The sequence below is a fragment of the Narcine bancroftii genome, chromosome 3, assembly GCF_036971445.1.
Source record: "Narcine bancroftii isolate sNarBan1 chromosome 3, sNarBan1.hap1, whole genome shotgun sequence".
Classification (NCBI taxonomy): Eukaryota; Metazoa; Chordata; class Chondrichthyes; order Torpediniformes; family Narcinidae; genus Narcine; species Narcine bancroftii.
Genome location: NC_091471.1, coordinates 332,761,490 through 332,827,976, shown reverse-complemented (window position 1 = coordinate 332,827,976; position 66,487 = coordinate 332,761,490). Strand labels below are relative to the sequence as shown.

Here is a 66,487-nt window from a genome sequence, read left to right as displayed (position 1 = left end):
GCTGTGGAGAGAGGAGCCCACTACCTCAGGTCGGTAGAAATAGGCCTACAAAAATGGCTCGCAGAGCCGAGTAAAAGTGCGCAACCGCACATGCGCGAGGAGTCGCGCGTGCGCGATGCGCATGAAAAAAAACACACCGACGGGAGGGGGGACCAGCTGGGGAGTCTATCTCCACAGCCGGCAACGACAGCTGGAGAACACCTGCAGCAAGAAGAGACCACAGAAGGCAATGGAAACAAGAAAGAAGAGGAGGAAAGGGCATCAAAGAAACAACAGATGGCCAACCCAGAGAAAGAAGAAGAGGAAGAATACAGTGAAATAGATAAAGGGAAAGGCAAGGTAAAGGATATACTTGCTCTTGTTAGAGGATACATGGAGTCATTTAAAGAATGGCAAACACAGGAATTCAATGATTTAAGAAGAAGAATAAACAACACAGAAAAGAAAATAAATAAAATGGATATGACCTTAACAGAAATGGGGAAAAAAATGGACAAGATGGAAGAACGGGCAATAGCAGCAGAAATGGAGGTAGAAGACTTAAAAAAGAAATTGGAGGAATCTAATAAAAAAACTAAAGAGACACAAGAATTACTAGCCCAAAAAATAGATATAACGGAAAGTTATAACAGAAGAAATAACAAAGATAGTGGGCCTTAAGGAAGATGAAGAAGGCAAGAATATGAGGGAGTTTATAAAAGAATGGATCCCTAAGGCCCTAGGATGTCCAGAACTACAGCAAGAAATGGAAATAGAAAGGGCACATAGAGCATTGGCCCCTAAACCACAACCACAACAAAAACCAAGATCTATTGTAGTAAAATTCCTAAGATATACTACAAGAGAAAAGGTACTGGAGAAGACAATGGAAAAAGTAAGAGAGGGCAACAAACCACTGGAGTATAAAGGGCAAAAAATCTTCATTTATCCAGATATAAGCTTTGAACTCCTAAAGAAGAGAAAAGAGTTCAATACAGCAAAAGCGATTTTATGGAAGAAAGGATATAAATTTACACTGAAGCATCCTGCGGTATTGAAAATATTTATTCCACGACAACAAAACAGACTGTTCTCGGATCCAGAAGAAGCACGAAAATTTGCAGAACAATTACAAAAATAGACTGAGGGATGAAGACGGGTAATGAGAGTAAAAATGATCACGATTGATATGTATGTGGGTAAAGACAAAAATAGACTGAGGGATGAAGACGGGTAATGAGGGTAAAAATGACCACGATTGATATGTATGCGGGTAAAGAGGTATAAGAGTGAATAGAGACAATGGGCATACGTGAAAGTATCTGTAATTAGAGGAAAACATAGATAGTATAGACAAGAATTAATAAGGGAAGGTAATGGAATAGTGAGAATAAGGAGGGAATTAAAAGAGTGACCTTTGTGACATATGAAAAGTGAAATATTTTCTGGGGGGGGCTGGGTGGGGGAAAAGAGCGGTCACTGCAAAATCAGTTGACGCTTGCGAGTGGATTCGCAAATCCAAATGGAGAGGGGAGATGTGGTTGTCCGACAAGGGATAAAGGACAACTCAGGAGGGGAAGGGGAGATTGGGGATAAAGAAGATAGAAATAGAAGATAGAAATAGAATAAGGAAAATGTTGGATGTTGTAGGAATGTTGTCTGGTAAAGAGTTGAAAATAAGAAAATAGAAATGGAAAAGGAGGAAAGGTAATGATGGAAAAACGGAAAGAGAAGATAAACAAAATATAAAATGGCTACGCTGAACTATATGACTTTAAATATTAATGGAATACATAACCAAATTAAAAGGAAGAAACTACTAAATTTACTGAAAAAGGAAAAAATAGATATAGCATTTGTCCAAGAAACACACTTAACTGAATTGGAGCACAAGAAATTAAAGAGAGATTGGGTAGGACATGTAACAGCAGCATCGTATAATTCAAAAGCAGGAGGAGAGCCAGCTCTTCAGCGCTTGACGTCCTGCTTTGCGGAAACTGCCAAAATGTTTGGCCTGGAAGTCAGCCTGAAGAAAACTGAGGTCCTCCATCAGCCAGCTCCCCACCATGACTACCAGCCCCCCCACATCTCCATCGGGCACACAAAACTCAAAACGGTCAACCAGTTTACCTATCTCGGCTGCACCATTTCATCAGATGCAAGGATCGACAATGAGATAGACAACAGACTCACCAAGGCAAATAGCGCCTTTGGAAGACTACACAAAAGAGTCTGGAAAAACAACCAACTGAAAAACCTCACAAAGATAAGCGTATACAGAGCCGTTGTCATACCCACACTCCTGTTCGGCTCCGAATCATGGGTCCTCTACCGGCACCACCTACGGCTCCTAGAACGCTTCCACCAGCGTTGTCTCCGCTCCATCCTCAACATCCATTGGAGCGCTTACACCCCTAACGTCGAAGTACTCGAGATGGCAGAGGTCGACAGCATCGAGTCCACGCTGCTGAAGATCCAGCTGCGCTGGATGGGTCACGTCTCCAGAATGGAGGACCATCGCCTTCCCAAGATCGTGTTATATGGCGAGCTCTCCACTGGCCACCGTGACAGAGGTGCACCAAAGAAAAGGTACAAGGACTGCCTAAAGAAATCTCTTGGTGCCTGCCACATTGACCACCGCCAGTGGGCTGATAACGCCTCAAACTGTGCATCTTGGCGCCTCACAGTTTGGCGGGCAGCAACCTCCTTTGAAGAAGACCGCAGAGCCCACCTCACTGACAAAAGGCAAAGGAGGAAAAACCCAACACCCAACCCCAACCAACCAATTTTCCCTTGCAACCGCTGCAATCGTGTCTGCCTGTCCCGCATCGGACTTGTCAGCCACAAACGAGCCTGCAGCTGACGTGGACTTTTTACCCCCTCCATAAATCTTCGTCCGCGAAGCCAAGCCAAAGAAAAAAAAAAAGGAGTGGCTATATTAATTAGCAAAAATGTGCCATTTAAAATAGAAAAGGAAATAATAGATCCAGCAGGGAGATATGTTATGATAAAATGTCAGATATATTCGGAGTTTTGGAATCTACTTAATGTATATTCACCTAACGAAGAAGATCAAAAGTTTATGCAAGATATCTTTTTGAAGGTAGCTAATATGCAAGGGAACATACTAATAGGAGGGGATTTCAATCTGAATTTGGATCCAAATATGGATAAAACGGGGAAAAAAATTAACAGGAAGAACAAAGTAACCAAATTTATAATTAAATCAATGCAAGAAATGAAACTTGTGGACATATGGAGGAAACAAAACCCAAAAGAAAAGGAATACTCATACTACTCGACTAGACATAAAACATACTCAAGAATAGACCTTTTTTTGTTATCAGCTAGTATGCAGGATAGAGTAAGAAAAACAGAATATCAAGCGAGAATGCTATCGGACCATTCACCCTTAATACTGACAGTAAAGCTAGAGGACATCCCTCCAAGAATGTATAGATGGAGATTAAACCCCATGCTACTTAAAAGACAGGATTTTAGAGAATTTATTGAAAAACAATTAAAAATGTACTTTGAAGTAAATACGGAATCAGTGGAAGATAAGTTTATACTATGGGACGCAATGAAAGCATTCATTAGAGGACAAATAATAAGTTATGCAACCAAGATGAAGAAGGACTATAATCAGGAAACAGAGCAGTTGGAAAGGGAAATAATAAACATAGAAAAAAAATTAGCAATAAAGGAAGATACAACCAAAAGAAGAGAATTGGCGGATAAAAAAATAAAATATGAAACATTACAAACATATAAGGTGGAGAAGAATATAATGAAGACAAAACAGAAATATTATGAACTAGGTGAAAAAACACACAAAATCTTAGCATGGCAGCTTAAGACAGAGCAAACTAAGAAAATGGTATTGGCAACAAGGAAAAAAGACAAACAAATTACATATAATCCAAAAGAAATTAAGGAAAACTTCAGAGAATTCTATGAACAATTATACCGAACTGAAAACGAAGGGAAAGAAGGGAAAATAGATGAATTTTTGACTAAAATTGAACTACCAAAACTACAAATAGAGGAACAAAATAAATTAACAGAACCATTTGGAACAGTAGAAATACAAGAGATAATAAAAAAATTACCAAATAATAAGACACCAGGAGAGGATGGACTCCCAATAGAATTCTACAAAACATTTAAAGATCTAATAATACCGCCCCTCCTGGATGTAATCAACCAGATTGATGAGACACAAAACTTACCAGATTCATGTAAAACAGCAATAATTACAGTGATATTAAAACAAGGGAAAGATCCACTCTCACCAGCGTCATATAGACCAATATCTCTGCTAAACACAGATTATAAGATAATAGCTAAACTATTAGCAAACAGATTAGCAGAACAGGTACCGAAAATGGTAAATTTAGACCAAACTGGATTTATCAAAAAAAGACGCACAACAGACAATATTTGTAAATTTATTAACTTAATTCATGCAGTAGAAGGAAATAAAGCACCGGCAGTAGCAGTTGCTTTAGACGCAGAGAAGGCCTTCGACAGAGTAGAATGGAATTACTTGTTCAAAGTATTGCAAAAATTCAGTTTACCGGAGAAGTATATTAATTGGATTAAAGCATTATATAAGGGACCGTTAGCGAAAGTGACAGTAAATGGACATGTATCAAAGCAATTTAACTTAAGCAGGTCAACGCGGCAGGGATGCCCACTATCACCATTATTGTTTGCGCTAGCTATAGAACCACTAGCAGAATTGATAAGAATAGATAATAATATAAAAGGAATAAAAATAAAAGACAGGGAATATAAAATCAGTCTATTTGCAGATGTGATAGTGTACTTAACAGAACCAGAACTATCAATAAAAGAACTATATAAGAAATTGAAGGAATATGGAGAAGTGTCGGGATACAAGATAAACGTAAATAAAAGTGAAGCAATGCGGATTTCTCAAAATTTAAGGAGGAATCCCCATTCAGATGGCAAATGCAGGCAATAAGATACCTAGGTGTGCAAATAAACAAAAATCTAGGCCAATTATATAAACTCAATTACAATCCACTAATGAAAAAATTACAGGACGATTTAGAGCATTGGAAAGAGCTACCACTAACACTGATAGGAAGGATAAACTGTATTAAAATGAACATTTTTCCAAGGATACTATACTTATTTCAGGCATTGCCAATACAACTGACAGAAAAATTCTTCAAAGAGTTAAAGAAAATAATAAGGAAATTTTTATGGAGAGGGGGGAAACCAAGGATAGCACTAGATAAATTAACAGAATGGTATAAACAAGGAGGCTTACAATTGCCAAACTTCAAAAATTATTATAGAGCCGCACAATTAAGGTACCTATCAGATTTTTATCAAACAAGGGAAAAACCAGACTGGACGAGACTAGAATTAGATAAAATAGGGGAAAAGATACCTGAACACATATTATATAAATGGGATGAAAAATTGGTACAACATAGAACTTCTCCAGTATTACACCATCTCCTCAATATATGGAAGAAGATTCATGTAGAAAGAAATAAAACAAATTATCAAATACCAAAACTAATATTGACGCAAAATAAGCTACTCCCTTTTACAATAGACAACCTTTCCTTTAGAAAATGGGAAAAAAAAGGGATTAAAAGAATAGAAAATTGTTTTTCAGGAAGTAGATTCTTATCCTTTGAACAAATGAGAGGTAAGTACAATATAACTGGAGATACAGCGCTGGCATATTACCAACTGAGATCCTACTTGAAAGATAAATTAGGAAGCAATTTGAGTTTACCAGAGGGAAGTAACCTTGAATATGTGATTACAGATACAATGTTAATCAAAAGATTTATAACAAATATGTATATTAAACTGCAAGAAAAGGAGAATGAGGAAACAAATGGTAAAACTAAACAAAAATGGGAACAAGATTTAAATATAAAGATAAAAAAGGAAACATGGGAGAAATTATGTTCTGGAACGATGAGAAATACAATAAATACAAGGCTGCGTATGATACAATATAATTGGTTACACAGACTATACATTACACCGCAAAAGTTAAATAAATGGGACCCAACAGTATCTGATAGATGTTTTCGATGTAAAAAAGAAAGGGGAACAACAATTCATGCAATCTGGACATGTGAGAGAGTAGAAAAATTTTGGGATGATCTCAATCAGATATTAAATAAAATAAGAGAAAACAATATACCAAAGAATCCAGAGATCTTTCTCCTAAGTAACATAAAAAATAAAGAATTTGGAATTGACTTGGAAGATGCACAAAAAAGATTTGTTAAGATAGCCCTAGCCGTATTATGTCAACCTGGAAATTGGAAGATAATTTGAAAATACAACAATGGTATATAGAAATGAATAAATGTATTCCATTAGAAAAAATAACATATAGTTTAAGAAATAATATTGAAATATTCGAACAAGTATGGGAGCCTTACATTAAATACAATAGCGAAAACCTACCGGGGACAAACATTACCTAAGTTGATGGAAGGAGAAGGAAAGAAAAGAATGGACTCTGTAGAATTTCTGGTGTATTTTTGTTGAATGACAACATTGACTGAATTAATGCAACCTAGATTGTATACCTAAAATGGATGAGAGGGGGGGGTGGGGGGGTGGCTTGGGAGGAGGGGGGGGGGGGGGGAGAAAAAGTCACTGTAAATGTGTGAAAAAGAAAAAGTGTATATCATAGCTATTGTGATTTATGGTGTGAAAAATAAAAAATTTTTAAAAAAAGAGTTCGGTTGGCACACGCGTAACAGTTAAGGGCGTAAATTCAATATCGTTAGGGTGCTTAACTCTCACGCATGCGTTGAACGAACTCCAATACACAAACTCACTGGTAAGTACGCAAGTCCATCATACGTCCATTCCGAGACACGGCCAATCCTTCAATCCGAATTACAGTTGTATCGGGGAGTACCTGTACTGGCATCCATTACATAAACAAGACAAGGGAGGGACCAATGGATGTGGTGCATTTAGATTTTCAGGTAAGCTTTTGATAAGGCTCCACATGTTAGCGAGAAAAATATTTGAGAACTCTATAAATTAGGGGTAGTGTTCTAATATGGATTGAGTTGCACGTCTTTGTTCTGCTCCACTCCAAAAAACAGGTTCGTGATCCCAACTGTATTTCCTCACCTTTTAATTCAGCCATTGTAACATCTCGCAGGCTATCTTTCCCAAGTGCCTTGGCCGCTTCCAAACATTGCGTGCGTCTTGTTGGGTACTCACTGCTTCCCAGGCTGTGACGTACATTGGAGTTACTGATGAGGATCACCAGACTAGGATCACTGATAGGCACGGGGATCACTTCCAAGGACCTTGAGTTAGAGAACCATTTGATCAAACATAAAGCTCCAAATCTCTGCCCGAAGGGAACAGCAAACAAATATCCAAATCAGTCACAGACCATCAACTTTAAACCAATTTGGACACTTCTCAAAGTTCAACTTTATTGTCAGGGTACATACAAAGTCTTTAAACAAATCTCTGAATGAATCTGTTGGTTAGGAATCTGAGGGTTGAGGAGTAGCAGCAGTTCCTGAACCTGGTGGTACAGGTCTTATGGCACCTATACGTCTTTCCTGATGGCAATAGCAAGAACAAAGTGTGTCCCGGGTGATGTGGATCCTTGATGAGTGGTGTTATCTGATTGCAGCATTCCCTGTAGATGTTCTCGATGCCTTTTATGTACTTGGCTGTGTCCATTACCTTTTGCAGGGCTTTCAGCTCAGAGATATACTGTACCAGTCTGTGATGTAACCACTTTTCACCACAAGTCTGTAGAAATTTGCTAAGGTTTCCAACATCACACCCAACTTCCACAAACTCCTGAGGAAGCAGAGGCGCTGATGTGCTTTCTTCATAACATTAGCATGTTGGATCCAGAAAATGTCATCCTAGACGGTGACTTCCAGGAATTTAAATTTGCTCACCCTCTCCACCTGATTTCCCCCAATGACTACTGAATCTTACATCTGTTTTTCCTTTCATGAAGTCTACAATCAGGTCCTTGTTCTCAGTGACATTGAATGATAAGTTGTTGATAGTACACCCATCTTCCTCCTGTGTGCTGACTCACTGCCCCCTTTTATCCAGCCCCACTACAGTGGTATCATCAGTGAATTTGTACATTATGTTGTCACACCAAGCTAGAGTCATAGGCGTAAAGCAAGTAGAGCATGGGGCTAACTACGCAACCCTGTGATGCTCCGGTGCTGATGGAGACTATGGAGGAGATGCTCTTGTCAATCCATACTGATTGTGATCTGGAGGTGAGGAAATCCAGGATCCAATTGCACAGTGGAGTATTGACCCCCAGGTCTTGGAGTTTGCTGATTAGTTTTGAGGGGATGATGGTGTTGAATGTGGAACTTTAGTCAACAAAGGTATTCCAGAATTTTGTGTGCAGCTAGTGAAATGACATCTGCCTTAAACCTGTTGCTGCGGTAGGCAAATTGCAATGGATCCATGTCACCATTCAGACAGGAGTTAATATGCTTCAACACCAGCAGCTCAAAACACTGCTTCAATGTGAATGAGAGTACCACTGGTCAGTAGTCACTTAGGCAGGTTACCACATTCATCTTGGGCCCCAGTACAATTGAGGCCTGTTTGAAATAGGTGGGTGCCATGCTCTTTCAGAGATGTTGAAGATATCAGTGAATACATTGGCCAGTTGGTCAGCACAGATTTTCTGTGCTCAGCCACGTACATTGAATGCTTTCCTTGGATTCACCCTCCTTACGGCAGCCCACACAGTATCTTTGGTTGCTGACAATGGAGGATCATCAGGGGGTGTGGAGGATACGCAGTGTCTCCTCCTTGCTCTAGTGTCAAATCAAGCGTTGAGCTCACCTGGGAGTGAAGCTTTGTTGTCTCCTATTGCACCAATTTGGCTTTGTCGCAGGTTACATCATTTAGGCCCTACCATAGCTGTCAAGTATCCTTTGTTGTTTCCATTCTCTTCCTGAATCCCCACATTGCCTGGGAGATGGCTTTCCATAGGTCATACCAGTGTCTTTTGTAGTGTTCTGAATCTCCGGATTTAAATGCCTGTGAGTGGATCTCAGAAGATTCCAGATTTTATTAATAATCCAGGATGATTTGGTGGGAAAACCCTGAATGATTTGGTGGGGACACACTGTGTTAATGGCATGGGGAGTCTCACTGGCTCTCACTTTTAACTGAGAATAATATTGAAATGTTTATCAAAGTTATGTGATGCTACTGGAAAGACAAACAATGGCCTGACCTCATGACTTTTTCCCAACATTTTGTATTTAGTTTTCAGCATCTGCAGTACTTTATTGTCATTGAGTAATGCCAAGTTTTGTGTACCATTTCCAAAAAGGATGAAAAGTTCCCTCTAAACATCCATAAAACAAGGTATCTGCAGAATCAATAAGAGTGGCATAAAAGTTTGGGATTAAGTTTAAACGATTTGTTAATGGTTATCCATTTGTTAATGGATCCTGCTTTAGAAGAGACTTGTTAAAAAGGGTGCTTGCTTTGGCCATGAAGAGTTAAATCCAAGGCTGGCAGTAGAGGAAAATGACATTGTAGTGGTAATAGATGTTCCACAGTGAGAGATCTAAAATTCCTTTACTCATCTTGTTCCTGAAATCTGACCGCTGAATATTAAATGTATCACTCCAGTAGTTTTAGAAATATAACAAGCTAAGTTTTATCCCAATCTGTTCAATCTGAAGGCAAACATTTCCTTATTGTTGACCCTCAGAGCCCTGTCCCTACATTTCGATATTATCCTGCGTGGCTCCAACAAGAAATTCTGGAGGAAGATTATTAGCTTATCACTGCTTCTTCAGTCAGATCTTCTGGGGCTCTGGATAATATAATGTTGAGTATATTGGAGACAAGAGAATGAAGGTGCTGGAATCTGAAGCACGGGGACACCCCGAGCGTAAAGCCCAGCAAAAGTTAGTGGACACCGCCCAGGGCATCACAGGCAAAAACCTCCCCACTATCGAGAACATCTATAAGGATCGCTGCTGCTGGAGAGCAGCAATAGTCATCAAGGATCCACACACGTTCTGTTCTCGCTGCTATCATCAGAAAAGAAGTACAGGCGCCACAAGACTTGTAGCACCAGGTTCAGGAACAGCTACTACCCCTCCATCATCAGACTCCTCAAGAGATAAATTTAAGGACACATGTTTGCACTTGATTGATTTTTTTTCTCCTTGTATTGCACAGTTAGTTTACATTTCTTGATTTGTTTGTATGTCTACGCTGAGTACAGTCTTTTTGCACTATCATTAAATGGTAATACTGGCTCACCTGCAGGAAAAAGAATCTAGGTTTCATTTGATGTAATGTTATGTAGTCTGTTTTTACACCTTTTGTTTCAGATTTATTGTCAATCTGCTGGAAGAATTCAGGCGAGTCCAGCACCATTAGTGGAATGGAAAAATTGATGATGTCTTTGGGTCAATCTGACCCAATATGACAGCAATTCTTTATCTCCCAGCATGAAAAGTACAATGCAGAGTGTGATGTCGAAAACATGGCAACTAACTCACAAGCAGCAAATGCAAAATCTGTTTGTAATAGTGTTATTGGATCTTTTCTATCACCCCAGGGTCAACACAACTTCATTCTTTCAGCAAATGTCAAAGACAATTCCTTTGACAGTGTAGCACTCACTCCTGATGCAATGGAATAGCAGGTTATTCTGCTCATTCCCTAGAAAGTAACTTGAACTCACGTTTGCACCAGCAATAAACCAGGGTTGAAGGGCTACAGTCAAGAGACCACAGATGGCCAGGGTTCCATTGCTTTCTTTCTCCGCTCACCTGCAGTCAATGAGCAAGGCATGACCATCCTGCCCCATCACCGAGATAAACTGGTCCATGATTCCACAGGGGACAGAGGCAAAGGTGTGCTCTGCTTTCTGGCAGGTCAGAGCCTTCTCCACCAAATTCCCGTCATCTGATAGTCAGAAATGTAAAATTCAGTTAGAGTTCATAGCTACCCTCTTCTCCCAAGATGCATGCTCCTTCTAGCATGCAGACCTGTCCAATCCTATAGAGTACAGTACTGTACCATTAGCACCACGCTATCTCACAGGAGCAAGGGGGAGGCGGCGGCGGCCCGGGTCCGGGCGAAGGGGAGGCGGCGGCGGCCCGGGTCCGGGCGAAGGGGAGGCGGCGCGGCCCGGGTCCGGGCGAAGGGGAGGCGCGGCGGCCCGGGTCCGGGCGAAGGGGAGGCGGCGGCGGCCCGGGTCCGGGCGAAGGGGAGGCGGCGGCGGCCCGGGTCCGGGCGAAGGGGAGGCGGCGGCGGACCGGGTCCGGGCGAAGGGGAGGCGGCGGCGGCCCGGGTCCGGGCGAAGGGGAGGGCGGCGGCGGCCCGGGTTCCGGGCGAAGGGGAGGCGGCGGCGGCCCCGGTCCGGGCGAAGGGTAGGCGGCGGCGGCCCCGGTCCGGGCGAAGGGTAGGCGGCGGCGGCCCCGGTCCGGGCGAAGGGTAGGGCGGCGGCGGCCCCGGTCCGGGCGAAGGGTAGGCGGCGGCGGCCCCGGGTCCGGGCGAAGGGTAGGCGGCGGCGGCCCGGGTCCGGGCGAAGGGTAGGCGGCGGCGGCCCGGGTCCGGGCGAAGGGTAGGCGGCGGCGGCGGCCGGGTCCGGGCGAAGGGTAGGCGGCGGCGGCCCGGGTCCGGGCGAAGGGTAGGCGGCGGCGGGCCCGGGTCCGGGCGAAGGGTAGGCGGCGGCGGCCCGGGTCCGGGCGAAGGGTAGGCGGGCGGCGGCCCGGGTCCGGGCGAAGGGTAGGCGGCGGCGGCCCGGGTCCGGGCGAAGGGTAGGCGGCGGCGGCCCGGGCCGGGCGAAGGGTAGGCGGCGGCGGCCCGGGTCCGGGCGAAGGGTAGGCGGCGGCGGCCCGGGTCCGGGCGAAGGGTAGGCGGCGGCGGCCCGGGTCCGGGCGAAGGGTAGGCGGCGGCGGCCCCGGTCCGGGCGAAGGGTAGGCGGGCGGCGGCCCGGTCCGGGCGAAGGGTAGGCGGCGGCGGCCCCGTCCGGGCGAAGGGTAGGCGGCGGCGGCCCCGGTCCGGGCGAAGGGTAGCGGCGGCGGCCCCGGTCCGGGCGAAGGGTAGGCGGCGGCGGCCCCGGTCCGGGCGAAGGGTAGGCGGCGGCGGCCCCGGTCCGGGCGAAGGGTAGGCGGCGGCGGCCCCGGTCCGGGCGAAGGGTAGGCGGCGGCGGCCCCGGTCCGGGCGAAGGGTAGGCGGCGGCGGCCCCGGTCCGGGCGAAGGGTAGGCGGCGGCGGCCCCGGTCCGGGCGAAGGGTAGGCGGCGGCGGCCCCGGTCCGGGCGAAGGGTAGGCGGCGGCGGCCCCGGTCCGGGCGAAGGGTAGGCGGCGGCGGCCCCGGTCCGGGCGAAGGGTAGGCGGCGGCGGCCCCGGGTCCGGGCGAAGGGTAGGCGGCGGCGGCCCCGGTCCGGGCGAAGGGTAGGCGGCGGCGGCCCCGGTCCGGGCGAAGGGTAGGCGGCGGCGGCCCCGGTCCGGGCGAAGGGTAGGCGGCGGCGGCCCCGGTCCGGGCGAAGGGTAGGCGGCGGCGGCCCCGGTCCGGGCGAAGGGTAGGCGGCGGCGGCCCCGGTCCGGGCGAAGGGTAGGCGGCGGCGGCCCCGGTCCGGGCGAAGGGTAGGCGGCGGCGGCCCCGGTCCGGGCGAAGGGTAGGCGGCGGCGGCCCCGGTCCGGGCGAAGGGTAGGCGGCGGCGGCCCCGGTCCGGGCGAAGGGTAGGCGGCGGCGGCCCCGGTCCGGGCGAAGGGTAGGCGGCGGCGGCCCCGGTCCGGGCGAAGGGTAGGCGGCGGCGGCCCCGGTCCGGGCGAAGGGTAGGCGGCGGCGGCCCCGGTCCGGGGCGAAGGGTAGGCGGCGGCGGCCCCGGTCCGGGCGAAGGGTAGGCGGCGGCGGCCCCGGTCCGGGCGAAGGGTAGGCGGCGGCGGCCCCGGTCCGGGCGAAGGGTAGGCGGCGGCGGCCCCGGTCCGGGCAGTATGGACCGACCTAGGAGGGGAGGCAGGTCCCTCCAGCCCGGGTAAGAAACCTGCATAAGAGAAGGCCACTCCGATATAAAACCTACGAACCAAGGACCTCACTGCCACGTCCCAGCTTGCTTGGCCACGGCACACACGGAACCATGGGGGTCAAGGGTGGGGCCCGTGCGGCGCACACGAACCATGGGGGTCAAGGGTGGGGCCCGTGCGGCGCACACGAACCATGGGGGTCAAGGGTGGGGCCCGTGCGGCGCACACGAACCATGGGGGTCAAGGGTGGGCCCGTGCGGCGCACACGAACCATGGGGGTCAAGGGTGGGGCCCGTGCGGCGCACACGAACCATGGGGGTCAAGGGTGGGGCCCGTGCGGCGCACACGAACCATGGGGTCAAGGGTGGGGCCCGTGCGGCGCACACGAACCATGGGGGTCAAGGGTGGGGCCCGTGCGGCGCACACGAACCATGGGGGTCAAGGGTGGGGCCCGTGCGGCGCACACGAACCATGGGGGTCAAGGGTGGGGCCCGTGCGGCGCACACGAACCATGGGGGTCAAGGGTGGGGCCCGTGCGGCGCACACGAACCATGGGGGTCAAGGGTGGGGCCCGTGCGGCGCACACGAACCATGGGGTCAAGGGTGGGGCCCGTGCGGCGCACACGAACCATGGGGGTCAAGGGTGGGGCCCGTGCGGCGCACACGAACCATGGGGGTCAAGGGTGGGCCCGTGCGGCGCACACGAACCATGGGGGTCAAGGGTGGGGCCCGTGCGGCGCACACGAACCATGGGGGTCAAGGGTGGGGCCCGTGCGGCGCACACGAACCATGGGGGTCAAGGGTGGGGCCCGTGCGGCGCACACGAACCATGGGGGTCAAGGGTGGGGCCCGTGCGGCGCACACGAACCATGGGGGTCAAGGGTGGGGCCCGTGCGGCGCACACGAACCATGGGGGTCAAGGGTGGGGCCCGTGCGGCGCACACGAACCATGGGGGGTCAAGGGTGGGGCCCGTGCGGCGCACACGAACCATGGGGGTCAAGGGTGGGGCCCGTGCGGCGCACACGAACCATGGGGGTCAAGGGTGGGGCCCGTGCGGCGCACACGAACCATGGGGGTCAAGGGTGGGGCCCGTGCGGCGCACACGAACCATGGGGGTCAAGGGTGGGGGCCCGTGCGGCGCACACGAACCATGGGGGTCAAGGGTGGGGCCCGTGCGGCGCACACGAACCATGGGGGTCAAGGGTGGGGCCCGTGCGGCGCACAACGAACCATGGGGGTCAAGGGTGGGGCCCGTGCGGCGCACACGAACCATGGGGGTCAAGGGTGGGGCCCGTGCGGCGCACACGAACCATGGGGGTCAAGGGTGGGGCCCGTGCGGCGCACACGAACCATGGGGGTCAAGGGTGGGGCCCGTGCGGCGCACACGAACCATGGGGGTCAAGGGTGGGGCCCGTGCGGCGCACACGAACCATGGGGGTCAAGGGTGGGGCCCGTGCGGCGCACACGAACCATGGGGGTCAAGGGTGGGGCCCGTGCGGCGCACACGAACCATGGGGGTCAAGGGGTGGGGCCCGTGCGGCGCACACTACGAACCATGGGGGTCAAGGGTGGGGCCCGTGCGGCGCACACGAACCATGGGGGTCAAGGGTGGGGCCCGTGCGGCGCACACGAACCATGGGGGTCAAGGGTGGGGCCCGTGCGGCGCACACGAACCATGGGGGTCAAGGGTGGGGGCCCGTGCGGCGCACACGAACCATGGGGGTCAAGGGTGGGGCCCGTGCGGCGCACACGAACCATGGGGGTCAAGGGTGGGGCCCGTGCGGCGCACACGAACCATGGGGGTCAAGGGTGGGGCCCGTGCGGCGCACACGAACCATGGGGGTCAAGGGTGGGGCCCGTGCGGCGCACACGAACCATGGGGGTCAAGGGTGGGGCCCGTGCGGGCGCACACGAACCATGGGGGTCAAGGGTGGGGCCCGTGCGGCGCACAACGAACCATGGGGGTCAAGGGTGGGGCCCGTGCGGCGCACACGAACCATGGGGGTCAAGGGTGGGGCCCGTGCGGCGCACACGAACCATGGGGGTCAAGGGTGGGGCCCGTGCGGCGCACACGAACCATGGGGGTCAAGGGTGGGGCCCGTGCGGCGCACACGAACCATGGGGGTCAAGGGTGGGGCCCGTGCGGCGCACACGAACCATGGGGGTCAAGGGTGGGGCCCGTGCGGCGCACACGAACCATGGGGGTCAAGGGTGGGGCCCGTGCGGCGCACACGAACCATGGGGGTCAAGGGTGGGGCCCGTGCGGCGCACACGAACCATGGGGGTCAAGGGTGGGGCCCGTGCGGCGCACACGAACCATGGGGGTCAAGGGTGGGGCCCGTGCGGCGCACACGAACCATGGGGGTCAAGGGTGGGGCCCGTGCGGCGCACACGAACCATGGGGGTCAAGGGTGGGGCCCGTGCGGCGCACAACGAACCATGGGGGTCAAGGGTGGGGCCCGTGCGGCGCACACGAACCATGGGGGTCAAGGGTGGGGCCCGTGCGGCGCACACGAACCATGTGGGGTCAAGGGTGGGGCCCGTGCGGCGCACACGAACCCATGGGGGTCAAGGGTGGGGCCCGTGCGGCGCACACGAACCATGGGGGTCAAGGGTGGGGCCCGTGCGGCGCACACGAACCATGGGGGGTCAAGGGTGGGGCCCGTGCGGCGCACACGAACCATGGGGGTCAAGGGTGGGGCCCGTGCGGCGCACCACGAACCATGGGGGTCAAGGGTGGGGCCCGTGCGGCGCACACGAACCATGGGGGTCAAGGGTGGGGCCCGTGCGGCGCACACGAACCATGGGGGTCAAGGGTGGGGCCCGTGCGGCGCACACGAACCATGGGGGTCAAGGGTGGGGCCCGTGCGGCGCACACGAACCATGGGGGTCAAGGGTGGGGCCCGTGCGGCGCACGACGAACCATGGGGGTCAAGGGTGGGGCCCGTGCGGCGCACACGAACCATGGGGGTCAAGGGTGGGGCCCGTGCGGCGCACACGAACCATGGGGGGTCAAGGGTGGGGCCCGTGCGGCGCACACGAACCATGGGGGTCAAGGGTGGGGGCCCGTGCGGCGCACACGAACCATGGGGGTCAAGGGTGGGGCCCGTGCGGCGCACACGAACCATGGGGGTCAAGGGTGGGGCCCGTGCGGCGCACACGAACCATGGGGGTCAAGGGTGGGGCCCGTGCGGCGCACACGAACCATGGGGGTCAAGGGTGGGGCCCGTGCGGCGCACACGAACCATGGGGGTCAAGGGTGGGGCCCGTGCGGCGCACACGAACCATGGGGGTCAAGGGTGGGGCCCGTGCGGCGCACACGAACCATGGGGGTCAAGGGTGGGGCCCGTGCGGCGCACACGAACCATGGGGGTCAAGGGTGGGGCCCGTGCGGCGCACACGAACCATGGGGGTCAAGGGTGGGGCCCGTGCGGCGCACACGAACCATGGGGGTCAAGGGTGGGGCCCGTGCGGCGCACACGAACCATGGGGGGTCAAGGGGTGGGGCCCGTGCGGCGCACACGAACCATGGGGGTCAAGGGTGGGGCCCGTGCGGCGCACACGAACCATGGGGTCAAGGGTGGGGCCCGTGCGGCGCACACGAACCATGGGGGTCAAGGGTGGGGCCCGTGCGGCGCACCACGAACCATGGGGTCAAGGGTGGGGCCCGTGCGGGCGCACACGAACCATGGGGGTCAAGGTGGGGCCCGTGCGGCGCACACGAACCATGGGGGTCAAGGGTGGGGCCCCGTGCGGCGCACCACGAACCATGGGGGTCAAGGGTGGGGCCCGTGCGGCGCACACGAACCATGGGGGTCAAGGGTGGGGCCCGTGCGGCGCACACGAACCATGGGGGTCAAGGGTGGGGCCCGTGCGGCGCACACGAACCATGGGGGTCAAGGGTGGGGCCCGTGCGGCGCCCACCACGTCCTCCCCGCCACGTCCTCCCCCTCCACGTCCTCCCCCTCCACGTCCTCCCCCTCCACGTCCTCCCCCTCCACGTCCTCCCCCTCCACGTCCTCCCCCTCCACGTCCTCCCCCTCCACGTCCTCCCCCTCCACGTCCTCCCCCTCCACGTCCTCCCCCTCCACGTCCTCCCCCTCCACGTCCTCCCCCTCCACGTCCCTCCCCTCCACGTCCTCCCCCTCCACGTCCTCCCCCTCCACGTCCTCCCCCTCCACGTCCTCCCCCTCCACGTCCTCCCCCTCCACGTCTCCTCCCCCTCCACGTCCTCCCCCTCCACGTCCTCCCCCTCCACGTCCTCCCCTCCACGTCCTCCCCCTCCACGTCCTCCCCCTCCACGTCCTCCCCCTCCACGTCCTCCCCTCCACGTCCTCCCCCTCCACGTCCTCCCCCTCCACGTCCTCCCCCTCCACGTCCTCCCCCTCCACGTCCTCCCCCTCCACGTCCTCCCCCTCCACGTCCTCCCCCTCCACGTCCTCCCCCTCCACGTCCTCCCCCTCCACGTCCTCCCCCTCCACGTCCTCCCCTCACGTCCTCCCCTCCACGTCCTCCCCCTCCACGTCCTCCCCCTCCACGTCCTCCCCCTCCACGTCCTCCCCCTCCACGTCCTCCCCCTCCACGTCCTCCCCCTCCACGTCCTCCCCCTCCACGTCCTCCCCCTCCACGTCCTCCCCCTCCACGTCCTCCCCTCCACGTCTCCCCCTCCACGTCCTCCCCCTCCACGTCCTCCCCCTCCACGTCCTCCCCCTCCACGTCCTCCCCCTCCACGTCCTCCCCCTCCACGTCCTCCCCCCTCACGTCCTCCCCCTCCACGTCCTCCCCCTCCACGTCCTCACCCCTCCACGTCCTCCCCCTCCACGTCCTCCCCCTCCACGTCCTCCCCCTCCACGTCCTCCCCCTCCACGTCCTCCCCCTCCACGTCCTCCCCCTCACACGTCCTCCCCCTCCACGTCTCCCCCTCCACGTCCTCCCCCTCCACGTCCTCCCCCTCCACGTCCTCCCCCTCCACGTCCTCCCCCTCCACGTCCTCCCCCTCCACGTCCTCCCCCTCCACGTCCTCCCCCTCCACGTCCTCCCCCTCCACGTCTCCCCCTCCACGTCCTCCCCCTCCACGTCCTCCCCCTCCACGTCCTCCCCCTCCACGTCCTCCCCCTCCACGTCCTCCCCCTCCACGTCCTCCCCCTCCACGTCCTCCCCCCTCCACGTCCTCCCCCTCCACGTCCTCCCCCTCCACGTCCTCCCCTCCACGTCCCTCCCCTCCACGTCCTCCCCCTCCACGTCCTCCCCCTCCACGTCCTCCCCCTCCACGTCCTCCCCCTCCACGTCCTCCCCCTCCACGTCCTCCCCCTCCACGTCCTCCCCCTCCACGTCCTCCCCCTCCACGTCCTCCCCCTCCACGTCCTCCCCCTCCACGTCCTCCCCCTCCACGTCCTCCCCCTCCACGTCCTCCCCCTCCACGTCCTCCCCCTCCACGTCCTCCCCCTCCACGTCCTCCCCCTCCACGTCCTCCCCCTCCACGTCCTCCCCCTCCACGTCCTCCCCCTCCACGTCCTCCCCCTCCACGTCCTCCCCCTCCACGTCCTCCCCCTCCACGTCCTCCCCCTCCACGTCCTCCCCCTCCACGTCCTCCCCCTCCACGTCCTCCCCCTCCACGTCCTCCCCCTCCACGTCCTCCCCCTCCACGTCCTCCCCCTCCACGTCCTCCCCCTCCACGTCCTCCCCCTCCACGTCCTCCCCCTCCACGTCCTCCCCCTCCACGTCCTCCCCCTCCACGTCCTCCCCCTCCACGTCCTCCCCCTCCACGTCCTCCCCCTCCACGTCCTCCCCCTCCACGTCCTCCCCCTCCACGTCCTCCCCCTCCACGTCCTCCCCCTCCACGTCCTCCCCCTCCACGTCCTCCCCCTCCACGTCCTCCCCCTCCACGTCCTCCCCCTCCACGTCCTCCCCCTCCACGTCCTCCCCCTCCACGTCCTCCCCCTCCACGTCCTCCCCCTCCACGTCCTCCCCCTCCACGTCCTCCCCCTCCACGTCCTCCCCCTCCACGTCCTCCCCCTCCACGTCCTCCCCCTCCACGTCCTCCCCCTCCACGTCCTCCCCCTCCACGTCCTCCCCCTCCACGTCCTCCCCCTCCACGTCCTCCCCCTCCACGTCCTCCCCCTCCACGTCCTCCCCCTCCACGTCCTCCCCCTCCACGTCCTCCCCCTCCACGTCCTCCCCCTCAAAAGATGCTCACAAACTCAAGCTAGCATGCTGGAACATCAGAACCATGCTTGACAAGGCTGACAGCCACCGACCTGAACGTCGGTCTGCCCTCATCGCACATGAACTCCTCAGACTTGACATCGACATAGCCGCTCTCAGTGAAGTCCACCTGGCAGATGTAGGCAGCCTCCAAGAACGCGGCGCGGGCTACACACTCTACTGGTCTGGCAAGCCTTCGGATGAACGACGCCTATCTGGTGTAGGCTTCATGGTCAAGAGCTTCATTGCCTCCAAACTCGAAAACCTTCCGACAGGCCTCTCGGACCGAATCATGTCCATGCAACTCCCCCTTCAAAACAAGCGTCGCATCACCCTCATCAGTGTCTATGCTCCAACCCTCCAGGCGGAACCAGCAGAAAAGGACAAGTTCTACACCGACCTGCGCAACCTCATCCAACGCACCCCTACAGCCGACAAGGTTGTCATCCTGGGCCACTTCAACGCTCGTGTCGGCAAAGACTCAGAAACCTGGCCAGGAATCCTGGGCAAGCATGGCGTCGGCAAGTGCAACGACAATGGGCGCCTCCTGTTTGAGCTCTGCGCAGAACAGCGGCTTGTCATTACAAACACCCTTTTTCAGCAGAGGGACAGCCTTAAGACCACCTGGATGCATCCCCGATCCAAACACTGGCACCTCCTGGACTACATCCTGGTGCGAGAAAGTGACAAACGAGATGTGCTCCACACCAGGGTCATGCCTAGCGCGGAATGCCACACTGACCACCGGCTGGTTCGCTGCAAGCTCAACCTTCACTTCAAGCCAAAGCCCAGGAACAGTAAAGCCCCCAGAAAGAGGTTCAATGTTGGAAACCTGCAGTCAGACGAAGCGAGAGGAATCTTCCAGGCAAACCTCAAAGCAAAGCTCGACGATGCAACCCGCCTCACGGACCCGTCCCCTGAAACCCTCTGGGATCAGTTGAAGACTACCATACTGCAATCCACTGAAGAGGTACTGGGCTTCTCCTCCAGGAAAAACAAGGACTGGTTTGATGAAAACAGCCAGGAAATCCAGGAGCTGCTGGCAAAGAAGCGAGCTGCCCACCAGGCTCACCTTACAAAGCCGTCCGGTCCAGAGAAGAAACAAGCCTTCCGTCGCGCATGCAGCCATCTTCAGCGCAAACTCCGGGAGATCTAAAATGAGTGGTGGACTAGCCTCGCCAAACGAACCCAGCTCAGCGCGGACATTGGCGACTTCAGGGGTTTCTACGAGGCTCTAAAGGCTGTGTACGGCCCCTCACCCCAAGTCCAAAGCCCGCTGCGCAGCTCAGACGGCAAAGTCCTCCTCAGCGACAAGATCTCCATCCTCAACCGATGGTCAGAACACTTCCAATCTCTTTTCAGTGCCAACCGCTCAGTCCAAGATTCCGCCCTGCTCCAGCTCCCTCAACAGCCCTTAAGGCTAGAGCTGGATGAGGTCCTCACCCTGGATGAGACATATAAGGCAATCGAACAACTGAAAAGTGGCAAAGCAGCAGGTATGGATGGAATCCCCCCAGAGGTCTGGAAGGCTGGCGGCAAAACTCTGCATGCCAAACTGCATGAGTTTTTCAAGCTTTGTTGGGACCAAGGAAAACTGCCTCAGGATCTTCGTGATGCCACCATCATCACCCTGTACAAAAACAAAGGCGAGAAATCAGACTGCTCAAACTACAGGGGAATCACGTTGCTCTCCATTGCAGGCAAAATCTTCGCTAGGATTCTACTAAATAGAATAATACCTAGTGTCGCCGAGAATATTCTCCCAGAATCACAGTGCGGCTTTCGCGCAAACAGAGGAACTACTGACATGGTCTTTGCCCTCAGACAGCTCCAAGAGAAGTGCAGAGAGCAAAACAAAGGACTCTACATCACCTTTGTTGACCTCACCAAAGCCTTCGACACCGTGAGCAGGAAAAGGATTTGGCAAATACTAGAGCGCATCGGATGTCCCCCAAAGTTCCTCAACATGATTATCCAACTGCACGAAAACCAACAAGGTCGGGTCAGATACAGCAATGAGCTCTCTGAACCCTTCTCCATTAACAATGGCGTGAAGCAAGGCTGTGTTCTTGCACCAACCCTCTTTTCAATCTTCTTCAGCATGATGCTGAACCAAGCCATGAAAGACCCCAACAATGAAGACGCTGTTTACATCTGGTACCGCACGGATGGCAGTCTCTTCAATCTGAGGCGCCTGCAAGCTGACACCAAGACACAAGAGAAACTTGTCCGTGAACTACTCTTTGCAGACGATGCCGCTTTAGTTGCCCATTCAGAGCCAGCTCTTCAGCGCTTGACGTCCTGGTTTGCGGAAACTGCCAAAATGTTTGGCCTGGAAGTCAGCCTGAAGAAAACTGAGGTCCTCCATCAGCCAGCTCCCCACCATGACTACCAGCCCCCCCACATCTCCATCGGGCACACAAAACTCAAAACGGTCAACCAGTTTACCTATCTCGGCTGCACCATTTCATCAGATGCAAGGATCGACAATGAGATAGACAACAGACTCGCCAAGGCAAATAGCGCCTTTGGAAGACTACACAAAAGAGTCTGGAAAAACAACCAACTGAAAAACCTCACAAAGATAAGCGTACACAGAGCCGTTGTCATACCCACACTCCTGTTCGGCTCCGAATCATGGGTCCTCTACCGGCATCACCTACGGCTCCTAGAACGCTTCCACCAGCGTTGTCTCCGCTCCATCCTCAACATCCATTGGAGCGCTTTCATCCCTAACGTCGAAGTACTCGAGATGGCAGAGGTCGACAGCATCGAGTCCACGCTGCTGAAGATCCAGCTGCGCTGGATGGGTCACGTCTCCAGAATGGAGGACCATCGCCTTCCCAAGATCGTGTTATATGGCGAGCTCTCCACTGCCCATCGTGTCAGAGGTGCACCAAAGAAAAGGTACAAGGGCTGCCTAAAGAAATCTCTTGATGCCTGCCACATTGACCACCGCCAGTGGGCTGATATCGCCTCAAACCGTGCATCTTGGCGCCTCACAGTTTGGCGGGCAGCAACCTCCTTTGAAGAAGACCGCAGAGCCCACCTCACTGACAAAAGGCAAAGGAGGAAAAACCCAACCCCAACCAACCAATTTTCCCCTGCAGCCGCTGCAACCGTGTCTGCCTGTCCCGCATCGGACTTGTCAGCCACAAACGAGCCTGCAGCTGACGTGGACTTTTACCCCCTCCATAAATCTTCGTCCGCGAAGCCAAGCCAAAGAAATCTCTCAAAACAAAGTCTTCCCCCACCCATCCCATTTACTATACCTGCCTTTCAATCATCATTAGAATTCAGATCGGCATTCCTTGAAATATACCAAAGAGCAACAAATTCTACGCTTGTCTCAGTATTGATAGGGCTATATTTATTGCATGTCCTTCGAAACCCTGAACACCAGGTAGAGGAGAGGCTTTGTTTAAAGTCAAATGAAGATAGAAAGTGCTTAAAACAGTCAGGAAGTCAGGCAGCCTCTGTGAAGTGAGAAACAGAGTTAATGCTTCAAGGCGAAGACCTTTCAACAGAACTGTGAAAAAGAGAAAACCAAATTAGTCTTAAGTGGCAAAGAGGAAGGGATAGGGATGGATAGGACAAAGGGAATATGTATGATAGGATGAAGGCAGGTCTGTAGAGACTGCATGCTTTGTTGAGCCACCTGGTTGATAAATTAGTAAGGAAGGTGAGTCGACAAAGAAATCAAAGGATAAGATGATGCTGTGATATGCAAGTCAGAACTGCTGGTGAACCAGGGAAAATCCTGAAGATCAGGTGATGTCTGTGGAGTAACTGTTTAATATGAAAGAGGTCCAACCAGTTCCCTTCCACCAACATGGAAACGATATTTGTTTTGGATATGGATATTACTGACAAGCCGAGACTGTCTTTGCGAGACGTGGAACAGTCAGTCTTTGTTTCAGTCCTGCTCGGGCACCTCCCCAAATTCCTTTTGCACATTGGCATTGGTTCCTGTACTCTTATTACTTCTGCTGGCAACTTCCATCCTGCTTTGCACAATCCATCGTTAACCCCTCCCTTTCTGGAATTTAACAGGATATTGCAGCCCACAAGTCACACTGCCCAATTAACACCCAATTAACCTACACCCTCAGTACATTTCAAACAGTGGGAGGAAACCGAAGTTCTTGAGGAAAACCCAGGGAGACATAAGGAGAGCTTACCAACTCCTTATAGACTAACAGGACAGTAGTAACGTGGGTTAACCTTGCAGCCCTTTTTATATTACAACACTACATTTGCCATCCTCCAGAACTTCTGTCCTCAGCAAAGAGTTAAAAATGTCTTGTCGTTCCACCACCAGCTTTATTTCGCCTCCCCTTTCAGCATCCTGAAGGGACCTTTTGCTTTGGATTCCCCACCATCTTCACCAATTACTACCCATCACATAACACTTTCCCATGCAACTGCAGGGGATGCAACACCATCCCTTTAACCCTATCTCTTCCAACCACCCAGACGGCCAAGCAGGTGAAGCAATCACTTCCAATCGTTGTTCTCCATCAGAGAAACCAAACACATTTGGGCAATTACACTGCTGAAAACCTCCATTCAATTTGTAAGGGCAATTCCAAGCTTCCACTTGCCTCATGCTTAAATTCCGCATTCCACACAACCGAGCTATGAACGACCAAATCCAAAACAAGGAATAGCATCTCTTCAAACGCTGACATGTTGCAGCCCACTAGAGTTAACATCAACAATTTAAATCACTTTTATTTATATATCAATCAATAATTACTGCTTCTCCATAAACATTGCCCAACCTGCTGGGTATTAGTTCCCAACGCACCTTCTGCTTCAAAGTGTTATTCATTTTCTCTCCAAATGCCCTCATTCAGCTTTTAAAAGTGACTCTAAATGAACATCACAAAACCCTGACTGCCCTGGCCTTGCCCAGTCAGAGATTTCCAGTTCTAATGAAGGGTCTTTAACCAAAACATCAGCACTGTTTCACTCTTCACAGATGATGCCCGACTTGCCAAGTCTGTCCAACATTCTGTTTTTATATTGGATATCCAGCATGTATTTTTTTTTTAATTTTCAGATAACATTCAGGAAAAGAGAATCTAACACACGTCAGTCTAGATTTTATAGTCTGCATCTCCACCTCTGCAGTCTCATGTCTCCAGTTTACTGCAAAGTCCATTCAAGGCAAGCCCACTTTGAAACTTTTCTCACCTCTGAAGAGATTCTGAGACCCTCCCTTTCTGCTCCCTCCAGTACCTGCAGCTCTTTGACCCAGACTTGCCACTGCAAGTCTCCTTCCTCAGGGCTTATCTATGCTACCACCTTGTACTGGCTGCCTTCCAACTTGATTTCCAGTCCTCCCAGTTCAATCCCTGCCAGGAACTCCAGTACATCCACTCCATTCGTTGTTTCTCCTAATGGTTTTCCCTCCCTATCTGATTCTCATGGTTTTGAACTTCAAATGTCAACTGTCTACTTCCCTCCACGAGTTCCTCCAGCAGTTTATTTTGCTATAGATTTCAACATCTGCAGTCTTCAAGCTGCAATTATACTGATCATAATACATGTTGCAACTTTGGGTGAACACACGAAACTGGAGTAGGCCACTTGGTCCATCAAACCAGGCCTTGATTTAGTACAATCATGACAGAAAGGTCCCATTTTGAATTGCATTTTTATAAAATTACTTTCAACAATCAGGACACTGCAGTATTTTATTTTAATTCTTAAATCATCCTTGAACAAAGGCCATTGAAGAGACAACAACATGGAGTGGATCTGGACTTGCACTGACCAAACCAGGAAAGGACAGCAGAGTTCTTCTTGAGACATTACTGAACCAGTTTTTCCCCACAGGATCCTATTGTTTATTTTTTGTGGTCATTAAATTCCAGATTATTGACCATCTGCCAAGGCTGGATTTGAATTCAGGTCTCTGGATTACTGGTCTAGTTATGTCACTGCTACAGCACCACGTCACCTCAACTGTGATGGATTTAAAAACAAAGAATTCTTAAACTTGTATCGGAGAGGAGCCTGACAAAAAGTCCTGGTTTTACAGACAATTTTTGGATAACAGCATCTTCTTGAATTCTATTTAGCAATATGTCCTAGTAGGTTTAGAACACGTAACCTCAGCTGTCAGTCAAAGTAAAGGCCCATCAACCCACTATGCCAACCTAAATAAACTGACTTTACATCAATCAACCCTTCTCTCACTCACTGCCTGTGTGAGTCTATCTACATATTAAAAATGTCCATATTGTACCAGCCTCCATACCATCCCTTCCAATGCATTCTTGGCTCCCACTACTCTCTGACGTTTCCCCTAAACTTTTCTTCGGTCCACCTAAACAGATGTCCTCTGGTATTCGTCATTGCCACTCTGGGAAAATACGTGCTGGCTGTCCACCCTTTTTCTCAATCTTAATCCACACCAATTGCAGCACCACTACACTACAACCCATGACTTTCAGATGTCCATGACCTCGATCCACCAAGAAACTACATGATTCAGGCCAACATTTGTGGTTGGGAATTAAATAGATTAGTCACATCTGATCAGGAAATTCATAGAGGAAGTTATGTGTAGTGCTGACTACTTATAACAGTCAAATGCAACAAAAGTCCGCCAATTATTCTTGAAAGAGTCCCAACCCAAAACAGACTGTCTGACATCTCTCCATGTTTCCTGACCTGGCCAGTCCCTCCAGCTGTTCACTGTTTGCTGCAGCCAAATGCAACAGCTGAAGTTGAGAGCAGAGGTCCTCGGAATCTTTCAGCTCTGGAAGGGAGAGAATGAGGTTATGTTAGAGGTCCAACATTTACAAAGAAGCTGTGAATGCTCACCTGGACAGATTTGTTGTAGGAATGTGTAGGTGGCCACTTCCAGGGAACCTGAGCTGGATAGCCCTCCGCCCAGTGGGACATTACTTGCTATTACTGCTTTGAAGCCAGGGAGTGGGCCAGCTACATTGATATAACAAAGCACAAATGCACAACCATGAAAGGATGAAGTGCAAAAAAAAATCTACAGCAAAGTACAAATTAATGGCACTTTGGTATCCCTTAAAGGATAATGCTGTATTTATAATTATTCGGTGCAAGCTAACAAGCAGAAAAGGATAAGAAATTTTAAATGATATATTAAACAATATTCAAGACCCCAAAACAACTGACTGACAAGTAGACTGATTATCCAATGTTTTTCAGTAGAGGGCAAGGCAATTTCTGCTGCAGTTCCTCTCTCACTCCCTACAGGCAGCCTTGACCCAGATCCCTGAGCTTCAGGTCTGAATACCAAGCTGTCCATAACCAACTGATACTAACCTCTAAAGGTAGCCTTTGTAAAGGCACACGTATCAGAACTAAGCAGCCAGGAGCTAAAATGTGGTTCATGATCGCAGAGGAAGAATTACTGCTACACAGTAAACCACTTGACATGTCAGCTCAAAGCAAGTTTCCAGACAGCAATCCCTTTGGTCTTATTCTCCCTCTCCATGTACTATATCTCAATTAAAGAAAATGAATTCAGAAAGAAGAGAGTGGGTTACCAATGTCAGAATAAATGTACTGAATTTGAAAACCTGCATGCACGGAATAGAGCTCACAGGAAATGGGGGTGAAAGAGAGGAACAGAGTCATGAGTGGGTCAGTGACTTTGTGCTAGAGATTGCACATGCTGAAATCTGGAACAAAACACTGGAGAACTCAGTGGTTCCCCAACTATTTCAACTCCCCCAATCATTCCTACAGTGTCCTCTGCCTCATCCATTGTCAGAGTGAGGCCAAATATCAAACTTTAAGTGCAACACCATATTCTTCCTGGACAGTCTTAAACTTAATAGTAAGAAACATTGATTTTTTTGATTTTAGATAACCCCCACCCCAATCTTTAACTTTTTAAAATTTTGACATATAGCACTGGTCCATTTTGGCCCATAAGCCAATGCTACCCAATTACACCCAATTAACCCACAACCCCATAAATTTTGAAGGGTGGGAGAAAACTGGAGACCCCAAGGAAACCTCACGCAGATACAGGGAGAATCCTTACATAAAGTGCAGGATTCGAAACCCAGCAATCGGATATGTTTAATCTAAACAGGGAAACATGGCAGGATTCTCCATTAAGTCCTTTTCTTTTTGATATAGTATTGGAACCATTAGCTGTTGCTCTCTGACAGTGTAGAGAATTAAATGGAATAATTAGAGGAGAAATATAGTATCACTTTATGTGGATGATTTACTGCTTTTTATTTCAAATTCTGAAATTTCTGTACCAAATATATTAATTTTGTTTGATAAATTCAGTCAGTTCTTGGGTTCCAAATTAAATTTACGCAAGAGTGAACTTTTACCCTCAAAAGGCGTTTTTGCAGGTTTTCCTCATTTTCCATTTAAAATAGTAAAAGAATACTTCTAATATTTAGGAATTATAATTATGAAAAGTTATAAAAACTTTTTTTTAAAAAATGTTATTTAATAATCATAATATCATACAATAAAGATACAAACAGGTACATAACATTTTACCCCTTGCAACCCCCCCATCCCCCTTTAACTACCCCAAAGAAGAAAGAAAGAGAAAGCAAGGAGAGGAGATCAATTATAACACCCTTCAGTTCTTTGCCATGGTTTGGGGCACCACCACCAATGCGTGGGAAAAAAAATTAATGATTCAACCGCATATATTCCATAAATGGGCTCCAGGTTTTAACAAAAAAATTATTATTATGTAAATTATGCATTATTTCTTCTTTATGACATCTAAAATATAAATCAGAAGTTGGTTCTTTCTTACATTCTACTTGGTTATGTGAGAAGGTGAGAATTATGGAACTTTTAGAGGCTATTTTTAAATTTTACTTGATCCTTTGATGTTTTTATTGGGCAATATTAAAAAACTGAGCTTGGAGTTAAAATTAAATAAATTTCAAATTGCTTTTTTGAGATTAGCTTTAGCTGTGGCTAGGAAATGTTTGGCAATTATTTGGAAAAATGAGGATTCAATGATGGCATTTGGAAATGAGATCTTGTATTCCGTTGGAAAAGATAACAATTTATATATAAAAACTTATTGAAAGAGAATTTCTGGGTATTACTCAATAAGATTTATTATTATTGTTGGGTTGGTCACCTTTATCTATTACAATGAAGGAATGTATTAATTCAATTAAAATGAATATTCTACCTAAATTTTTGTATCTTTTTCAAGCGTTACCAATTTTTATCCCCAAATCCTTTTTCAGTTCCATGGATTCGGCTATATATGGCAGGGGAAAAAAGCCACGTACAAGTAAAACCCATCTTTAAAAGACCACATTAAATGGAAGATTATCGCTTCCAGATTTTAATTATATTATTGGATGATTAATATATGCAATTTACTTTTATTATTACATTTGGATAAGTTAGTGAATCACGTCTCTTGGGTAGAAATGGAATTGCAGTTCTCCAAAAAAAATTCTTATGTGGGCAATTTTAGGATTTTTTTTAAAAAAGCATTTCCCTTTTCCAAATTAACACATAATCCATTAATCAGAAATAGGTTGAGAATTTGGGCCCAATTTAGGAAATTATTCGGAATTAATGGTTTTCCATTGACTAGTCATATTATAGATAACCATCTTTTTCAATTCAAGGAATGGTATAGAATAGGTATTTAAAATGTTAATGATCTTTTTATTCGAGATAATTTTGCCGCTTTTGAACAATTATCAGCTAAATTTAATCTTTCCAATAGACACCTTTTATGATATTTACAAATCAGACATTTAGCTTAGTCTAAGTTTTCAGATTTTCTGTGAATTTCCAACGCTAATATCCTTGGTCTGTTTTTTAATTTACAGTTTTATTTCCATGGCGGATTAACATCATGTATTTATAGTAATTTATTGGATTTAATTTCAGTTCCCATGGCAGGGATTAAGAGCGAATGGGAACGAGATTTGAATTTAACATTCTCAGATGATGATTGGTACTCTACTCTTAGCTTGATTAATTATTCCTCATTTTGTGCAAGACCCTGCTTATTACTATTTAAGGCAGAACTCACTTTTATGCAGATATTGATCCATTGAGTGAAATGTAAGATTTTCAAAGGTACTCTGATCCATATGTTTTGGAGTGCCCACATTTCGCGAGATTCTGGAAAGGCATTTTCAAAACTTCATCAGCAATTCTTAAGATTAATTTGGTACCTTGCCCGTTAATTGCTTTGTTTGGTTTTTTTCTCTAGATCCAGATAAACTTGAATCAGAATCTCAGCAGAAAGTTTTAGCTTTTACCATGTTGATTGGCAGATGAGCAATTTTATTGGAATGGAAAGATGATTCATCCCCTACTCACATATAGTGGTTATATGATGCAATATCCTATTTAAGTATAGAGAAAATTAGATATTAAAGATAGAAATTTATGAAATTGTGGGATCCATTCTTAGAAGGTTTTTAAAATTAGAAGAATTAACAATTATTGTATGTCCCGGTGGTTCTTTACCGTTCTCTGGAAGTCGCCAGTGATTCCACATTATTGATTTTTTTCTTTTATCAATTCAAATGGTAAACTTGATTAGAGGGAGAGGTCAGATTAGAGTTAGTTTTGTTTTTTTTTAAATTTATTTTATTCAAGCTATTTCAATAAATGGGTTTAGCATGGTTGTATGGATCAACTTAATTGTTTTTGAGGCATTACAAACATTATTGATGTAGTTTTATTTACTTCTTTTTCCATTGGCTTTTCTTTTGTGTGTGTCTATTTATATATGAGTGAATTATTTGTAATTGTCAATGTTATATTTATGTTATATGTTAAACTCAATAAAAATAGTTTAAAAGGAAAGAAATATTGACTGATCATTTCAACGTTTGCATGCTGTCTGTCCTGCGGTGTTCCTCCAGCAATTCTGCTCAGTGTCACTTTATTGTCATTTCCATACTGAAAGCATAAAAATGAAACAGTATTTCTCCGAAACAATGCCCATAAACAGAGGACAAGACCCAACCAAAAACAATCTAACAAAACGTAACAGGGCTAACCAAGAGAGCCCTCGCACGCCACTCAGCCAACCACGGAAGCCACTGCGAATCGACGCACCGACATCACAAGCAAGCATGAACACCAGACAAAACATACAACCAAGTCCAAACTATTTTACCATCCCACGAAACTGCTGTAGATATATGCAGCCACCTTGAGTTCGCTTGCAGCAAGGACACACCAGACAGACACAAAAACAACCACAAAATTCACAAAAGACTCCAATCAACATATAACCCCCCCCCCCCCACCTCATTACTGCACAGCGACAACAATCATTAGGACCAGACAACAGGCTTGATGCCACAACAGTAGCGGGCAAGATCTTAAACAACCACTACTTCCAATACAGACATCCATTCAGTCAATCGACCAAAGAGTTTCACCGAGTTCAGCAACTTTGCACTGTTATCCAGAAAGGGAAACCCCCACACTGTGTCCATGGCCACTGACATTGCCACTGCTCTCCAAAATGCCTGCTGAGACCAATAGTCCAGTCATCCACCCAACCGACCTCAGCATCATACTCCTCTTTTGGTCTCTGTGACGTTCCTGCATGGAAGTCCTGACTCCCATTCCTCCAAGCTCCAAAACTGGTGGTTATGCCACCATTCCCGGAACTCAGCCAGCCACACCTTACACCAGATCCATTCCCTTGGCCACCGATGCTACTCAACATGAAAGTCTGGAGGGCCACTTCCACAGCGGTGGGCTAGTTCAATAACAATGCTGGGTATTCCAGTGCTGAGTTGAATTTTAGATGTTCCTCAATGCTCCAATTGTCCAATCCTCCAGTTTGTCAATTGTAAATGACTCTCAACTTAACATTTAACATGTACTCATCCAGAGGAGCTGCTGCGAGATGCTTGCGCTGCCGCCAACTTGGACCAACGGCAGCTTTGATGTGTTATGCAATGAAAAGTTTAGACATGGACGTTCACTTACCCCTGTAATGTTGAATAACTCCCTTCACATAATTAGCCCAATTCGGTAATCCTGGAGTCAAAGGATTTCTTTCCAATGGCACAGGAAATTCCAGCTGTTTTGGTTCATCTGCATCCTTTGCCAAAGTACGTAATGAAATGATTTCATCTGTGCTTTGGCACCCGACCACCACAGTGACCATCGGGAGAGCCTAAGGGATTAATAAATCATTGGAAGACCACCTCATCACCTATCACAAATGGACAACAGAGCCTGACAAATCTCTTACAAATCTCTACTTCCTTCTACCCTGCATCTGACAAGAAACTCATTACACTCAGCCATACATCTTATACCAAAGGAAATTTGCAAGAGCCAATTAACCTATCAGCAGGTCATTGGGATCAGGGAGGAACCCTCAATGGACACAAGAACATGCAAACTCCACACAGAGAGCATCCAAAGTCAGCATTGAAACAGGTTCACTAAGACTGGGTAACAATACAATTAACTACTGTTCCCTGAAGGAGTAAAACATGAAAGTATGAAGACACTGACTGAAATTAAAACAACAATGCTGGAGAAAATCAACTAAACTGGACTTTATATAGCAAAGATAAAGATACAGAACCAATGTTTCAGGCTTGAGCTTTTCATCAAGATATGACCAAAATGTAGGTAGGCATCTGAACAAAATGTTGGGGGGGGGGGTGGAGGGAGGAGAAGGGGCAGGAGGTAATAGGTGGAGGGAGGGCCCACCAGCAAACAGGGTGAGGGGTAGAGCTCTGTGAATGAAGAGAGAAGGGAGTGGAGAGCTGGAGGAAAGAAGACAGAGGGAAAGGGAAGAGAGGGAAAAGGGAGTGGGCAAGCAGAAACTGGAGAAGCTGATGATAATACCACCCGGTTGATGAGTGCCCAGACAGAATATTAGGTGTTGCTCCTCCAATTAAACCAATTTAACCCAACTCACACAACTATCTCAACTATACTTCTTCACATCCAGTCCCCTTTCTCTCAAATGCTCCGTCTTCAATGCATCTGCTCCCAAGATGAGGCCTTCCACTCTAGATCATCCAAGATGTCCTCCCCCTTCCAAAAATGTGACTTCCTTCTAGTATCAAGTCAGCCCTTACCTGCATCCCCACTATTTCCTGCTCACCTGCCCAGGCCTCCTCCTCCATCCCTCCCTGCCCCTGGATACAACAGGATTCCCATATTTTGTTTAAACCTTGATGAAGGGCTCAAGCCCAAAACATTGGTAATGTATCTATCTTTGCTATACAAAGTTGGCTGCTTGACCTGCTGAGTGACTCCACCTTTGTGTTTTCACTAGTGTTCCCTTAATCTTGGCCTCCACCCCTTCCTCTCTCTGCCCATCCCCTTGCCCCCATGCCCCAGTTCCCTTCTGCCCCCCACCACACCCCCTCCCACATCACCTTCTGATCCTCACCACGCCCCCACCCCTTCACCAAGCACCCTTCTCCTCCTCCTCCACTCCAGAGCACCCTTCACCCCACCGTCTTCCTTCCCGCACCCCCTTGCCCTTCTTCCATCCCATCACCCTCCCTCTCTCCTCCTCTTCAACCCTCCCTCCCCTCCTTTCTACTTTCCTCACCCCTACTACATCCCTCCCTCCCTCTCTACCTCTCCTCCCTCCCCTCTCCTCCCTCTCATCCTCCCCTCCTTTCCTCACCTCTCCCCGTCTCCCTCCCTCTCCCCTTCCTTCCTTCCTCCCTCCCCTTCCCTCTCCTTCTCTCACCTCCTTCCTCTCTCTCCCTCCCTCCCTGACCCAGCCCCTTAACCGGACTCACCATGGGCAACACGAACCCCTGGTTATAATCCGTGTGTTCTCCGATGAGATTGACTCTTCCCGGGGCCGCCACGGCGACGGCGGCCTCGCAGTCTGGGTAAGAGCCCCGAAAAGTGCGTAGAGCTTCGTCCAACAGCGAGCGCCTCGCATCATCCCACCGCTCCGCCATGATCCCAGGTCCACGAGTCGCGCCTGTCAATCAAGTAGAACCTAACCTGTCAATCAGGCAGGGCTGCGCCCACTCGAGACGAAATCCACCAATGAACATTTCCCATTGACCCACAGCACTATGTAGAGGTGTTGGTGGGAGGAAGACTGGGGCCCTTGCACGGATGCTGCTCAAGCCGCTGAGATCCTCCAGCAGATGATGTTTAATCCTAGACTTGGCCATTGGCCCAGCAGCCATGCCCATTTCCGTAATTAGTCCTGTCCACAATCTGACACAGGGATGAGTTTTCAGCACACAGACATGTCAGTGAGTTAATGATGCCAAGTGGCACATTCCAGGCTGCAGGTGAAGTCAATGCGAGGGCTTCATGGGGAAGGATCCTTCTGTAACTTGGTGTCACAGAAATAGCAACGGTGCAAATTAGAGAATGGAATGTATGAATATGAGAGTCAGGATGCCCAAAGATTTTGCATGGTTTTCTATTAAAACACAATGCTGGAGAAATTCAGCAGGTCAAACAGTGTACTTTATATAACAAAGACACGAGTCCCTTTCACATTGGCCCTTGACCTTAATAATTACCAGCCAATATACCGGTTAAAGGGCCAGTGTGAACACTACAAACTGGCATACAGGCGTCAAATCAGCCCAGGGATGGACACCCTAGGTAGGTGTATCATCCCCGGGGTCATCTGATGCCTGCGTGCCAATTAGCCCAGTGTGAAACGGACGTGGACTATCCAGGGACAAAGTAGTGACGCATTGATGACGTTTTTGCATAAGTGAGGGAAACAAAAGATTAAAAAGGAGGTATAAACTTTGTATTCAATTTACTAAATCCTGATCAATGTATTATGATCTTGTATTTAAACAAAATTAACCATGCCTAATTATAACATAAATAAGCATTATGAACAGTACAGTATGGGCCCTTCAGCCTGTTGTTGTGCTAACCTATATAAATCTTTATAAATTTATAAAGGACCATGGGAAATAGTGGCAATAAAACACAAAGAGACACAATTTATAAAGACTGTGGGAAAGTTGCAGAGAGAGAAAGAGAGAGAGCGCACACTGACAGACCTGCCCTCCCAGAATTCCATGCAGCAGTATGCACGGAATACTTATGGAGGAGTTTCTCTGCTGCACAGAATTCTGGGATGGCGGGGTGCACCATCGCTAACCTGTTCATTGAATGGACAATTTACAGGTTAGCCAGTATGAAAAGGGGATACATTAACTACGTTTCAGGCTTGAGCTATTCATCAAAGTATGAAAAAATGTCTGCTCAAACCTGAAACGTCGGTTATGTATCTTTATCTTTGCTATATAAAGGGCACTGTTTGACTGCTGAGTTTCTCTAGTGTTGTGTTTTCACTTCAACCACGGTGTTGGCAATGACCGTGATTTACTTGCATGGTTTTCTTTTCTACATAGCTTTATTTTTTAAAATTTAAACATACAGCATGGTAACAGGCCCTTCCAGCTCATGAATCCATGCCACCCAATTACACCCTATTGACCTACATTTCCCCTATGCATTTCAAACGGTGGGAGGAAACTGGAGCCCCTGGAGAAAATCCATGCAGATGGGGAGAACGTACAAACTCTTATAGACAGCATGGGATTCGAACCCTGATCTTGACCGGTGACAAAGTAACAGCGTTGTGCTAACCACTGTGCTAAATATACCGTCCTTTATTATGAATAAAGTTTATTGTGGGGGAAAGAAAATAAGTTTAACATTTGTCCAACCAGAGCTGGGTTTTTATTTAAACATATTGTAGAAGTAATTATCACAACAACCTGCCCTGATCCATTCACAACAATGTTATGATCTACAATGCGCACCAATAACTCTACTTTGGCATGTCTCTGAGGCTCTTACTGACTTTTACAATGCACAATGACCAGATGCATCACTGCTTGGCCCAAGGACTGCACTGTCCAAGACTGCATTGCCAAGATCCTGCATTCTGTCTTCTTGCACAAACCAGGGAGGAGGCTGAGAACAGACATGTCAATGTGAGAATGGGAAGGGGAATTAAATTGGCTTGTATCGTGGAGCTCTAGGTGGAAACTGAGGACAGAACGCAGATACTTGGCAAAGTTGTTGCCTACTCTCTGAGGTAGAGGAGGTCACATCAAGAGCACCGAAGGGATATACAGATACAATAAGTGTTGACACCCCCCCCAATTTTAAGTAAACTGCTCCCCCTCACTTCTTTTCTCTCTCCTCACCCACCTATCATCACTCAGATAAGATCACTCCACCCCCAACCCCCACCCCCATCGTGTCACCGCGTTATCCAGTTCGTTTCTCCTTCTCCACCCACAACCCCTGTAATGGATTTGTGTTAACCTTTAATTTAATGTTAAAATATATTTCTCATATATAAAAATGACTTAGTAAATTAGAGTTAAAATATTGTATTGTAGCAGTAGCTACTAAGGGAAGTGAAATAAGGAGACCTCACATTGTAAGTCGCTTGCACTTCCAACAGTTTGAAAACCCTGCATTGTGCCTCATAAGGTGGCCCGCAAGACCTGCCCACATGTGGGTGGTGACATCATGAAGCGGCCAAGTGCATGTGCGTGGTCCATTTGGCACGGGAGAAGATGTGCTCAGCGGCGCCATCTTGACACAGTTGCTCCACTGCCGCGGCCATAACAGTGCAGATCTGGTTTGCCTACGTCTTGATGTGCGCCGCCACAGTATCTGTATTCTTAGTAGTTAGTTTGGGTGGTTACAGGGGCACAGAGACAACACATTTAGTATTTAAACACACATGGTTTGTTGAGATAGAAGGTAGAAGCCAGTTTGAGACAAAAATGGATGCTGATTGAAGTTAGAGTCAAGAAGATGAGATTTTTGAAACAATAGGTGTTAGTTCAGAAGCATCTGTATAAACGCATGGCCATTTTAGTTCTGAGGAAAGCAGACTTCCCAGAAACATAAGTCGACAAGTGCTTTTAGCACATTCGTGTCAAAAGACCTTATGAGCTTCAAAGACAGAAATGAGATCACATTCCATGTGACATGAGAAATATATTATCAAAATGAGAGACAAAGAGTTCAGTTCAGTTTCAGAGTTGACAGAAATCAAAACCCTGTGACAGAGGGGTTGAAACTTTGTGAATGTGAAAGACAGGGTTGAGTTACAGTAATCAGAATTGGTGTTAATGTGTGTGCTACTCCTGGGGAAAGGGAACACAGAATCAGTGGCTTTTGAAATAAGGAAGATCATTTTCACTGTCCCCTTGGAAAAGAGGACAAATTTCTACTGGGTCTATTTTACATGGCCATTCTTTTCAACCCTTTTCTGGTTTGTGATTTCATCATGGAAGAAAATAGACACATTCTAAGTAAATAGGCCTGAAGATATGAAGTTTAAAAGTGCTTTATAATTATTTCTCAACTGATAATTTATGACTTTCAAGCAAGACTAAAATTAAGCTGAACTTTTAAAGACTGACTTTTCAGAGTGGGACTTTAATTTTATATATATATATATATATATATATATATCACACACATTTACATTTGCGCATAGTGGGGTTAAGTTAGAGTTAAGTAAGTTTAGAGATAAGTAAGCAATGTTATGCTGTTAATAGTTTAATTACAAAACTATTATTTTGAATTTACCGTTGACTGGTGAATTTTCCATTACTGTTCCTGTGTTTGTGCTAACAAAAACCCTTTAGTCCCAAAAATAATTAAAAGGGTTGTTAGTTCGTAACACCCCTCCCTTACTTTTCCCCCTTATATACTTCCATCAATCTTTGGTAGCCATCTCTATCACACAGAGTACTGTATGCAATTCTGATTGTCTTATTTCAGGAAGGATGTGGAGGTGTAGGAAGGGATTTAATAGAATGATTATAATGAGCTTGTGTCATACTCTTAAGTCCAAACTACAAAGTCATGCACTTAAGATTTAAGAACATATGCCCCAAATCCTTCCTTACTGCAACCAAAAAGGTACACAGTAAAAAAACAACCCTGATAGTATACATTTAAATTACTCTAGTATGGAAAAAATCATATATAATTTATGTGATAATTATTTTTTCTATAGGAAAGTTTGGAGCTCATATTTGGATTATATGGGCTTAAAATTGTGAATTCTCCAGCCATGGGGTGTTGTTGTTCTAATCTATGGTATTTAATTATTGTAGGTTATATCTCCTTTTTCTTTCTTTCTTTTCCTTTCTTTTTTGGGGTAGATATGAGTGGGGGGGATATGGGATTAGTATGGGGGATGAATTGGGGGAAGGTAGGGGGTTAGGGAGGGATATATATATATATGTATATATATATATATATATATATATATATCACACATGTAATTTTATTATGTCTGTCATGTTTATTCCTTTTGATTATATGTATCATGGTGTCTATATTTTAAATAAAATATTCAAAAAAATTACCCTAGTATGGAAAGAGATAATGAGTATGTTACATCACAGACCAGCAGCAAAAGAAATTCACCAAGACAATGCTATTTTTAAAAAATTATTAATAATTACTAGTATAACATCTTACTTAAATCTAAACTTAACCCCAACTATGCACAAATGTGTGTGTGTGTGTGTGTGTGTGTGTGTGTGTGTGTGTGTGTGTGTGTGTGTGTGTGTGTGTGTGTGTGTGTGTTTTACCCCCAACCATTACAGCCTAGGCACAATTCTGAATTCAAAGTTCAGACTTAGAAATCCTGTGTTGAAACTCAGAACCTTTAAACTGATGTTCAGAAGTAATTATGTGAGACATCGAGTCATCAGCCTTCTCAAAACTCATGAATCCTTATTGGGTTGCCTCCAGAGAAATGCTATTTCATACGAATGATTATCACAACTCCTCTCTTCCTTATGTTGGGGTTACAAAACTTGTGTCTTCCACGATGCTTCCACAAACTGTGGCAAAGGCCAAAAGAAATGACCATTAGAATGATCATGATCTAAATACAGGAATGGTCCTGTTTCCTTTACCCAGACATGGGTAAATCAAAATGACCATTACAATGGTCACAATAGATCACTGTTTTCCCCTAACTAGGAGAAAACAACAATATCTCATACAAAGTTACTTCATTTCTGTCTTTTCAGGTGACTGGCTGATGATACTGAATGCTGCTTCTTCAAGTGTCTCAATCACATGTCTTGCTTGATCAATAATGTTTTCAGTTTAAATTTCCCAAAAGCATGAGTCATAAACATATAACTTCTCTTCTCACCACATGTCTTTTCCTTAGGTAAATAATCCATTGTTATAGTCTTTAGATGAGAGCATTAACATTAACTCTGTGCCTCTGTGTCTGTTCAAAATGTTATTATGAAATCTGTGAGTGTTTGAACTCTGTTCCAACCCCCAAAGTAACTCACTAACAAATAAAAGAAGCCTGCAACAAGTATAAAAGGTAGATATTCCCAGTTACAATAGTGCCAGGGAAAAAAATGTGGCTTCAATAGTGCATACAAGATTTTTTGTGATGCCAGAGCAGTTCATGGTTAGGGTAGTGTGGGTAGGTTCAGGAGCCTGATAGATGTAGCAAAAAAATTGTTCTTGAACCTAGAGGTGCTAGACTTCAGGACTCTGTACTTTCAGCCCAAAGGTAGCAGTGAGAAGAGGTTGTGACCAATGTAATGGGGGTCCTTTATGAATTTGGCTGCCATCTTGAGGCAGTGCCTCATATCAGTGTATTCAATGGATGGGAGGTCAAAGCTTGTGATGGACTTGGCTATGTTTGCTAAGTTCTACAGCCTTCTAGGTTCCTGGCACTCAAATTACAAAACCAAGGTGTGTTATAACTAGTCAGTATAATTTACAGAATACATCTGTATAAGTTTAATAGAGTTTTCGACGACACGCCAAAATTCTTCAGACTTCTCGGAAGGTAGAGTCATTGCTGTGCCTTCTTCATGTTTGCCTTGATGAACTGTCTCCAGGAGAGGTCCTCTGATATGTGGACTTCCAGGAACTTAAAGGTACTAATCCTCTCCACCTCTGTCACATCAATGTGGAAGCCCCCTTCCTAAATTTTGAGCGGCATGGTTGGCGTAACAGTTAGCTCAACTCTCTCTGTAAGGAGTTTCTACCTTGTTCCCATGTCTGTGTTGGTTTCCTCTGAGTGGCTCCAGCTTCCTCCCACCTTTCAAAACATAAAGGGATTGTCAGTTAATTGGGTTTTTGGGTGTCACGGGCTCATGGACCAGAAGGGCTTGTTACTGTGCGGTGTGTCTAAATTCACAATAAGCTCCTTGGCCTTGTTGACGTTGAGAGCATGATTCTTGTTTTGGAGATTTTTAATCTCCACCCTGTATTCTGACTCATCATTTCCAGTTATTCACCCAAACAGCTGTGTGAATCTATGCATTGCATTGCCTGGATTAGAGGGTATGGCCTACAGGGAGAAGTTAGGCAAAATTGGGTTGTTTTCTCTCAAGCTTTGGAGGCTAATGGACAACCTGATAGGTTTATAAAATTTTGAAAGGCTTTGATAGGTTAGACAGCAAGAATCCATTTCCCATCGCAAAAATGTCACATATGAGAGGATATACGTTAAAAGTGGGAAGAGGAATCAGAGTAAAATATTTACACAGAGAATGGTTAGGTGCCTGGAATGGGATGTAAGGAGTATTTGTAGAAGCAGATATGATAGTAGTTTTTAAAAGGTTTCTATGGACACATCTAGATGGAGTTCTGGTTTAATTTGGACATCATGTTTTCTGTAGACATTGTGGAGCAATGGGCGTTTTCCTGTGCTGCTCAGTCTTCAACCTGCCCCCCACCCTGCTCCGTTTCTCCTTTTATCTCCCCCACCTATCCTTCTCCTGACTCTGTCTTCCAATTCCACCCCTCCCACTCTTCCAATTGGCTCCATCTGTCTGTCATCCTTCACTCTTCCTTGGTCCATCTATCATCTATTGACCACTCCCACTCTCTTTAATACTGCCTGTCTTCCCTCTCTTTTCCCAGTCCTGAAGCAGGGTTTCAACCCAAAATTTCGACCTCCATAGATGCTGCCCGACCTGAGCCTGTGGCATGATCAACAGGCAGTTTGTTGTTTTCCTCACCCACAATCTCATTGACAGTTCAATTTATAATGTTCCACTCATTATCGGTTGACAGATATTTGACAAGTGTGGTATTTGACACACCCATGATCTGAATTGACAGGTACATTACTTGATACACCCATGATTCCATTTGATAAATATGTTAGCTGATACACCCATTGTTCTAATTGACTGGGGAATTACCTGATACACCTGGATCACTAACAACATCTCCTCACTGACAATCAACACAGGCGCACCTCAAATATGCATGCTAAGCCCACTGCTTTACTCTCACTACACCCATGACTGGAATTCAAATGACATCTACAAATTTGCTGATGACACCACCATTGTTGGCAGAATCACAGATGACATGAAGAACAGGACGCGATGGGCAGCCTCTGAAACCATCAGCAGAGGGAAGATACACAGAAGTAAAGACCCTTGCAAACCAAGAAGCCTGGGGATCAAGTTTCTCTTACCTCTCAATTGAAAATGTCTCTTCCTGGACCCAGTGCTACAACATCAATGGTATTAGCGATGTGTTACGAGTCCAGAGGACCCCAAAGCCCAGCAGCAATAGATATGCACCGACAAATGGTTATTTAAAAAAAAGTTGCTTCTAATTATCTTTATAAATGAAAACAGAATCACACTTTAACTTATCACTATTGACTTAAGTAACCTAACTTAACCCCCTTCTAATTCTAAGCACAAGTGTGTGTAATGAGTATGTAAGTTTAGAAAAGTTCTTTGGCTCACAGTCCAATCTCACTGGTTGCAGACAATTCTTGTAATGTGCACAGAAGTGAGCATTAATAAAGTTCACCAGGCTTTTGTGCTTAACAAGTAAATGACTACCACTCAGGAGGGTTCTTGATGGTTTTCAGAGAGAGAGAGTTTTCTCGTTCCAGGACAGCCTCTCCAGTGTCTTGCTGATAAAACTTGCCCCCTTTCAGGATTCTCCAGATGATAACCTCTTTCTTTCAGGTCACCACAGAGTTCCTTTCTGTTTCTCCTATTCCAAGGGAAACACCAGACAGCCAGTCCTCTCCTTTGACCAGGTCATCTTCCAAAGCTTGCCAGCTTGTCTCTCTAGAACCTCTCTCCTCTCTCTCGCTCCCTCCCACTCTGAGAGCAAAGCTGTTCTGCCTCTGCCTGCAAAGATCACATGCTCTTCCAGACAGCAAACTTTTTTAGACAAATCTGCTGCTGTACGTTGCTACATTGGGGGTGTTTCTAGTGAGCGGGAAAAGCGCGGTGATGCGAGGTAATGCGAGGTGATGCACGGTGACACCTCGAATTTGGCCGCACTGGAAACACATCCGGTTGTGGCCGACGTACGGCGATTCGAGGTGCTCCGACATCCTACTTTTGAGGTGGTCGATGCGGGGTGATGCGAGGGACGACCTTGCAGTGGAAACACCGCGGGTGACTCACTGGAAGTCGCGATTTTTCACCCGCAGTTTTCAACTGCTCATCGGACTTCCTGGTCACCTCGCATCGCCCTGCATCACCTCGCATTCCTCGCATCACCTCACATCGCCCCGCATCACCGCGTATTCATCGCTCAGTAGAAATAGTTCAAGTAGTCCAAAAATGCACGGTGATGCGAGCGACAAAAAATCGCGGTGATTCGAGGTGATGCGGGGTAATGTGAGGTGTCCTTAGTATAAACACAGCTATTGTTGCCTCTTGCAAATAACAGTCCATCAGGACTCTCTTGCAAAAGCTCCTGCAAAACTTCTGTGTTTTCAAGTGTTTGTGTGTTACCTGCTCGAACAAACCTTTCCCAATGTATCTCCCAAACACCTCTCTATAGTCTGTCACAGATAGAACCAGCTGCTGGAAAAACCTTTGATTCATCATGCAGGTGCAGCATGCACGATTCAATGGATTGACTGCAAAAGTCTGAATTAATCGAAGAAGATGAGTCATCACAAAATGGCAACTCCGATGTGAGCTTGGAAGAATCAACTTCAGCAGAAGTAGTAGAAGAGGCTGCCAGAGGCACGGAGAAGAAGAAGGCAAAGAAAGTTAAGCCTAGGTATCATACAGATGACATTTTAGGAGCTTTGGATAGGAATGAAAAAATACAAACAAGAAACTTGAAAATATTTTAAAAGTAATTACAAAGATGGAAGGAGCCATAGAGTCATTAAATGAAAGAGTTAATGTTGTTGAAGAGAAATATGATGAAGTAATGGACAAGGTAACCAGTTTGGATAAAGATGTTAGCACTTGGGACCAGGAAAAAGTCAGACTTTGGATAAAATGAATGCTCTAGAAAATTTCAATAGGAGAAACAACGTTAAAATTGTAAGGTTTTAAGGAAGGAAATGAAGGTGCTGATGCTATAACATACTTTCAAGATTGGCTACCTGGAATTTTGGGACAGGACAAAGTGGGAGACAATATTAGAGAGAGCGGATAGATCACTTATGCCCCCCACTGCCCTATTCAGTGTTGATCAAATATTAAGATTTTAGGATCGTGAAAAAAATCTCAGAGCAGTGGCCAAAGGAGAAAAGGGAAGGGAAGCACCACTTGACTATGAAGGAGGAAAGATTTTCTTTTATCCGCCCACACATTAGTGCATCACTCTTGAGATGTAGACAGGAATTTAACCCTATAAAGAATTCCTTGTAGAAAAAGGGTTACAACTTTGTTTTACCTCGTCCTGTTACCCTGAAGATTATGATACCAAATGGTGAAAATAGATTTTTTATGGATACTAAATATGCTATGGACTTTGTTAATCAATTGCCGGACTTGAGGATCGACAGAACTTAGTAGACAGCAATAATATTATCTTTACATTTGTATGTAATCATTGTAATTTATTAGAATTATTCCTCGTAAATAAGGAACACAATTAATACTTAAATAATGTTAATTTCCAGAGGGTTGGGGCTTAGGGATTGTTTTCGTCACACCAGATGTGTTAGTCACAGCCCGCAATAGTAACTGGGTTGTGTTTTTATCTTATTTCTTAATACTTATAGGGGGGATTTAAGTTTTGTTTTGATTTTATTTATAGATATGAAAATATCTATATTTTTCTATTTTTATATGTTCTTTCATTTGATCATTTTCTTTTGGAACTGTCAGCAGGTTTGGGTCCAGCAGTAGAAGAAAAGGAAATATGGATCTCTGAGGAAGAGAGTGTGGATAATCTGTGATAATGGTAAATTTGTTAGTATTAATCTTAATGATTTAATTGTGAAAAGAAAGAAAGTACTCTTGCATATTAAAAAAAAATGGAGCAGACATGGCCTTCCTTCAGGAAACACATTTAATTGATAAGGAACATCAGAAATTAAAAAGAGACTGGGTAGGCCAGCTGATAGCATCATCCTTCAATTCCAAAGCAAGGGGAGTGGCAATCTTAATAAAGAAGGATCTTCAAGTTGTAATACAGAATGTTGTAACTGAACCAACAGGTAGGTATATGAAGGTACATTCTGAATCTTGGACCCTGTTAAATCTATATGCCCCAAATATAGATGATGAAAAGTTTTTAAAAGAAGCCTTTTTTATAATAGTGGCAGGGGATTTTTATTCTTGTCTGGATCCTGTTTATGACAAATCAACAGCACAAGGATGGCTAGAGCCACCTTAGTTTCAATGAGAGAGCTGAACTTAATGGATGTCTGGAGGAAATTACATCCGAGAAAAAAAGACTACTCCTTTTACTCTAATTGGCATGATTCATTCTCCAGGATAGATCTATTTTTACTATCAGCATATTTACAGGCTATAATCATGGAAACTGAGTATAAGGCGAGGGTCCTATCAGACCATTCACCTCTATTATTACCAATTGTTGTGCATGTTACGAACCCAGAGGACCCCAAAACCCAGCAGCAATAGATATGCACCAAAGCAAATGGTTACTTAAACAAAGGTTGCTTCTAATTATCTTTAAACATGAAAATAGAATCACACTTTAACTTATCACTATTGACTTAAGTAACCTAACTTAACCCCCTTCTAATTCTAAGCACACGTGTATGTAATGTATGTGTAAGTTCAGAAAAGTTGTTTCGTTCACAGTCCAATCTCACTTCTCATTCCTCCAAGTTGCAGGCAATATACTGTCCACAGAATGTAACATTCATAAAGTTCACCAGGCTTTGGTGCTTGAAAGGTAAATGGTTACCGCTCAGGAAGGTTCTTGTCGGTTTTCAGAGAGAGATTCGTTGTTCCAGGTCACCACAACTGACTCCTTTTTAATCAGCCATTTCAGTGTCTTGCTGATTAAACTTGCCCCATCGGGGTTCTCCAGATGATAACTTCTTTCTTTCAGGTCACCACAGAGTCCCTTTTTGTTTATCTTATTCCAAGTGAAACATTAGACAGCCAGTCTTTTCCTCTTGCATGAATCACAAGGGCTTTGACCAGGCTGAACTAAGCACTCACAACCCGTCTTCGAAATGGGGTTTTCCACAAGCTTGCCAGCTTGTCCTGTTGTTGCTGCTGCTGACTGTAAGACTGTATGATACTCCTAGAACAGCAAGTTCCACTCCAGACAGAATGCGACTCCGTCAAGCTCTTTCATCTGTTGCTTTTTTCTAAACAACAATCCATTAGTTAAGTCTCTTGGGCACTCTCCAAAGCTTTTGCAAAGACTGTTGGCCCCAACATGTCTAGCATGAGCAGAATTGCAGTATTTTAAATAAGATCTGTTTTAAAGTGTTTGTATGTGACCTAGACTAAAAACCCTGCCCCAATTTATCTCCCAAAAACATATCTATATTCTGTCACAACATCTTTTCTTAAACTAGGCCAGTAGAATTGTTTAATAATCTTATACATAGTTTTCCTTACACCAAGAGGACCACCCATGAGCGTGCTATGGGCCAAGGTTAAAATTTCATCTCTATAGGCTTTAGGAACTACAACCTGGTGACTAACTCCCCATTCTTCACTGGCAGGGATATCAGGTGGTCTCCACTTACTCAACAACTCCATCCTTGAAATAATAGCCAACTGGCATTTTTGTAATTTCATAAACTCTTTTCGGGATAATGACAAATCTTCACGCTCAGGTTTAACACCAGAACTCTGGTCCAATAAAGAATGAGGTAAAGGCTTGGGTAGGTCATTACAACGTGAGGGCTGTTTTGTACTATAACAGATTCTGGTCTCTGTGAAATCAGCCTGCACAGAATCGCCTGCACTGACAAGCTTTTTAGCCATAGCCTGAGTCACTGAACAGGCTGGATATATATAATATATATATACATATATATATATATATATATATAACAGAACCTGTCTTTCTCTTATCAATATCTGGCTAAGCTGTCAACTGCACTACAGGGACAACTTTACCCTCTGCAAGGTCATTTCCTAATAACAACAAAACTCTTTTCACTGGTAAACTTGATCAGATCCCTATTGTGACAGGTCCATCAACTAATGCTGATTTCAACGCTATCCTGGGTAGAGGTATTGGCTCTGGATCACCACCTCCCCCCCTCCAAAGACCTCGAATCAAATTTATTTCACCCATGGCAGTCTCATCACCAAACTCCAGCACACTGTCCAACACAAGTGATTGGGCGGCCCCAGTGTCTTGAAGGATTTTCACTGGCACTTATGGTGACCCTTCCTTTACCGAAACCAAATTCTTGGCACAAAATATTTGAATTCATCCCTAATGTTATCAGCAGATCTGGGACTTCTATGTTTTTCATTTCTTTGAATACATGCATTTGGCACTGCCTCCTTTTCTTTCTTTTTTCTAAGCATGGAACAATTTGCTATCATGTGACCAGGTTTCTTACAATAGTGGCAAAAGGGACCCAAAGGTTTTTCCTTTACTTGCTTCTCTTCATCTTTACTCCTAGCACTACTTCCCAATTTATTTTCTAACTTACTTGGATACTCCATATTACCCTTTCGGAAGGTTCTACTTGGTACAAACTTAACCTTGTGGGTTAATTTAGCAGATTCCTGCCAAGTTTACACTCCCTTTTCATCTAAATATGCTTTTATGTTATTTGGAACACATCTTTTAATTTCAACAACTAACACCAGCTCTCTCAGTCTTCATCATTTATAATTTTTGATGTGCACCATTGGCCAAAGCACACAGTGTTGTCAAATGCAAAATCCATTTCCTGGATTTCCTCAAATTCTTGAATTTTTGCCTATAAGCTTCTGGAACCAATGGTTTAAGCATGGCTTCCTTTACTGTCTCATAATCAGTCACTTGTTCAGTTGTAAGGGCAGAGTAAACCTGCTGGGCCTTCCCTTTAAACACACTTTGTAACATGAGGGACCAATGGTTTTATGGCCACATTAAACTCTCAGCAACTTTCTCAAAATCCTGGATGTATTTAACAATCTCAGCCTCATCAAATAGAGGAACTAACTTAACCTCCATACTGGTCACAAACCTCTCACTAGGACCAGAAGGTGGTCTTTCTTTCTTTCTCTCAAACTGCCTTTGCTTCTCTGCTTCCTCAAATCTATATTTTTATGACTCAATCTGTTGAGTCTACTCAAGGGATTTACTCTCTGGAAACTGTTCTCCTTCTCTCCAAATTTTCCTGCTGTTATATAGCTTTTAACGGAACTTCTCTGGATCTTTGTCTTTTTCATAGACACTTTTATTACAACAAGTTCCAACTTTTGGGCAATAGCCAGCAACTCACCCTTTTCCGCCCTCTAAACCCACAGAGGATGGCAAGGTCAAAAACTCATCAATAACCATTGCTGCTGTTTCCCCACACAACCACAAGCCTTTTAATTGGCTTTCAAAAAGGAATTTAATCAATCAAATTGAAAATCAATCAATAAGCTCTAGTTCTGATCAGATCCTGGATGATCCCCCAATTTGTTACATCACAGACCAGCAGCAATGGAAATTCACCAAGGCAGTGTTATTGTTTTTCTTTTAAAACACTATATTTATTAATAACTACTAATAATATAACACATGAGTCAAATCAAATCCAACTATATGCGAATGCACGTTTTGTGTGTGTGTGTGTGTGTGTGTGCGTGTGTGTGTGTGTGTGTGTGTGTGTGTGTGTGTGTGTGTTTGTGTGTGTGTGTGTGTGTGTGTGTGTGTGTGTGTGTGTGTGTGTGTGTTTGTGAGTGAATGATACCCAAACCATTACAGCTGAGGCTCAATTCTGGAAAGTCAATCCAAAGTTGAATTTTAGAAATCCATTATTGAAATGCAGGCTTTTGCACAGAAGTAATTGTGAAGGAGAAAAGGACACAGTTCCACATAAGGTCATCAAGAATTTGAATGAAGAATGGCCTAGGGGTGAATGTCAGCCATATAACATCAGAGCTGAGCTGAATGTTGAAAAAGTAATATATTTTCTTTCTCCTCTCCAAAGTAGTGAATTTGGGTACAGTCTGTACTAGCTAGTGCCACCTAGTCTCTCCGTAAGTGTAAATGTTGTCAATGGGCTTCTACTCAGACAGAGCAGAATTGTCATTCCTCAGAGATGCTGAAAAGGGTGCATGAGGACACCTTGGAATTGAAAAATGCAAGAGAAGTCAGAACTGGTGAAAACTCACAAATCCTTGTTGAGTTGCTTCCAGAGAAATATCACAGCTCCCCTTTTCCTTGCGTAGAGGAAACGAAATGCGTGACTTTCACGATGCTTCCAAAACCCAGACAGGGGTCAATCTAAATGACCTTTCCTTTGGTCACAGAGGGGTTCAATAAATCCCCCGACAGGGAGAATCAGACAAATTGTCCATTATCACACAGAGTCATTCCTGCTCCGTGTTCGATGAGATGGTCGCTAGTCATAAAGTGTGCTGTTCCTTCAGTGTGCCACACACTTGACTCTCTCATCAACTGTGTCCCTGGAAAAAGTAATATATGTTCTTTCTCCTCTCCAAAGTAGTGAATTTGGGTACAGTCTGTACTAGCTAGTGCCACCTAGTCTCTCCGTAAGTGTGAATGGTTGCAACCTGTACTAGCCCTTAAAGTGATACACTAAATGAAATGGGAGCTTGTAATACTTCGTAATTTAAAGGAAAGATATATGGTCTTTTTGATCCATTTTGAGTGGAATCAAGCAGGATGGCTGCTAAGAGTATGGTTTTCCTTGAAAAGTTTAGTTGCAGTTAAGAACAAGGCATCATTTCTGACCCAGTCAAAGAAAAATTTATTCCCTGAGTCATGTGAATCTTTAGAATTCTGATTAATGGTGACCTCCAGGATGTTAAAGGCTCTCTCTCTTGTTGAAGTTGACCAGTATTTAGCACTTCTATGGTGTGAATGTTACTAGCCACATCAGCTGTAGATCTTGCTGCACATAGACATGGATCGCTTCATTTGCAGATTAAAAGTAAATGGAATTGTCCATTACATAATCCTCAGCCACCATCCCAACCAATTACCTAATGATTAATTTGTTTAACATCTGAATCTATAATTAGTTTTCTCACAGCTTGCAACTTTCCTTGCTTAACCCAATGGTTCTCAACGTTTTTCTTTACTCACCTATACCATAGGTGCTCTGTGATTAGTAAGGGATTGCTTAAGGTGGTATGTGGGTGGAAAGAAAAAGTTTGAAAACCACTGTTTTAATTGTACCTAATTGACTCGTTATGTGCACAGTTTCAGAACTCCAAAGGAAATGGGCCAATGACAACTTTTCTCAAGCAAAATATTTCAGTAACAATTTATGGGAGATAAACTGTCAGAGACAGGTGTGGAGGCAGACAAGAGCAAGGTGAAAGCAATTTCAGAGATGCCCATACCCACTGATAAAAGAGGCATGTTGAGAGTGCTGGGAATGATTAATTTCATAAGGAAATTCATACCAAACCTGTCTTTCAAAACAACATACCTAAGGAAGTTGTTGCAGGACAAATGAGAATTCAAGTGGACAGATAGCCATGAGAAAGAATGGGGACAACTGAAGACCATTCTAACTACAGAACCAGTACTTTTGATGTTCTTTGACACATCCAGAAGGACAAAAATATCTACAGACACTTCAAAAGATGGAATAGGTACTGTACTACTTCAGGATGTGGGAGAAGATTGGAGGCCAGTAGCAGACACATCAAGGACGATGACAACATCTGAATGTTGATATGCACAGATCGAGGGAGAGTGTCTAGTCTGGTCTAGGGGCGCAAGAAATTCCAGAGTTTTGTGTATGGTCTACCAACATTCGTGGCAGAGACAGACCACAAGCCATTAAAAGTGAAAATCAAAAAAAATCTGTGATGATGAAGCTACAATGTTATCATTTTGAATTGGTGTCCACACCAGGGAAACCTATTGTGTTACTGATGTGTTATCCAAAGTAATAATGCAGTGTGAAGCTCACAATGAGAGTTCCACAGAGACAGATGTGAATCTCCACATGAATCTGATCACTGAATCTCTTCCCGTATCTGACATGAAATTCAAACTGATCACAGCTGAAACAGAAAAGGACACAGTTCTACAGAAGGTCATCAAGAAGCTGAATGAAAAATGGCCTAGAGGTGAGTGTTAGCCATACAACAACATCGGAGCTGAGCTGAGTGTTGTCCATGGGCTTCTACTCAGACAGAGCAGAATGGTCATTCCTCAATCACTGTGACAGAGATGGTGAAAAGGGTGCATGAGGACACCCTGGAATTGAAAAATGCAAGAGAAGGGTCAATATTGTCCAGGGATAAATGCTGACATTTTGACAGGATGTTTTCAAGCTGTGAGATCTGTTTGTAACATCATGCAAAGCAGACAAAAAAACCCTTGATAATAACTAACAAACCAGCAGAACCATGGCAGAAAGTTGGGACTGATTTGTTTCACATGATGGAAAGATTTACTTGCTGGTTATTGATTATCTATTGAACTATTCGGAGATTGTGTTGCTTTGTAACATATCTGCTGTTTGTGTGATCCAATATATGAAATTGATCTTTGCAAGACACGGAATTCCTCAAATTGTCTTCAGTGACAATGGACCATGCTACAGTTCTAGAGAATTCTAGAACGTTGCAGAAGAGTATGATTTCTGACATGTGACTTCAAGTCCTCTGCATCCACGGTCAAATGGCAAAGCTGAGAAAGGAGTTCACATAGTTAAACAGTTGCTTGAGAAAGGATGAGACAGTGGCTGAGATCTTTATCGAGCTCTATTGAGCGGCAGAGCTTTGCCACTTGAACATGGCACCACACTTCCCTACTCTGCAGATCCAAACAAAAACGGAGGTGTCGAAGATGTCAAAAGGAAACAAAAGCATCAGTGAGAAGCTTAAGGCCACTGGCACAACATGACACACAGAGACTCAGAGATTCCAAGACCTGGGACAAAAAGGTGACGGTTCTGGGAGGATGTAAATCCAGGATCCTACACTGTCAGAACAGAGGAGGGTCAAATACAGAGGAGGAATCGGAGGAGCCTGGTGAAAGTATTGCAGGAACAGATAGATTCAGAAGATCCACCAGGGCTAGACAGGAGCACCTGGCAGACTGAATCTCTAAGAGAAAAAGAACTGCACACTTAAAAGTTTGTGCTGCTGATGTTCATGTTAATGATAAAAAGAGGCATGTTGAGGGTAAATTCATACCAAACCAGTCTTCCAAAACAACGTACCTAAGGAAGTTGTTGCAGGACAGATGTGAATTCAAGTGGAAGAATGGGGACAACTGAAGACCATTCTAACGACAGAACCAGTACTTTTAATGTCCTTTGACGCATCCATAAGGACGAAAATATCTACAGGCACTTCAAAGGATGGAATAGGTGTCAGTACTATGGAAAGAATACTGTGTTAAGGTGTCAAGTTGAACGTATCACCTGGGGAAGAGGGTGTAGTGACGGTGTGCTACCACCAGGTGGCGTCGGATTGTGGCCCCCCCCCTCCCCTCCTGAGGTAGATTCAAGCCGGAGGCCTCCACGTGAGGTCCTGTTCGTGTGGGTTGTTCTTCACGCAGCTTGAAAAGGACCCAAGTTTCTTTATTGTAATAAAAGGGGAATCCTGTCCTTGCTGCATCTGGCTGCTGATGGAGGGCAATTGGGGGGAACATCGAGGAGATGCCGCCCATACTTCAGGAAGGGCCCTTCACCTCTTCTGAGAGCTGTCCACTTTCTTGTTCTGATTGACAGCTGGCTTCAGAGCCCCGCCCCCTAACGCTCATCAGGCTCCGCCCCTCTGCAGGCTCCACCCCTGCCCCGTAACCCTAGAAACGGCGCCTGGCTCCGCCTCAGCTGCTGCTCCCTCGTCGGCCCAGGTGACGGTGCGCCAGGCTGGTGGAGGGAGAAGAAATCGGCGCAGTGGAAGATGTCAAGAAAGGAGCCGCTACTGGGCGCCCTGAAGGGTGAGTGTAGCCCGGAGTGAGGGGGGGAGGGGGCGGGCGTTGGACAAGGGGCGTCTGGCCCGAGGGGGAGGGACGGACAGGTGTGAGGGGTTCAGGCCGGGATTGCGGGATTGGGGGGGTTGCAATGGGGTGTCAAGCCTTGGGGAGGGGTTGGGATGTCAGGCCTGGGAGGGGAGGGGGAGGTGGGTCCCGGTCGGGGTTGGGGGGGAGGTGGGTCCCGGTCGGGGTTGGGGGGGGGTTCCCGGTCGGGCTTGGGGGGGGTGGTTCCCGGTCGGGCTTGGGGGTTCTCGGTCGGGCTTGGGGGGGGGGTTCCCGGTCGGGCTTGGGGGGGGGTGGTGCGATGTGCCTGCGATTGGGAAGGGAAGGTGGGCTGGTTACCAGGGGCAAGGTGGGGAAACTTGATCTTAACTTCTTTCCAGGCTCAGGCTGCAGACGGCTGGTCCCATGTAAGAAAGTGAGATAATAGACTTTGTACCATGTATATTTATCTGTTGGTATTTTGAGATCTAATTTTATGGAATAAATTGGTTCTGCCAAAAATAAACTGATGAGATGATATTTGAAGAAGTTTATTTTGTGACCTTGGGAAATGGAGATTTGCACATAATTAGTGCTTACAATCAACACGTGGATATATTTATCTGTAGTTGGCTGTAAATTAAATGAGTCCTGTTTGAATTATATTTCTGTGTAATGATTTGTGAGTCAGCGCTAATCATGTACTTGAATTATGCTATTGACTGTATTTTTACATTATTTGACAATTCTCTGTCATTGAGCAATTTTTTTCCCCTATGCTGGTTTCCTAATCTTCCCCATTTTCCATTTTTTCTTAATTATGTTCTTCTCCAGTCCACTACCCACCATCACAATGTCTCAATACTCTTCCTGGATTTTTCATTTTCCTTCTTTCTTCCATTGACCTCCTACAATCTCTCTCCACGTCCCTCCCACATTCTTGGTCCTGCATTTAGAAGCCCACCCATGTGAATGGAGAATGAATCATGCAACATATATTGAATTGCTTAGTGTCATGTACTGAGAGCAAAAAGCTCTGTTTTGTATGCTCTTCAGCCATGTATGGACATGCAGTTAGCACAGCAATTAGGACCAGGGTTCATATCCTGCGCAACCTATAAGGAGTTTGTTTTCCCCAGGGGCTCCAGTTTCCTTTCCATTCATAGGGTGGCATGGGCTGCAAAGGCCTGTTACCTTGCTATGTCTTTTTTTTTAAACCAAAAAAGTAAACCCATGTAGTTAGTGGTAGTGAAAAACCTTTTGACTGAGTGGAATGGCCTTATTTATTTGAGGTTTTGGGAAGATTTAACCTGTGTCCTGAATTTATCTCTTGGATCAAACTAATTTACCAAGCTCCTATTGCAGCAGTTATTAGTAATAACTGTAAATCTTATTTTCGGTTACATAGGGGTATGTATCAAGGCTGCCCTCTTAGTCCCTCAGCTAGCTTTGGAACCCTTAGCAATTGCTCTAAGAGAGTCTACAAATATCCATGGCCTCCAGAGGGGAGAGATTACATAAGGTTTCTTTATAAGAGGATGATTTGTTGGTATATATCTTTGATCCTAAAAAACAGATTCCTTCTATGCTATCTTTGCTTACTGAATTGGGTGTTTTTTCAGGATATAAAATGAACTTAAATAAAAGTGAACTTTTTTTCCTATTGGTAATCATTTACATTACCTTTTTTAAAGTTGTTAAAATCAATTTGGGTATCTCTGTATTAAAAAAAATACAAAAATCTTTAAGGATTTATATATTGTTTATGCTAAACAATGTTGTCAAAATGGTCACCTTTATTAATAGGCTGAATTAATGTAATTGAAATGATTATCTTACTGAAGTTGTATAAATTTCAACCTATCCCAACTTTTGTCCCTTTCATTATTCCATATACAAGAATAATATTTTAGAATCTAATTTTGACAAGTTGGATTCTAAAATATATGGAATAATAAAAGTTCTAGTTTAGCTAAAAAATTACTACAGAAAATGAAAAAAGACGGTGGTATGGCATTACCAAATTTCAGGTTTTAATACTGGACAATTAATATACGATACATTATGTTTTGGACTTACTGTTGAGAGGCACAATTGCCCTTTATGGGTGGAATTGGAGAAGAATTCAGATAGAGGATACTCTTTAACTTCTCTATCAGGTACTTCTCTCCCCTTTGCATTATCTAAAGTATATAATCAAGATTTTAATCCAATTCTCAGACATATATTTAGGATTTGGTTTCAATTTTGTAAGTTTTTTATTTAAATAATTTTGTTCTGTCCAATAAATTTTATTCCAATTATTTATTTTAAGACTTCAGCTTACTAAGCTTTTGCCTTGTGAAAAGATAAAGGAATAATAACCTTTCTTGATATTTTTGTTGGAAATTTTAATGTCATTTGATTAATTAGCTGAAAAGTTCCATTGGCCCAAGAGACATCTTGGATATTTTCAAATTGGGAGTTTCCTACACTCTTTTCTGCCAACTTTTTCATTTGTCTTTTCAACTAATTTGATTGGTACTCTTCAATTAAATCTTTCCTGAAAAAGATTGATAGCTAATATTTATAGCAGCTTACTTAATTTGCATCCTACATCCAATGGTAAAATTAAAGGTGCTTGGGAACTAGAATTTGAGCAGCTACGTTCTGACGATTTATGGGAAAGAATTTTTCAACTTGTCAATACTTCTTCAATTTGTACCCATCACTCTGATTCAGATCAAGGTAGTGCATAGGACACATATGTTTAGGTACAAATTGGCCCATAATTTTCCTAATATAAGTCATATCTGAGATGGGTTCAAATCTGAAGAGGCCCCTTTGACTCGTGCATTTTGGTTCTGAACAAAGTTATATAATTTTTGGCAAGGTGCTTTCTAGATTTACACCCAAACTTATTCTCAGCTATTTTTGGGATCTCAGTATTGGGATCAGGCTTTGCACTTGGCTTCAGCCCAAAGGATAGTAACCTTTTCAACGTTGATGGCAAGCAGTTATATTACTCAAATGGAAAGAATTTTTTAAATTTTTTTATTTTTCACACCATAAATCACATTAACCATGATACACACTTTTTCCTTTTCACACATATACAGTGCCCTTTTCTTCCCCCCCCCCCCCATCCCACCCTCCCGACCTCCCCCCTCCCGTCCATTTAAGGTACAAAATCTAGGATACATTAAACCAGTCAGACAATGTTGTCATTCAATAAAAATACACCAGAAATTCCACTGAGTCCATTCTTTTCATTTCCTTTTCCTTCCGTTAACTTAGGTAGTGATTGTCCCCGGTAGGTTTTCGCTATTGTGTTTCATGTAAGGCTCCCATATTTGTTCGAATATTTCAATATTATTTCTTAAACTATATGTTATTTTTTCTAATGGAATACATTTATTCATTTCTATATACCATTGTTGTATTTTCAAATTATCTCCCAATTTCCAGGTTGACATAATATATTTTTTTGCTACGGCTAGAGCTATCTTAACAATTCTTTTTTGTGCATCCTCCAAATCAATTCCAAATTCTTTGTTTTTTATGTTACTTAGGAGGAAGATCTCTTGATTCTTTGGTATATTGTTTTCTGTTATTTTATTTAATATCTGATTTAGATCTTCCCAAAATTTTTCTACTTTCTCACATGTCCAGATTGCATGAATTGTTGTTCCCATTTCTTTTTTACATCGAAAACATCTATCAGATACTGTTGGGTCCCATTTATTTAACTTTTGAGGTGTAATGTATAGCCTGTGTATCCAGTTATATTGTAACATACGTAACCTCGTATTTATTGTATTTCTCATCGTTCCAGAGCATAACTTCTCCCATGTTTCCTTTTTTATCTTTATATTTAAATCTTGTTCCCATTTTTGTTTAGTTTTACCATTTGTTTCCTCATTCTCCTTTTCTTGCAGTTTAATATACATATTTGTTATAAATCTTTTGATTATCATTGTATCTGTAATCACATATTCAAAGTTACTTCCCACTGGCAAACTCAAACTGCTTCCTAATTTATCCTTCAAGTAGGATCTCAATTGGTAATATGCCAGCGCTGTATCTTGAGTAATATTGTATTTATCTTTCATTTGTTCAAAGGATAATAATCCATTTCCTGAAAAACAATTTTCTATTCTTTTAATCCCTTTTTTCTCCCATTCTCTAAAGGAAAGGTTATCTATTGTAAAAGGGAGTAACTTGTTTTGCGTCAATATTAGTTTTGGTAATTGATAATTTGTTTTATTTCTTTCTACATGAATCTTCTTCCAAATATTGAGGAGATGATGTAATACTGGAGAACTTCTATGTTGTACCAATTTTTCGTCCCATTTATATAATATGTGTTCAGGTATCTTTTCCCCTATTTTATCTAATTCTAATCTGGTCCAATCTGGCTTTTCCCTTGTTTGATAAAAATCTGATAGGTATCTTAATTGTGCGGCTCTATAATAATTTTTAAAGTTTGACAGTTGTAAGCCTCCTTGTTTATACCATTCTGTTAATTTATATAGTGCTATCCTCGGTTTCCCCCCTTTCCATAAAAATTTCCTTATTATTTTCTTTAACTCCTTGAAGAATTTCTCTGTCAGTTGTATTGGCAATGCCTGAAATAGGTATAATATTCTTGGAAAAATGTTCATTTTAATACAGTTTATCCTTCCTGTAAGTGTTAGTGGTAAATCTTTCCAATGCTCTAAATCGTCCTGTAATTTTTTCATTAGTGGATAATAATTGAGTTTATATAATTGGCTGAGATTTTTATTTATTTGTACACCAAGGTATCTTATTGCTTGCATTTGCCATCTAAATGGTGATTCCTTCTTAAATTTTGAGAAATCCGCATTATTCATAGGCATTGCTTCACTTTTATTTACGTTGATCTTGTAACCCGACACTTCTCCATATTCCTTCAATTTCTTATATAATTCTTTTATTGATAGTTCTGGTTCTGTTAAGTATACTATAACATCATCCGCAAATAAACTGATTTTATATTCTTTGTCTTTTATTTTTATCTCTTTTATATTATTTTCTGTTCTTATCAATTCTGCTAGTGGTTCTATAGCTAACGCAAACAATAAAGGTGATAGTGGGCATCCTTGCCGTGTTGACCTGCTTAAGTTAAATTGCTTTGATACATGTCCATTTACTGTCACTTTCGCTAATGGTCCCTTATATAAATCTTCGTCCGCGAAGCCAAGCCAAAGAAGAATCCAATTAATATACTTCTCCGGTAAACTGAATTTTTGCAATACTTTGAACAAATAATTCCATTCTACTCTGTCAAAGGCCTTCTCTGCGTCTAAAGAAACTGCTACTGTTGGCGCTTTATTCCCTTCAACTGCATGAATTAAGTTAATAAATTTACAAATATTGTCTTCTGTGCGTCTTTTTTTGATAAATCCAGTTTGGTCTAGATCTCAAATGGAAAGATTGAAGTTAAGTCAGCTGATTGCAGTGGTTTTCTTCCATTATGTCCTGCTTAGATTTGGAAAAAATTAGAAGTCGGACATTTGATTCTACCTTTTAACTTTGGGGAAAAAAACTTGGGCACCATTTATTCAGTATTTTCATATGACTCAAACTAATAAACATAATTGAACCACTTCCAGTTTGTTTTTTTTTTATCTCTCTAGGTGTGTTGTGTTTACTCAGGAAGAATCTCCTTTCTACTTGGTTGAAAATACTGTTGTTTTTATTTTTGGGGGTTTTTTGATACTTTTTTTCCATCAGAGTTAGATGTTTTTGTTTTATGCATTAACTTTTTATTTCCTCTCTCAATGTAACCGTCAATATGGGGAAATGTTGAATTAATTTGAAAGTACTTGATTATTATATTCTGTATATTATTTTGACACCGTGAACAGGAAAGGGCTTTGGCAAATACTAGAGAGCCTCGGATGCCCTCCAAAGTTCCTCAACATGGTTATCCAACTGCACGAAAACCAACAAGGTCGGGTCAGATACAGCGATGAGCTCTCTGAACCCTTCTCCATTAACAATGGCGTGAAGCAAGGCTGCGTTCTCGCACCAACCCTCTTTTCAATCTTCAGCATGATGCTGAACCAAGCCATGAAAGACCTCAACAATGAAGACGCTGTTTACATCCGGTACCGCACGGATGGCAGTCTCTTCAATCTGAGGCGCCTGCAAGCTCACACCAAGACACAAGAGCAACTTGTCCGTGAACTACTCTTTGCAGACGATGCCGCTTTAGTTGCCCATTCAGAGCCAGCTCTTCAGCGCTTGACGTCCTGTTTTGCGGAAACTGCCAAAATGATTGGCCTGGAAGTCAGCCTGAAGAAAACTGAGGTCCTCCATCAGCCAGCTCCCCACCATGACTACCAGCCCCCCCACATCTCCATCGGGCACACAAAACTCAAAACGGTCAACCAGTTTACCTATCTCGGCTGCACCATTTCATCGGATGCAAGGATCGACAATGAGATAGACAACAGACTCGCCAAGCCAAATAGCGCCTTTGGAAGACTACACAGAGTCTGGAAAAACAACCAACTGAAAAACCTCACAAAGATAAGCGTGTACAGAGCCGTGTCATACCCACACTCCTGTTCGGCTCCGAATCATAGGTCCTCTACCAGCATCACCTACGGCTCCTAGAAAGCTTCCACCAGCGTTGTCTCCGCTCCATCCTCAACATTCATTGGAGCGACTTCATCCCTTCTCGAGATGGCAGAGGCCGACAGCATCGAGTCCACGCTGTTGAAGATCCAACTGCGCTGGGTAGGTCACGTCTCCAGAATGGAGGACCATCGCCTTCCCAAGATCGTGTTATATGGCGAGCTCTCCACTGGCCATCGTGTCAGAAGTGCACCAAAGAAGAGGTACAAGGACTCCCTAAAGAAATCTCTTGGTGCCTGCCACATTGACCACCGCCAGTGGGCTGATATCGCCTCAAACCGTACATCTTGGCACCTCACAATTTGGCGGGCAGCAACCTCCTTTGAAGAAGACCGCAGAGCTCACCTCACTGACAAAAGACAAAGGAGGAAAAACCCAACCCCAACCAACCAATTTTCCCCTGCAACCGCTGCAACCATGTCTGCCTGTCCCGCATCGGTCTTGTCAGCTACAAACAAGCCTGCAGCTGACGTGGACATTTACCCCTCCATAAATCTTTGTCCGCGAAGCTAAGCCAAAGGTTATTTTTTTTTGTAGAAAACTAATAAAAAGTATAGTTGGTGGTAGGTCATGTAGCATAGGGAGTTTATTAGTACGAACAATGTAAAAAAATGAGTGTGGGAAATAATAATAAGCCAAGAAGTGCAGGATATGGAGAAAAATACAAAAACCAAGAAATATATCAAGAAATATGCAATTAAAAACAGTGCAAGGAGGTAATCTTTTGCCAGCAAGAGATCAATTTAAGAGCCTGATAACAGCAGAAAATAAACTGTCCTTGAACCCCTGGAAGTTCATATTTTCAAGCATGTGGAAGACCAGCTTGATGGAATGGAGGATGTGAGGTAGGAAAGGACCTTTAATATGTTAGCAACTTTCCCAAGACATTTGGAGGTATAGGCAGAGTCCATGGAAGGGAGATTGGTTTGTGTGATGGACTGGGCTGCGTTTACAACGCCGCAGTTTCTTGTTGTCTTGGGCAGCGCAGTTCCCACACCAAATTGTGATGCAGCCAGACAGATGGCTAATGAATTTTGTGACCTGTTCATGACAATAATTTCTGATTCTGTAAAAGGCTGTAAGAGACTGGTGATATGTCCAATTTCCTCAGGCACATGAGAAAGTAGAATCTCTGGTGAGCGTTCTTGGTTGTAACATCAGTGTGTTTGTACCAGGATGGGTTGTTGGTGATATACTCCTAATAACTTGAACTTCTCCACCTCAACACTCAATGTATATGCAGGAATGTGAGTTTGTCTCAATTTCCTTTGTTTTGCTGACACCGAAGAAGAGGTTATTATCCTGACACCATACAACCAAACTCTATTTCCTTACTATCTATATTTGTGTTTGAAATCTGGCCTATCGGTGATGCTATCTGTAAAGATGTAGAATGAATTACAGCAGTATTTGACCACAGTCAAAAGCACCCATGATATTAAATGGCTGAATCAAGAACAGCCATTCTCAATGGGGTCCCTATGCCTTTGCAGGATTATTGTGGAGGAGCTGTCACAATCCTCACTCTTTGTGGTCTACAGGTTGGAAAGTTGTAGGTCCATTCACAAAGTGGAGTTTGGGATGAGATTGTTTGGTACTGTGATATTGAAGATGTATCTATAGCCAATGAATAGTAGTTGAACATGGGTATTTTTGGTATCTGGGTGTTCAATGATAGTGTGCAGGACCAGGGAGATAGCATCTTTAGCAGATCTATTATGACAGTTGGCAAATTGTAGCCCCCTTTCCACTAGCATTCCAGTTAATACCTGAGACGGGTGCCAGTGGAAAAGGGACTTGTCATATCAAAGGCAGCTATTTAATTTGTGTCTGTGGTGTTCAAAATAGAATTAACCAATTTAATGCGAGCTTTAAATTCCACATCCAAGCACTGTGTGAAGAGGGTTTCTTTCAGGCAATGTGTTCCAGCCTCTGGTTGGGAAAACTGTCAGAAATGTGCTTTTCTTTCTCCCTGGATGGCCTGTTTAGATTCCCACTAGTGTAAAAGCTACTTCTCTGTTTCAACCCATGTATAACCTGATTGGATGATAGTTGGAACAGATCAGAGTCATCGCTGATTTGTCGTTTTCCTGGAAAAAATTGCTATGAATTATGTTTTCAAAAATAAATTCATGCAGAAGAGAAAGTGAGGTCGTCTCTGGGGTTCATTGGCCATTCAGAAACCTGATGGGGCAGGGGAAGAAGCTGTTTTTTGTACCACTGGGTGTTCATCTCAGGCTCTTCTACCTCCTTCCTGATGGTAGTGTGAAGAGGGCCTGGGTAATGAAAGTTCGTGAAGATAGAGGCTGCTTTCTTGAGACACTCTTATAGAGGTCCTTGATATATTGAAGACTAATACCCATGATGGTGCTGACAAAATCCACAACTCTCTGTAGCCTCTTTCTATCCTGTGCATTGGGACCTTCACAACCAGTCAGAATGCTCTCCACAGCACACCTGTAGAAATTTCCAAGAGTCTTTGGTGACCTATCAAATCTCCTTTTTTAAAAAAAAGTATAACTGTGGGTGAACTTCCTTTGTGATTGTATCAACGTGAAGGCTCCAGGACAGACCTTCAGAGATGTTGACAATCAGGAATCAGATGGTTTTTGCTCTCTCCACTGCTGACACCTTGATAAGGACTGGTTTGTGTTCTCCTGGCTTCCCCTTCCTGAAGCCTGGAATCAGTTCCTTAGTTTTACTAACTTTTAGTGCAAGATTGTTGTGACACCACTCAACTAGCTAATCTATTTCACTCTTGTATGCTTCCTCACTGCTTTCTGTGATTCTGCAATAACCACGATGTCATCCACAAACTTGTAGATGGCATTTGAATTGTACCTGGCCACATAACTGAGTGTAGAGAGAAGAGCAGTGGCCTAAGCACGCATACTTGAAGTGCGCCTTTGTTAAATGTCAGTGATGAGATGTTGTTACTGATTCATATTCACTGTGGTCTTCCGCTAAGGAATTTCAGGATCCAGTTGCAGAGGGAGATGCCGAGGTGCAGGTTTTGGATCTTGCTGACTAGTGCTGAGGGACTCCTTTCTCTTCACAGCTGTGAATGATTTTTGAACTACCAGTACTATTACCACCTGTTTGATCTTGTAAGAAGTCCTGTCTGAAAGAATATTGCATTACAATTCATTTCCTTTTTAAATCCTACTTCAGTCCTGGATTTAAAAACATCATTTCCACATAGCTCTCAATATCTTAAGCTTATCTGCCTTGGTCACAATACTCATTGAATTATATTGATAACATTTGACATTAGACCAGAATGAGCAAACCAACTTGCAAAGTTTTTGATCCCAGTTCCTCAGGAGTTTAAAGTCCTCCCTTCTGCACTATTTTTCTAGCTGCATATTCATCTGCAGTGACCTTCCCCTTCTGTTAAAACGTAAATGGTGGCATGGCAGCAAAAATAAATTTGGAGATTGTAACTGAAGTCCTAGTTGTACAATATTTCCAATATTTGTGTATGTTTAAATTGTATCTTTATGTGTATATGTGATTATCATCTGCTGTGCACTGTGGTCCGGAGAAATGCTGTTTTGACTGGTTATGTATGTACAATCAGATGACAATAAACTTGAAATTTATGTTTTACTGCTGTAGTCAAAATTTTTCTGGAGGGCCTTAATGGTTTTGCTATCTATGTTGGGGCTGGTGTGCATTGTCTTTTGGCGGATCACCCATTTTTTTCCAGAATGTTCTTCAGTCATTTATAGTTGAGCCTGGAACCCGAGGAATAACAGTCTGGTTTAGAAAGAAGTCTGCATCCTCTAGAACTGTCAAATGACTATTCTCCTTTTCACCCTGTACAATTGTACCTGCTTCTACCGCTTCCTTGCACACAATGGGCATTACATTCTGTGTATACAGATCATTATAGTTGGTAGTGTTAAATCCAAAACAAATATTTTGGGGTTGCCAATAGCCGCACACCTAGAAAATAGAGTGGCACGGTTGGCACAAGTTTTTTGAACGGTGGGAGGAAACTACAGCCCCTGGAGAAAACCCATGCAGACGCAAGGAGAACATACAAACTCCTTACAAACAGCATGGTTTCTGCTCTCAAATTTCACAGCAGAAATATTCAGTGGAAATTAGTGATCCCATTAAAGGGAATGCCAACAAGTTTGGCTCAATGGTACAGTAATCTCTTGGGTTTACTGTTACTGTTAATTGTAAGAATCGCTTCAGTTCATTTCTGCTGTTGGCGAATCTGTCTGCCTTGCAACAAACAAAAAGGAATTTCATGTAATAGGTCACTGTTTTAATACAATGATAATAAATTGAATCTTGAAATCTTGACACTTGGACCTATTCTTGCAGCCAAAACTGCTCAATAAGAAGTAAACAGTAGATACTAAATACCACCTGAAGACGCAAGCAGCCACAGATGTAAGAATCTGGGGGAAAAAAATCTACTAGAGGAACTCAGTTGGAGAAGCAACATTTGTGTGTGTTGCTCTGCAGGTGGACTCCCAAGAGGGGGTCATGTTTTGTCGTAAAAGCAGAGAGGAATTTGGATTATTGTAAAGGTCATGTCTTCAGATTGTAGAAATATTCAGAGCAGGAAGAGGCTATTAATAGTTGACAAGACCTATACATTGATCAGTTTCTTTTATGCTACTTATTAAATGGGTTTCTGGTTTAGATTTTCCTGAGATTTCTGTGTAACTTTCAGATTTGGGATTTTCCCTGCAAATATGGAACTCCTGAGGGAGATGGGCAAGTATTAAAATAATTTGTTAAATTAAGTTGCAGTAAATATGCTTAATTGTTTCACACTTTTCATTTTTCTTATTATAAATTTGTGACTCTAATATTTTAATGTACTTTTAATGATTTTTGAGTGCTTCAGAATATCTGACATTCAAACTTAAACAGTTTGGCAATTGTATTTTGGCAATCCTCTGTTCTCCTTCACAATAAAATATCTTCCTCAACGTGTCCTTTCATTGCCCTATTAACCAGTTGTAGGAACAAGGTCAGATGACTCTCCAGTGGTAAAGGTTCCAAACTGAGCACCATGCACTAATGGAGAGAGGTTAATAAGTATTGTTAGCGGGTGGCCTGCCCAATAGCCCAGAGATTACTAGGAGCAGTGCAGCACCTTCTAAATCTAGTTTAAATGAAAGTGGGGTGGGGAAGAATGGGGAGGAGTGATCTTATTGAGACATACAAGTTTTGTGACCGGATAGATGAAAATGTTTTTGAATGGGATAATCTCAATTGAGATGATGTGCCATCAAAATAAGGGGCTTTCATTTACAATCGATGCACATAGAAATTACTTCTCAGAGTGTCAGGTATCTTTGGACTTTTCTGCCTCTGTCTGATCATCTAAAGTTCAGATAAATACATTTTTGAAAGATGAGAGAATTGAGGGCTTATGGGGATCTAATACAGAGTTATTGAGGCCTTGGGTAGATCAGTCTTGATTATGTTGAATGGCAGGGTGGGTTTGAAAAGCCAATTGGCCTACTACTGGCCCAATTACAGTAAAAGTCCTAAAACAGTGATTTTTTTTTTCCCCCTCACATACCACTTTAAGTAATCCCTATGCTATTGGTACTCTGTGATTAGTAAGGGATTGTTTAAGGTGATATGCGAGTGGGAAGGGAAAGTGAGAATAACTGCTCTAGGCCCAATTGTTACTGAAATATTTTGCTTGAGAAAATTTGTCATTGGCCTATTTTCTTTGAAGTTATGAAACTGTGTTCATAATGAGTCAATTAAAACAGTGCCACAGGGAATACTTAAAGTGGTATGTGAGTGGAAGGAAAAAGATTGAGAACCACTGTCCTAAAATCTGAACTGCTTGGGGAATGGATTGGTCTGGATTTTTGTAACTTTTGGATTCTTGGGCAGTACATCTGTGTCACTTACCCAATGCATGCAACCAAAGCACATATGCATGCAAAAGCCACAAGTTTTTGATGCCCGGAATCTAGGTCGGTCTGGATTTCAGGTGAGAATTTTTGACATTTGGATTTTTGGGAGGTTCAGATTTCTAGCATCTGAATTTTCTAACTTGTACTGAATCTTATGTTTATTCCACACCTCTTGTCCACTGTTAGGCACAAGCTTAAATTGGAATGGATATGCTAGTGGATTTTAGATCCTCAAAGGTAACAGTGATATGATCTTTGGATTTCTAGATGGTAGACACTACAAGCCATGATTTGTCCCTGTTGAAAAACAAATGTGTAGGATGGGAATAGGGCTGAATGCATTTCTACCTGTCCCTATCTTGGTGTATTGAGAAAAATCTAGAGTGTTAGGTGGTCAGTGTAATGTGTGGTTGGACAGCTAAAGCTTGGAGTGGGAAGGAGGTGTAATGGGAAAGAATGGTGAAAGATGGAGGAAGAGAGAAATAAGACCGGAAGTGTGGCAATGGTAGTGGCAGTGGTAGGAGTGTCTAGATTGATGAGAACAAGAGAGGTTCAGAAGTAGAAGATTGGTACCAAGGAGTGGAACAGTTCATGAATAACTTTGAGAAAGAAGAGTGGTGGAGATAGTCCTCTCTTTGAACTGCCTCTTTGTGTTGGAGCAGTCATCAGATTGCAGACTTTTCCAACATATTTTTCTCATCTACACTGATAGCAAGTATTGTTCAATGGTCTCTAGCTGAGGTTCCTGCATCCATCAGATTCAGATTTCCAACTTATTGTCAGGTCAAACTGCAGGAAAAACTACTGGGGTCCTTTTTATTGCCACTCCATCAAGAGAGTGCTGGCCTACGTGATTTGCCAGCTGCTCGGCAACAGACAAGAGGGTCATAGTACAGCCCAGAAGATTATCGGCTGCATGCTGCCCTCTTTGGTGGATTTGTTCAAATCACTGCCTTCATAGAGCAGCCAAAATCCTGAAGGACCCTGGTCCGTTTTCCCCCCCCCCTCCCCCCCACAGCTGGAACTGCTCTGTGCTTCCAAGAACAGTTCCAGCTGTGTGGGGGATTATAGGAAGGGAAGACGGCCATTCAATTGCTGCCCTCTGGTAGACATTTTAGGTTCATAAAATCACGGGCAAACAGATTTCAAAGCAGTTTTTACCCAGAGCCATACACAAACTGAATACTGCCAAACACTGAATATTGATTTGTTTTGACTTTATTGTTTGAGATGTGTGTGCATTGTCAGGGCATGCACTCTGTTCTTTTTGGGCAATGACAATAAAGGTAATTAATCTAAATGACATCACATACAATCCTGAGATTCTTTTTCCTGTGGGTGAAACAGAATTGCCACTTATTGGCAATGCAAATTAAAACTGACTTACATGCACATGTAAACAAATAAAGAAATTTACTGCAATACAAAGAGTGAGGGGAAAAAAAAATCAAAGTACAAAAGTAAGAATCCTCAAATATGTTGCTGATTGAATTTGTTGTTGAGTCTGATGGTGGAGGGGGAGCAGCTGTTCCTGAACCTGGTGGTGCGAGTCTTGTGGCACCTCGACCTCTTTCCTGATGGTAGCAGTGAGAACAGAGCGTGTGCTGGATGGTGTGGATCCTGGATGATTGCTGCTGCTCTCCAACAGCAGCGTTCCCTGTAGGTGTTCTTGATGATCGAGAGGGTTTTTATCTATGATGTCCTGGGCTGTGTCCACTACCTATTGCAAAGCTTTATGCTCGGGGTATTGGTATTGGCAGCACACTTTCCACCACACATCTATAGAAATTTGCCAGGGTTTCTATTATACCAAACTTCTGCAAACGCCTGAGGAAGTGGAGGCGCTTTCTTTGTGTGTTGGGTCCAGGAAAGATCCTCTGAGATGATGACTTCCAAGAGCTTAAATTTGCTAAACTTCCCCATCTCTGATCCCAATGATCACTGGATCGTACACCTGTAGTTTTACGTTCTTGATGTCAACAATCAGCTCCTTGGTTTTGGTGACATTGAGTATGAGATTATAGTTGGTGCACCATTCAGCCAAGTTTTCAATCTTCCTCCTGTCTGCTGGCTCATCACCCCTTTTTATACAGTGGTATAATTAAGTCAATTTGTAGGTGGTGTTGTACTGAACCACACAGTCATGTATAGAAAGTAGAGTAGAGGGCTAAGATTGCAGCCCCGTGGTGCTCCAGTACTGATGGAGATTGTGGGAGAGATGTTCTTACCAGTCTTCACTGATTGTGGTCTGGAAGTGAAGAAATTCAGAATCCAATTACATGGGTTGCTGAGACCCAAGTCTTGGAGTGTGCTGATAAGTTTGGAAGGGATGATGGTGTTAAATGCCAAACTGTAGTCAATAAAGAGCATCCTGATGTATGCATCTTTGCTCTCCAGGTGTTC

At 45.1% G+C, this 66,487-nt stretch overlaps 2 protein-coding genes across 2 annotated transcripts in view; one reads left to right on the top strand and one right to left on the bottom strand.

Annotated features, from left to right (window-relative positions):
• Window positions 1–6,386: 6,386 nt before the first annotated feature.
• LOC138759232 (galactokinase-like) lies at window positions 6,387–33,193 on the bottom strand. The gene is made up of 5 exons (XM_069929331.1): window positions 32,984–33,193; window positions 31,194–31,383; window positions 26,058–26,177; window positions 10,812–10,947; window positions 6,387–7,316 (listed from the first exon to the last, which is right to left on the bottom strand). The coding sequence occupies exons 1-5, from the start codon at window positions 33,149–33,151 to the stop codon at window positions 7,010–7,012; spliced, it is 921 nt and encodes a 306-aa protein (XP_069785432.1). The 5' UTR covers window positions 33,152–33,193; the 3' UTR covers window positions 6,387–7,009.
• Window positions 33,194–51,333: 18,140 nt separating this feature from the next.
• LOC138759231 (uncharacterized) overlaps window positions 51,334–66,487 on the top strand; it is a 92,177-nt gene continuing 77,023 nt past the window's right edge. Inside the window, exon 1 of the mRNA XM_069929329.1 lies at window positions 51,334–51,518. Within this exon, the coding sequence (XP_069785430.1) occupies window positions 51,482–51,518 (37 nt within the window). The 5' untranslated portion in view covers window positions 51,334–51,481. The remainder of the gene's footprint in view (window positions 51,519–66,487) is intronic.

Coding starts and splice junctions, on each gene's coding strand:
- LOC138759232 (XM_069929331.1), bottom strand. CDS start 33,151: ATGGCGGAGCGGTGGGATGATGCGAGGCGCTCGCTGTTGGACGAAGCT. Junction 31,384..32,983: donor AGGGGTTCGTGTTGCCCATG/GTGAGTCCGGTT, acceptor TTAATCCCTTAG/GCTCTCCCGATGGTCACTGT. Junction 7,317..10,811: donor GCCTTGCTCATTGACTGCAG/GTGAGCGGAGAA, acceptor CTCTAACTCAAG/GTCCTTGGAAGTGATCCCCG.